This window comes from Pagrus major, chromosome 7, assembly GCF_040436345.1.
Source record: "Pagrus major chromosome 7, Pma_NU_1.0".
Classification (NCBI taxonomy): Eukaryota; Metazoa; Chordata; class Actinopteri; order Spariformes; family Sparidae; genus Pagrus; species Pagrus major.
The window spans coordinates 11738721-11810809 of NC_133221.1; the positions used below are offsets into that span (position 1 = coordinate 11738721).

The following is a 72089-nucleotide window of genomic DNA, read 5'->3' on the forward strand; positions in this document are numbered from 1 at the left end:
CAATCCAAAATCATTTAACAGAAAAGATGAGCAATTCGAGTCAGAGGAGAGAATGAAATGTAATAATAATGCCATAATAATAGAGTAACACAATTAAGCAACGACACCAATCATTTGCTCTTAATTCATTTTTCATTGAATACTCCAGTGCACATTGGCGTCGGGCACTGTCAACTGAAAGAGCAGCGGACAAAACCAATACATTATGTGGAGGCATTTAATAAAAAATGCAGAGACCATAAAATTCAGTTCAATATTGATGACTGAAAATGGAAAATATCAGTTGTGTTCATTGCTGCAGGCAATTCCCAGCCTATCACAACTATGGCAACATCCTTCCTTTGCATAGTTTGGTAATTAGTTGGATTCAGTCTTTGTATTTTCCCCGGCCACAGTAAAGAGTGTTGTAACCCTCTTTTTAGCAAACTGTCCTAATCCATTTCCTGGTGTCAAATCAGGTCGATGTCCACTGTGATCTCTCTCTAGCCCAGGTGTGACATCAGACCTATGTCAGCAGACGGATGCTTTCAAACTTCAACCAGACCCTCACCTCATCTCCCCACAGTGACACAGAACAGAGCACTTAGCCTGGGGACGTGCAGCCGGCAGCAGGCTGACCTTGCAGCAGCCTCAGCCGGCACCTCCAGGGGACAGTCCTTGGATGGCAGACAGACCTTCTCTAACATCCCTGGATGCTTTCACAGGCCTCAGACTCACAAGGCTGCTCCCCTTGCAATAACCTGTGACACTGCTAAAAGCTAGGCCCTGACTGGAGGTCGGTGTGAATGGGACTCTTAAAAGAAAAAAAATAAAAGTCTCAGTAAAGAGAAAAAAAAAGCTATGTTTCACAGCTGAGAACTAACAAAAGACTCAATAGTTAAGACATCTTTCAGTTAGTTTGGCTTATATTTGAATACTTTATTACATAAAAGGCTGCTTTATATCAACCACTTGAGGATTCTTTCACTTTCTCCACGTTGTGCCTCAGACGAGACAGCAGATTGTCCTATTCATATTTCATTATTTCTGAGCTGCGGAGGTTATGCTCTGTGAATGTGCTTTCTTTGGAATTATTAGGACTTAAGTTTTCCTCCTACGAGAGGAAAGATTTACATACAAGCATTTCAGTCTACTTAGTACAAGGACATTTTTTTCTCAAATGCTCTTAATTGAACAGAAACTGTTAGACAATCTCGTCAAATCCTCCGAAAGTTTTCATTTATTCATTTAGAAATGTTGTAGGACAGTGTAGTAAATGCTAAGTTTAAGGTTATGCGTAGATTACACTATCCTCAAGAAAAGATTAATGAAATGTATCCTTATGTTTCTGATATTTGTGACAGATGCTATATAGCAAAGGATACTTTCTGGTCTCTTCTTAAGATTGTCCTTTTCTGGCAGAATAGTATCTTGGACCCAATTATTAGACATCTTAATACTCCCGTTTCTTAGCTAGGTGGAGTCCCTGCTGTGTGACATCCAGGTGGGCTATTCTGTGCCATATGTTTTGTTTAGGCTGAAACTTTGGTGTATTTATCTCTGCCTAGTCTGGCTTTTTGGGATTTTGTCTTTTTGTTTTCTCTATGTACTGTATGTATCTATGAGTACTTATGTTTGTTGTTGGTTTGTAGTTGTCATTTTGTCCTGTCTCTATGATAAAAAACTAAATACAATTAATACGAATAAAAACATAGATAAATAAAATAAAATAGAAAAATAATGTCCACCATTTTGTCTTGGCTTCTGCCAAAGTACAAGAAAAGTACAAGCACTACACAGAGCATTACACAACGTTAAAGAGAAAATATTCTCCATACAGAAGCCCAAATAGGCAGGTAGCAGCAAATAGGTTATATAAGAGAGAGCATCCTATAAAATAACAGGTGTTCCCTGATGCAGTCATTCTGTTTTCAATGCTTGTATGGCCTATAGGGAATAACAGCCTTCTTATATGTTCTACCTGGCCCTCTGGACCCTGAATTGATGGCCAGATGGGAGCAGCTCAATCTCTGAGTGTAGTGGGTGTGAGGTATCTACAGTTATACGCTGGCCTTCCTGTGAAGAGTGCTGTCAAATATATTGCAAAGTTGTTTTTATGACTTGCCAATCACCTTCCTTGCACTCATGTTGCCCTACCAAGCTGCTACGTTAAATGATAAAAAGCTGTCAGTCGGGCTGCTGAATGCTGTAGTATGTGCTTCCTGATTAAAAACAATAACTCTGTGGCTGCGTGCTCTCTTCCTTAACAGTAAGGGTCTGATCAATGATTGTGCCCATGTTCTTAAAATGATATACTTCTTTGCTCTTTTGATTCTATGTTATGAACAAATTTTTGTTGTTAAAATTCAAGAAAAGGCTGGTAATGTTGGCATTAAGTGGGACTTAACGGAACAAATTCAGACATTAACTGAACACAGTTTATGGCATTGTAGCAAGTTTAAAGCCCCTGATCCCCCTTTTTTATGACATTAAATATTCATGAGTAATTAAGTAAAAATCAAAGTTGACATAAAAATAACATCCTTAAAATATGAACACTATGAAACACTCAGCTAATCAGCCTTAGCAGGTCAGCAACCCAACAACTGTAATTGTAATTGCAATTTTTATTCAAACGCAGTTAGACTTTGGTTGGTGCACAGATGAATGTGATATCACCTGTATCCACCTGACCCCAACCCACGGGAAGAGCTCAGAAGAACACGGTGGGGTGCAAAAGTCTGAAACTGCACTGATATATAGTCTAATATTGTCACATAAACCTGAAAATAGATAGTTTGAGGATTCAGAAAAGAAAATGAAAGTGTCAGAAGTCAAATTGTTTTTCTAAGCAAAGAGAGTCTTTCTCAGCATCAATTCATGGCTAGACTCGAGATTTTTAAGGGGGCAGTGCATCGAATTTTACAACACTTTACATAAACTGGATCAGTTGCATCCAACGCATGCTCAAGCAAACCCAAAGTGACCACACCATCAGAAGATCAACACATCAGGCTTAGTTCCTTGAGAGATAGAAAAGCAACTTCATAACAGATGAAGAATTCGGCAAATAACCAAACAAGACTCCAATCAGCAAAAGTTCTGTCAGAAGAAAGCTGGTCTCAGAGGAAGCGGTGGAAGTTGAAGAAAAGTGGTCTCAGAGGAAGTGTAGCGGTAGCGGTTTCAAACCCACTTCTCAGGATGGAAACAAGGCCAAATGCTTTTGGTGGGAGCAAACAAATACCAGAATTTCACAGTGGTGACTGGAAAAAACTCCTCTGGAGTTGGACACCTGCACAGAATTGACCTGTCGAATCATTTATTACGAACTTGTGGAGTCCATGCCGGCTCGAGCACATGATGTCATTAAAGCAAAAGGGGGAAATACCAAATACTAAGATATTCTTAAATTCATGGACACGTTGTAATGAAAAAAATAGTATACATAGTATAATATACATTCAAACAAATGCAAAATAGAAATATCTTGACAGATGGACTTATTTTGGTAACTTGAACCATGAAGGTTTATCTACTACGCTCTCTTGAAAGATCTCAAAATAAGAAAGGTTATTATAGGCTACATGTGAATGTATGGTCTCATAAAAATGACTTTGGTCGGAACAATGTAAATGCTGTAGAAAGCTGTCTCTGTCATCCTTACTGTTGTGATTCCATAATGCAGAGTGGTTAAGGTGATAACGAAAACGATGTCCGACCACTATGCATTCAAAAACTGTTGGAAAATCTGCATGACAGTCGTATGACTCTGTGGTTGCTAAGGAGGCATTTATGTATATTAACCCTGTAAAGTAGCCTCTTTAAATTCATGAGAATCAGCTAGTTTACCTTCCCTCTCTCACCCCCTCCGAATCCAAACCCTCTGCACAACAAAAATAATTTCATCTCATCCTTCACTACAGGCACCAGCACTACAGGTTCACTCTCACGTCAAATGGAAAAGTTTCTCACTTCTCTGCCAACTTTCTGTTTATGCGCCTGTATTATAGATAATGTGCCTTTGGAAATACGGGAAATATCTCCTGTTATAAGTGGACATTTCACAATCTACAAGTGCTACTAAAATCACCAAATTCTTTGCAGATATTTGCATGTAATTTATCCAGCTTTTCTACATCTGTGGCGCTCCTTCAGTGTTCTCGTCGGTGCTAACAATCCATCCTCCTGTTCTCGTTACCCGGTGGGTGTGTGAGCCGCAGTAATTCTGATGATCACAAATTGTCGTGAAGGTCATATTTGTTTGTGGACAAGAAATAATGAGATACAACAACAACAACAAGAAGGCAAAGAGACATAGCCTACTGTTCTGGCTTCCGCAGTGACTTTAACAGTGAGCAGTGCCAGAGGCTGCTCCTCTCGCTGCTAATTACACTGGTGTGACATCCGTGTGGGCAGTAGGGTTGCTAATGCTAAGAGACCTGGGGGGCTGTTTTCTTTCCCTGCAGAGCGATGTGTTAATGATACACGCAAACAAACACTCAAGCAAAGGACAACTTTTCATGAGAACTCAAGGTTGCATATATGAATAATGCATGACTGTCAGCAATCAATTGAAAATAAAACACAATAAGTGGGTACTGTGTAGGAAGGATCGAGCTCTGTGCACGTCTCTCAGAAAGAATACATATAAACAGAAACCTTGTCGGTAAAAGTTGGAGGTTTTGTGCATGTTTCTGTGTGTGTGTGTGTGTGTGTGTGTGTGTGTGTGTGTGTGTGTGTTGTGGGGGGGTGACCTTCAGGGAACAGGTGTTGGTGTCAGCGTTTACTCTGTCACGGCACATTGAGCAGCACTGTACAAACACACACAAGAGAGGGAGGGGAGATGAGAGAGATACAGAGTGTGTGTGAGCAAGGAAATGTATGATAGTGTATCAAGAGGATTTATGGAAGGAGATACACACTTGATACCAAGAGATGTAGATTACAAGACATGTGATGGAGGGACACACACGCTTAATCACACACAGTCTGAAGACCAGTGGAGAAAGTCACACACATCAGCAGTGTTGGGGAGTAAAGAAGTACGTTTAATCAAGTGCTGCACTGAAGTACGCATTTTATAAATATTTCAATTTTATGCTGCTTTATACCTCCACACCACTGCAAAAATATTTTACTTTTTACTGCACTTTATTTGACAGGTTTAGTTACTTTTCAGATTAAAATACATTATGATACGCTTATGAAATACAACATAAAAGCTGGTGCCAGATAAGATAGAGTTGTTTGCATTTCCGCCAAAGAGAGATACTCCCTTTAAACTTAAAATAAAATATTTTTATTTGAATAAATGTTTGAGGTCAAGAAAGGTAAAACATTCCAGTATTTCTCAAAGAAGCAGATTTTAGAGAAATATCTAGCAAATTTGTGAGGCAGAACATCACAGCTTTAAGACCTACTCCTTCTCTCTTGTTAAACATGCCAGAATATATGAATAATCAAATATTTCTCATTTCATAAGGTTAACTGCTGGACACAAGATGTCTACTACTTCACTGTGAAGTCCATTCTCTGTGTCTATGCCTTCAAGTTTCCACATCACACTTGTGTACACCAAATACTGGACCCGCACTGGCTTCCAAAGTATTTGATGTCACAAATCATGCTCAGAGCCCCGCCACTCAAAATCTGATTTTCAATGAGTGCAGAGAAAATGTGCACTTTCAGCAGATTAATGTGAAAACAGCCTTCTAGTGTCAAACTCTGCACATACATCATTCTACACGGTGAAGTTCAAGCATCCACGTGTAGAAACAGAAAGAAAAACGCATTTCTGTCAAAATTGGGACTTTAAGAAAAATATCTGAGTACTTCTTCCACCGCAACACATCCTAACAAATCATATTTCTGTACGAGCTCGAGCTGGTGTTTCACTCAGCAGTGCTGCTAAAGGTGATCTGAATGTAAACAGACTCATAAAACACAGAAAGTCACACAGAGTTTTGCTTCCTGAATTTATTATGTTAAAATATTGTTTTTGTGTGGAGAGTTTAAAGCCACAGGCTGTGCAGTGGCTTATTTATTGTAAACATCTCCAACCATAGAAATCTATCAAGGCTAAATGTAGATGTAAGACATATTTTTTATATAAATTAAATGCATCTATTAAAATTAACCATAATACTACATCTTCATGTACGTCTAATACACAGGTTTTCCCTAGAGGATTTTTTTTTTTTTTTTTTACATATTTTGTTGGCATTATCCAATCCGACTAAATACCACTGAAGGGTTAAGAGGTTTATACGAGAATTAACAATTACATTAGAACCAGTATAAACCAGCTGTTTTCCTTTTATGTGCTTCAGAAAAGAACAACCTCTGAGCAACAGCGTGAGCGAAGCTTAATACAGCACAGTGTACCAGAAGTCCTTGAATGTAGATTAGCAGGTAATAGAATTCCCAGTCGTGTTCTCATTATTTAGCGGGTTGGTTAGGAGGGATGTTTTACAGTCGCTGCACAGGTGGTTTATGGGTAGAAGGAACAGAGCATCTGTTTAACCTGCGACAAGAATCAGACACCATGTTGCGTCAGACTCAATTGCTTTCAATTTTCCCCTCAAACATTCATCTGGACTATTGTAACAAGCAGATCAATATGGGTAAATAAAGACAGAACACCCTGTGATATCATTCCAGTCAGGCACCGATAATCACTCACACAAGCAGAACTGGCTGTGTTTCCAGACGGCGCCAGTTCAATATGCTTCTATCCGTTCTGAACAAAGAAGAAATGATTTCGCTTTCACTTAAATGAAGCTGTGTATGTGTGTTTTCTTCATGAATGGGTATAAACATGCATCCTGCGTGGAAATACAGACAATAACCTGTACGTTTGTGTGCTTGTGCACCATTTCATTCAACACGGCAGCCTCTGCATTGGGTACGTAATGAGATTTCTGGTTCCGCTAATCGCTTCATTTTTTTCATCCCATTGTCGACAGAGGGAAACACACACTCACACAAATCTGTGTTTAAGAACAGATCAAAAGCGTCTGTAATCTCTAGCTTAGGATGCAGATCTTGGGGGAAACTGGTGCGCTTTTTCATGCGAGGTGCACTCATTTTTCCAAGTTAATTATATTGCAGCTCCTAAGACAATGGATCGCCTTCAGCAAGCTAGCAACAGCGAAAGAAGAATTAGATGCTGCAGGTCATTTAAGTTGAGCAACTTTAGGTAAAACTTAAAAAAAAAAAAATGAAAAACAATATCTACCCCAATTAACTCAGTTTGAATTTGGGGCAGCTCAATTGTCTCCACCAGTATAAAGCATCTAAATCCTGCATGGAACAGGTCTCAGTTTGTATTAGCACCATGACACATTGTCCATTGTTTTGGCTCTCTGGGAATGAAACATTCAGTATTGGTTTGAAGGTTTTCACAGTCTGACTACGACACTGGTTAGATTATGTTTAGGCACAGAAACAACTTAGTTACATTCATGGTTATGTAACCAGGTCAAAATTACCCTACATTGTAATAAAAATGATGTTGAGATAAAGGTAGGTGACTTTGTTAAAACAAAAACAAAAAACACACAGTCAAGGTTAAATGTTACATCAGGATAAAAATGTTAAAATGGTTTAAAGGTACATTATAAAAGGGTTAAAAAAAAGCTATTTCATGGATGATTAAAAGGGTACAATGTAATAACTACATTTAAAAAGATGCAGAGGCATTGTTATAAATATTGTGTTTTATTTTGAAGAGTTCATGGTTGAAAAAGGAAGTGGTATTGTGAACAAGAGTAATTCTGATCATTCATTGGTTGAGGTGGTTGATGGACGGGCGGGCAGTAACAGGAAGTGAGAGTCCGAGCTAAGTTTGTGTAGCTTGTGGAATAACAACAAATCGCGACGGAGAAAAAAGACCTTGAAGAGTTTATGCAACGAGTGTGTAGTGGGTGTCTAAGACTTTCTACTTGTGAGCCCGTGTCAAGATACTCATGCTACATGCTTCTGTGAGCAGCTAAAGATATTTCTACTCGAAATGTTTTGTACAGTTGTTCATGTGTGTGCATTAGCCTCACGTGTTTGTTAGCTCATTAGCATACTGAGTGTATGTTGTTAGCATTCATTAGCAAAGTGAACGGACTCGTAGCCACTGTTTAGCTAACCCAGCTAACGACAAAGGCTTTAGTTCATCGTTTCTGGCGTGGACACCCTGAAGATTGATCAGAGACTGCTTTGAGCTGACATTATAGTATCAACTTAAAGCTCAGTGCACCCCAGCTGGAGGAGACAACGCTGTCGCTGGACACCTGTGTGCCATCTTCTTCGTCACCGAGACCGAGAGACTGGTTAAAGCTGCAGACCCCACGGCCGCTGAGGACACCCACCTACCCCTTTGTTCACCAGAGACTGGGGGACTGGTTAAAGCTGCAGACTGGACTGGTAATACTGGAATAAGGTACCACACTTTTATTTTGCTCATTTGAGTGACCCGGCCATAAGTTTTGGTCATTAGTTACAGGGTGCAGTCACTTTTCGGCAGGGCCTGCCGAAAAGTGACTGCACCCTGTAACTCTGGATTGCAAGGAGTGATATTGACCAAATTCACTGTACATGCACCTGGTTTCCTCTACTATTAATGCTGAAAAGACAGAGAATGTAACCCCTCCCAATCCAGAGTTACAGGGTGCAGTCACTTTTCGGCAGGGCCTGCCAAAAAGTGACTGCACCCTGTAACTCTGGATTGCAAGGAGTGATATTGACCAAATTCACTGTACATGCACCTGGTTTCCTCTACTATTAATGCTGAAAAGACTGAGAATGTAACCCCTCCCAATCCAGAGTTACAGGGTGCAGTCACTTTTCGGCAGGGCCTGCCAAAAAGTGACTGCACCCTGTAAGTCCTTATTGCAAGGAGTGATATTGACCAAATTCACTGTACATGCACCTGGTTTCCTCTACTATTAATGCTGAAAAGACAGAGAATGTAACCCCTCCCAATCCAGAGTTACAGGGTGCAGTCACTTTTCGGCAGGCCCTGCCGAAAAGTGACTGCACCCTGTAACTCTGGATTGCAAGGAGCGATATTGACCAAATTCACTGTACATGCACCTGGCAAACACAGAGAATGTTATGCAGAATGTAAAGGCAATCCGTTACAGTTAGCCTACAGTTCTATATATACTGTATTATTGTATTCATAATTATGCTCTTAAAAGTAAAAGTTATCCAAAAAGTTACTTAAGTAAACGTAATGAAGTAAATGTAAATCGTTATTACCCACCTCTGATAGCACTTACTAATTTCTCAGTATGTGTTATATGATTGCTATCTAATGTGACGGGGAAACACTCCTGCATTCTTTTCTGCATTGATTTCCTAATCCTCGTTATAAAATCACTGAAACAGGGATATTGAATTATGACTTTATTTATAGATCAAAGCGGTGTAAAATCACATTGCAACAACGATAACAACAACAACAATAAAAGTGGCAAGGTAAAGCATCTACCCTCATCAATTGTTGACAACTAGCCTACTTTATGGAAACATCAGGTTACTTTTTTTATCTGCGCCGCTCTTTTTCCGTAGCCTCTTCACTTGGGCTACAGGACTGCACAGTAAAAAAAACATTTCTCTCGGTGCTGCGTCTGCCAGCTGAACCGTAGTAGACCTACGCCACTTCCTCTGAACTGATGCGCGTTCCCGTCGGGGGCAGTCGTTTTTCGGCAAGCAGTCTCTTCTCGGCACTACACCGGCTTAGGTGTTTAGTGAATGAGTGTGGGCCCACTGAGTTCAATGTGCATTTGGATTAAGTGGCTTGAATTTGGTTACATTGTGTGTTGCAATTGAAAGGAAATATTGCCATGACATCTGAAGTTGTTGAGATGTGTTAAATATTATTTCATTTTGTTATTTGAAAATTTGAAGAGTAAATAAGGAGTTCATTATTTTAAAAACAGATTTCAGTCTGGTGATTCATTATTATTTTGTTAAAAGAGACCCAAGACAATTTAAAGAGTGCATTAGCACAAGAGAAATATAAATACATTATCTTATTATTCAGTATTAGTTGATAAGTTAAGTGATTTAAAGAACTCAGGGCCCTTCGCTGAATAAATGAGGGATTTACTGGGCTACAGTTAGAATACAAAAACATGTGATCAAGGTAAGTGAATGATTGTGGCTTAAAAAAAACAATGTCTATTTGCTGGAAATGTGAAGGAACAGCAGTTTGATTTGTTAAAGTCTGATGTGCGATCCAATCATCCACCTCGACCTCATGTATAAACAAAATGACCAAAATGCATCCCCAGACGGCATCCTACCCTGACCCAAACCGATGACTGATAAATTATTAAGAATTATTACATTTTGACAGAGTGTTTGCATTTTAACAGGCCCTCACTGCACTAGCGGCCCTGTGGATTGCACATTTGTTTGTATCTCATCAACACTTTCAGGCCATTCCAGGGGTCGACAGTGGAATGCATTACTGCATTGTGGCATAATGCATAAAAAGTTTTATGAGGAAGGAAACACATTGAGTCTAATAATAAAAAGGATAAATTCCTGATCTCATAATCTGATGTGGATTCAAACACCCTCAGATTAAAGATGAGACAACATTGGAAATGAGAGGGCGCACCAGGCAAATGTTAAAGCAAATATTAGCTTCATTAATTCGTCGTAGACACTTGACACAATCTAATTCAGAAACTCTGAAGGTTGGAAAAGTAAAGTGTATATAACTAGTTCAGTTCAGGCTTTTATTGGCCCTCTCGAAGGGAAATTTGACTTACAGAAGTGGGTAAAAGCACAAACACAACATACAAGAGGACAGAAGACATCACGACAGTATAACAACCGAAAGAAAAGAAAATGTATTGTTCGTTAAAAGAATCGTTACATGAGTTGGTAACTATAATAAAGTGCTGCTGATCAGTGCATGTGAGGTTTTAGAGCAGATTTAAGCGTGTTTATTACACTTGGGACATAGGAACCTTTCTACCTATTGGTCTTTGCCCTATAGGGAGCCTGTATCTCCAACCAGATGGGAGATGAACCAATTCCTCCAAGAGTGAGAGTGGATGATCAGAGCTGGCCAAGCTCGAACTTGCCTTCCTCGTCGTTCATATCTGACAAAGAAAGCTGTTGAGTGCCAATTATTATGCTGGCATTTTTTTTACGATATTGGACAGATCATTTATGTTGTGCACAGAAAGGTTACCATACCATGAGATAAAACAAAAGGTTAAGACAATGAATATACCATAAATAAAACCATTAGTGTCTTGTCCACATTAAAAGTATTCAGTCAGCGCAGAAAGTAAAGTCTCTGCAGGCCCTTTTTTGCAGACTGCTGTTGTTATGGTCACGATTTAAACTCTTATCGATGACTGTCCCGAGGTACTTGCAACAAATAACCTTCTCAACAAGTTAACTCTCAATTGTAGTTGGGAAGATTGGGTGGGAGGTTTTCTGGAATTCAATGGCTGTCTCTTTAGTTTTGTTAACATTTAACTTTTAGAAGCGGTTGTCACACCACTCAACTAAGTCTTTCACAACTGGCCTGTGATCAACTTGTCCATCCTGGCGCAGAATTAAAACTATGTCACCCGCAAACTTACTCGTAGTTTAAATATCTCATTTGTAAGAAAAGTCGATTTTTAAGTCTCATTCCCAACTCGTCAAATGATGACACTCTGGGATGGCGGCCGACCTGACCTACAATCCCAAAGCGTCAATATATGAGACTTAAAAATCAACTCTTCTTACAAATAGGACTTTTAAATGTGAGGATGTCTCATAAGCCAATGATGGCAGTGATGTGAGGCAGGCAGGGAAGACGTTCAGCTCACATCAATGTTAAGAAGTGGTATGGTCCTGTTTAGGGGTATCTGAAATTGTATTACAAGATTTTTCTAGGCATGACTACGGGAAATATGGATTGTAATATTTAAGATTACAGGTAAAAAGGCTAAATAAATGTTTTGACATTTATTTGCAGTTGTTTTTACCTCTTTTGGGGTTGGTCCAAGTCTTAATTAGGAGGGGCAGACCTTCTCAACCCCTCCCCATAATTCAATCCCTAAATCCAGTATGAAAACTGTGCCTCACTCCTAATTGTGCTCTCTATGTGCAGAGGTTTTAGTTGAACTCCCAAACTGTCTCAGTTTGATTTCCATCTCAGGTTAAATGTTCTCAGCAGAATTACAACCTCATGAATCAACATTAGCTCAGTGAAGCGTTTAAAGCACAAGTGTTAAGAAATGAATATGGAGATCAGTTATTAGTGCTGATTGCACATATATTAACCACAGATTTGTTCAAAGGATGCAAAAAATAAATAAATAATAAACACAGAGAACTTTTTGAGATTGATTGATGATTAAATTAATGAATTTGATCACACAAGACTGCACATTGTGTCGAAGGCTGAGAGTTTATAGTCCCTTTGTGAACATGTTGGACTATTAAGCCTTTCAATCACGACAGTGTGACTAACACAATCTGAGATGCAATAGTTTCATATTGAATACATTCAATACAAAACAATCCAAAGTAAGAATAACGCTGCATTTATTCATTGTTACAATCACATTGCATTTTGCTGGTGTACACTGAATAGTAAAGGGAAGACAAAACAAGGCAGAGGAAACGAGATGAAAGCCATGTCGAGTTTCTGAAAACGCTTCAGTTTTTCCTCTTTTCTCTTTTTTTTCTCCCTGCTGTTTTTTTTCCAGCGGAACATGAGATTCAGCAAACAACTGCTGTAAGCAAACAAAGCAAACAAATTACACAGTCAGTCCTCATTGTAACACAGCGGTGATGGATGATGATGTGCCCTGAAAACACTGTAAGAAATATTTGCTGTTATTGTAAGTGCCGCTCTTGTAAATAAGAGGAATGTTTGGGAACTATTTTTAAGTTCACGATGCTCAAAACAAGCTGAAGACAATTTATCACTTTTCAGCGATAGTGCTACATTTCACATTACATGCACTTCATTATCCGGAAAGCGATGACATGTCACACAGCAGTCAGATTAATAATGCAAATCGCCTTTTCTCCTCAATCTACAGGGTGAAGAATATCTTGTGACGGATGTATTTAAAATGTGGCCAGTGTTCAGATAATTAGCTCCTTCTTCAGTCAGAAAAATCCAATTAAGTGGATCTATAGCCTCCAGTCAATGGTCAGTTTTTCAACAGCCATAGAATCAAAGAGTGTGCGATCAAAAACGTTCACCGGGGAGATCTGAAAAATGTTAACACAAAGGTCTTCTTTTAACAATTAGCTATGTGTGGATTATTTTTAGTAGGAATCCCTCAATCAATAAATGCCCTGACAGTGACCTCAGCCTCGCATGTTTTCAGATAGACACCGGTGCACCGCCTCCGTTAGCCTGTGTTTGGATTACTCTGCATTAAACATCTGTGTCTCCTAAATGTCACTGTATGTCGCCTCTGAAGTGTCTCAATTACCACTGATGCTATCGGAGTCTAAGTGGGCCCACACGGCGTAGGTTGCGGGGCATTTGTTAAGTGGGCCTTTGTCGTCGAGTTTCAGGGTTAATGTGAAGTGTGAGCTAATCCACTGGCCACTCAATAGCTTAAACAGTGCATGAAATCTCTTTTGTTAGTAAACCCTGTGCTTCGGGCCATATCTGAAATTGATCACTGTTCCCTCTCGCTTCTCCTTGTCATTGTGCTCTGGAGGAAGGAGTATCGAACAGACATCCCTCTTGAAGGGTAATAGGAGAGGGACAGATAGAACAGGGACTGGGGAGGGGCAGGATAGACTGAGAACACCACTAAGAACAGATTGTTTCTATGCTTGTATTGCCTAATCTATCAATCTAGCTAGCTATCTATCTATCTATTGAAAATCTCTGGGAAAAATGTTTGACTTTATGATTAATTGATTAAAGTTGTACAGCAATTTAATGGTTTACATCCATAAAGTTGAGATGCTCGCATGAGACTTATTAAAAATGTAAAATCGAAGCAGAAGAGGCTGAGATATCCTCACTTTTAGTCCCTGGGTTGGGTTGAGTGTCAACACCACTGGATCCTACAGTTCCTAACATGCAGCCCAAAAACATTTTTAATTGGTCCCCTTCTTGATCTGGTCAATGCCAACATCTTTGAAACTCCAATTGCCCAAATATTTGAAGGATTTATTTTAATGCCACAACTACAGAAGACATATTCGTAGTAGCACCTCTTGTTAACTGCTTTTCTTTTGTAAAATTGGTGACATGCCCAATAACATTTGCAAAACTAACACATCACAAACCTACAGACTACATTTTCACAGTGTTTGCACTGGTGCGCCTTTTAACTTAATTTGTTAACACATTATGTGAATGATTGTCAACAGGAAAAATGGCGAAAATACATTTTTCTTCTTTTAGATCACATGCACCAAGAAACTGAGATAATCTAGATAAACCTCTAAACCTCTGGCGCACTGGTGTTACCAATGAAAATGATTAGTAAACTGCTTTCCATGTGTAAAATTGGCGACATGTTCCTTTAATTGCAAAAACAACTCACATATCACAGGGCACCAGACAAATTTTTCACACTGGTTGCACAGGTGTGCCTCATATTTTCATTTAGGCGCACCAGCAAATAGGTGCACCCACTTTAATCTAATTTCTTAACACATTATGTAAATTATTGTTAACAGGAAAAAGGTGGAAATCCTTTTTCGTCATTTAAGTCACATGCAACAAGTCAAAATAGCAAATAGTTGCACCCCTCATTTAATCATTCGTGCTTTGTATGGTTCATCACAAAGAATTTAATATTAAATTTTGAATGGAAGAACATATTGGAGGCTTAGGAAGGACTGCCAAAGGCCAAAATAATATTACAAACAAAATGGACCCTGTGGTAGGAGGAAATGTTGAGACAGATGTTAGTTAGACTGTTGCCCAGATATCCATAGCTTCAGTGCTTCTGACATATGCAGGATTTGGCTTTCATTATATCCAAAATGTCCATCAGAAAACCATGAGCACTCCAACCTCCTGCTTTTACTGTAATTGCTTTATTGGACTAGTGACTTTGTATTTGGAAAAAAACGAGACATTTTTTTGCCCCTATGCGTGCAAACAGAATGCAGCAGCAGCATGCACATAGATTTTATGCTTTCCCTTCACTGTTTCCTTGAATAAAAGTCAAATGTTTTGCTCTAAAAGGAGCTACAAATGCAGGAAGACCTGCTTGTTTGTAGCACAGCAGAACAGATGCCCGAGAGAAGCAGAGTGAATTTTTTGTATTGAGTGCTCAGTCGCTCCATCATGACTTTTAGACTGTGGAAGGATGGATGGTGAGCTGGGAATGAACAAATGGAAGGAATTGAATATGCTTTACCTCCACTCAGTTAAACTCCCCAACTGGAAAATGGTGGACTAATAGTATTAAGAAGCAAAATGACAAATGGAAAGTTGTATATTCACAGTGCCCAGTGCTGCCAGGCATTAATAATGCTGTTTGGGACATTTGTTGAGCTGAAATATTGATTTTTTTTTTTCAAGGGCATAGCGCTACCATCAAGAAATAAATCACTAAAAAAGTTGCACCAAAATAGGTTTAGTTTATTGAGCATACATTAAACCAATTAAATGTTTGTTTTCACTATAAAAAGAGACATGCTTTCTTTATTCTTTGCCCCCGTAAACCAACCATTACACCCATTAGAGGGATGTCAATCCATATTTTTATTGTACCGTTTGACAAGAGACAAACCACTAAGTGCTAAATCATCCGTCCTCCATATTCAACCTGTTAGGAGCTCTATTTATGTGTCATTATGTACATCATTCTGTGCCTTTCTAAATATCTAATTTCGTTGCTAAATCACAGCTATTATTTGTTTTCCCCTCATTCTCACTCGCTTCCTTGATATGTTGCCAGTGACCAGAGAGGCAAATCCAACAGATGTTTCCAAGGCCACCGGAGTGAAACTTGCACACACTCATTTGATTGTTTTGTGATTTTTTTCTTTTTTGGCAGCAACCGGGACTTTTTTTTTTGCGCCCCTCTGTTAAAAAAGAGAGCACCATGAGAAAACTTTTCTCTCCTCAAGTCATGGGAGGAATATAAAGTTCTGGTGCTGTGGTGCGTGCTCCCAGTGTGCACCCTCTCAGGAAAAAAAAAAAAAATCAGCAATCTGCAAGCTTTGATTGACTGACAGCTGATGGCTCTTTGTCAAACTTTTAAAGATCTGTCTGTCTCCAGAGCATTTCTGTGTATATGTGTCTGTCCTCACATCTCCAATCGACCATGTTTCTGACTATGATCAATCAGCATCAGTGTCTTAAGCTCCCCCCCCCCCTCCACTCACACACACACCTACACGCACACAACAAATCTCCACACCGTTCCCCTCTACACATCTTCTTCTGATCAGCGGCAGCCTTGGAGCGAGGTGCTATACGTGGGGGGGCAGCTGCATGGCTCGGTGACACATGACAAGTGCTTCAGCTCTGATCCGCTTTTTGTAAAGAATCATTAGCTGCAGAAAACGCAGCTGTGTCGCGCAGGTTCACAGCTCAATCGCTACAATCCATCTCCCTCCCTGGATTCTTCCCCAGAGCGGGAGGAGATGGTGACGTCTCCCAGCACTCCCTCCTCTCTCACACTTTCCATTACCAGCTTATTTATTTCATTCTTTAATGAGCTGATCTTAACGAGCGCTGACAGCGTGTCTGGCGTCTGGGCCTCCTCATCACTGTCACCGGGATGACCTCCTCCCAAATGACAAACTTGTGTCTAAATGGGGATGTGAGAGGCTGCTAGGCTATGTTTAACTAGCAGGGCACCTACAGAGACAGTCTTATCTAAGAGGGTGGCTTCACATTTTCAATACAGCCTCTCATGTGTTCGCTTCTTCTTTTTTCTTTCAGTTGATTGTGGAGAGATTTGGTGTGTGAGATAAAAGCCATGTTGTCAAGCTGTCGGTTTCTCTGCTTGACACACACTTGGAAGTTGAGTAGGTGCCATACGGGGGGCTCTTGTGATGTTACAGACAATTGCACTGTTCCAGTTCCCCATGTCATCTATCCTGCTGTTTATAAAGACAGCCTGACCTGCCTCTGCTTCCACTGACAAACGTGGGACTTGATATGCATCAGCTCTGCCTCTCACACAGACGACAATAATGCAGAAACTAAAAGGAAAACTGTTTTAATATCAGAAATGAACACATTCTGCCTCTCATATTCGGACTCCTGAATCTCGCTGTGTGGTAACAAACAAGGACGGTATGGTGGAGAACCAGTGATAGACTGTATCTGTCAGAGTTACCTTACAGCAGAGGAATAATGACGCCTCCTGGTAGAATTAGACTGATGAAACCATTAATTCTGTAAACACAAATTGCACTGAACTTTTCAAATTCCCAACAAACTACGATGGCAAACACTAATGAACGATTTATCTCAATGAATTCATTTATTTCTCATTAGTCAGCACTGCAGTCAGTGTTCGGGTTTGAATGTGCATTGTGTGAGTCTCTCTCCTGAGTACTTACAGAAACTGGCCACATTTCCTCTCTCAGCTTTTATCAGCATTTCTGTTCGGTAAAATGTGAGTGCTGCTCAACTCCAGCTTTGAATGACTAACAAGGACTGTGTTTCTGTAATATGAATGCTTTGTTAGAACTTTGCCTTTGCAAACGAGGCATTTTTTATGTTTACAGCAAATATGTCATCCGAAAAGCTGTGATCTCCATCTGGAATTCATTAAAAAAGATATTAACCGAGCTATACTGCTGAAAAACAAACTATTTATGGTAAGAGCTAATAATGTGTTTTAGATTATAGTATCTGACAGCAGTGCTTAAGGAATAGTTTGACATTTTGAGAAATACAGCGCTTGCCAGGAACCAGATAAGAGGACTGACAGCGATGTGAATATGAAGCCACAGCCAGCAGCTGGTTAGCTTAGCTTAGCATACAGACTGGAAACAAGGGAGACAGATAGCCTAGCTTCATCCAAAAGTCACAAAAACTGACCTACCAACACCTCTGAAGCTCACAAACTACTTCTTAGCAGGGCACATCAGCTACCTGGAGTCTTATACCCCTTTTACACTGGATAAAAAAAACACCTACAGCTGCTGACATCTGGCTTTTGTCCTTAATGTGAATGTGTATAATTGCGTTTACTGCAGGGTTTACTTGCCTTGGGTTTTAATCGACTGTGATGAAAACACAACTACCGTGTAAACCCTCTAATAACCGCCCTGCTGCAGGCCTGATGCTATGGTGTGTGTTGAAGTAAAGGCCGTCGGCTTGTTAATTCTTTTCCATCCGTCTCTGTCAAGCAGCGCTTAAATATCGTCCAGTCGTCGCCGAGTTTGAAAGACAGACTAAAATAAAATATATTTAAAAAATAGCCGCTAACCGTTGTTAGTGGCTTCCGTGCCTGCACATGTGAGACTCTCAACGTAGATGAGAAAGAAGCAAGGTGTGACGTTTTTTATCAGCTCCAGAAAACACGATGTGTCTCGTTGAGAGTGTCATTGATTACGACTTCTGCAACACGTTTTAATGTCTTCTTGAGGTAGTCGGATGTGATATATGATCTGCTGCTCTCTACTGTTCCCTGCTTTTCCGGCACGTTACCCACGTTTAAATAGCCTCACGCTAATTTTGGTGTAGGAGTAGTATTACTGTCACTGCAAAGCTGTGAGGCAACTAGCGGAGGCACTGCTGCATTAATATAATCAGCTGTCTTCTCAGCATATATGCAAGGTCCAGAGTAAATAGTATGGTCATAAAATCATGATTCACATTTAGTTACATTTAGTTTTCTATGGACCTTTATTTTCTTTCCCAGCTGAATAAACAAAGATAATTGCTCCATCTCAAACAAGTCATTGTTTTTAACCTAACAAAGGATATTTTAAGAGGCAGCAACAGCACAGAATCTCAAAGTATTTTACTTTTGTATATTTTTTCCTCCTGTTTTCGCAGCTCCAACACCAAAGTACAGAAGGCTACAAGGTCTGAGCTGCTTCTCTTTGTCCTTTCAGACCCATCCTTTTTTATCCCTGTCATCTGGTCACACAGCAGAAGCTGGAAAATACTGGTGCTGTATTTTTCTTAATCACACCTACATAGAAATGCTCATGTGTGTGCTGGTGTCAACATACCACTGTGACTCAACAGATGCTGACTACTGAAACAAACCCTCCCACTGATTAACAATTGCATTCTGCCTCCATTTGCTATCCCTCTAGTTTCTATTGCAATTTTCATTAAGTAGCAATGACAAAGTGGTCTTTCTAGCTAATTAGCTACATGCTAATGGTGGTGCTTGAATAAGGATTTGCATTTCAAAGAACTCAATGGCAATGAAGCCAAAAAAGGTAAAGAAATATGTATGACAATGGCAACAATAAGCCAATAAAGACAATCTCACTATTCAGTTCAATTCAGTGGCTGTTGTGGCGGTTTCAATCAAAGTACATGATCTTCTGCAGCAAACTGTCAGCAGGCTGTCATGACAGTATACTGTGTTTAAGTTTTTGTGATGTGGTCGAAAAGCTCTACAACGGCTACTGTACTGAGTGGAGCGTGCGCTGAGACTGTTCTTGTCGGCCATTGTTTGGAAGGTCAATAATGTACTTTTAGTCTCAACAGGCACTGAAATTTAAGTGCGCAAACCCAAAAGACAGCATGACTGCCTCTCAGCTGAGAAGCAATGCTTTTAACGTAACAATCTCCAACATGATAAGGCCATTTCAGTAATTTGTTTCTGGCAGACTACAGGTGTGCCCAGGTGGCTCAGAGTAAACAGGGTTTTAAGTTTTTTTTCCAGACAAACAGTGGGTGGTGTGATGCGGTGACTAAGACAGGAGTGCAGCGGCACCGGTGACCTGAAAAGAAGAACCAATAGTGTTCAAAGTTTTCCAGAGATTTTAAAATATTGCTTCCTGATTCCTTGAAAATATAATGATATTGTATACATCACTACATAGCTCTAATTCTGGGTTCTTCCATATACATTAGTATGTGGTCATATTTTTAGCGCAACAACAAGTAGGTGGAGAAAAGTAGGTGGCCTGAGGTTATTAAGATGCACAGTGGCAGGGAAGGAGCGTGGTGCTTAGACATACTTACATTACGAGGGACACCTTCTGCACTCAGTGCTCCACTTGGTATCAAACCTTATGCTCTGGAACAGGATGGAGGTCTACATATCTGATTAAGCCACTTGTTAAACTCCTCTGCATCGTTTACCTCTACAGATTTTTCTTCATTTATGCCTCATTCACTTAATCTAAAACCCTGCCCCACAGTTGAACTGTAACCTGCTGTTTTAGCATTTAAAGTAATTGGAATAAACTGCTGCAGGCAAAAAGTTGATACAGTCAACTGCAGAAACTGCAATTTAAGGTCAGACCCCACAAGACTGGCTGCACAACTATAACAGTAGTGTGGTAGCGTTAATGAGGTTTGGAGAAGCAGTGTCTTTTTCAGTGTATGAACACACTGGAGCATACAGACAGAAAAAATTACACAAAATCTTGTGATCCAACCTGTATTTTTCCCAGGGAACTATCAGATTCTGGCAAGAAATCATAAGAAATACTGGGCCAACTCCCCTTGGCTTTTCAGGCAGGTCAGGTCTGCTCACACAGCAAAATGTGAAGGAAAAAACACACAATGCAGGCACAAAGCCTCCATCGTGTGAAAATAGGGCTCATAGAGGTTACTCAAACAAACAAACACACTCAAAAACCTGTATCATCGAGGATTATACTTTACATTGTGCGTCAGCTGGATTTTAATACCTGTAATTTTAAGAAAAAGATACCCATAAGCCTGAGAGAACCAGTGCTTAAGAATAGCTTAGATTTTGTGTGATGAACTACTGGTCCAAAAATTTACAGAGAAGATGAACAGGGGCAGCTTTTATGGCTGCACTTATCAGCAAAGTTCCTGTGTGGATTAGGTATAATCCCCAGCCATCATGGCCGCAGTGGTTTCATTAAACAACCCGACATATTGTAGCAAAAATATGTTGGTTATAAAGTGAAACGGCAGAGGATATGCCAGGGGGGTACAATGAAGAATGCCCAAAAATGAGACTACCATTCAGCATGGCTTAGCCTAATAACACGCTGACTAAACTCTTTATGGCGCCAGATTATTACAGGAGGAGAAAGGGGTTTATTCTGTATGGTATTATTAAAGATCAATTAAAATTCAAACAGAATGAAGAAAATACATTTAAAAAAAATCATCTAAAACTGGCTGGTATGCATTAGAGCATTAAAGCCTCGGTGTACCCAGTAATTTTCCAAAATAATGTTGTATTTGCTTAAGTCATATTCTGTGTTAGACTGTTATTCATGGGTGTCATCTGAAAACACATTAACATATTATACTCTGTCTTTTAACAGAAAATAAATTGTAAATATTATTTAATTTTGAGCAGTAATTCTTATTCAAATTCATGTAATGTTAAAAAAATGAGAAATATCTGTTATGCAAATAGAAAAGTAGACTGCGCAAAACTAATGTGGGCGGCATATCGCCAACGATAATTTGCACTTGTTTAACCTTAAAAATACACCTCACTTATTTGCCTTCTATTTTGAGTTAAGCATGTAATCAGAACAAAGTTTAGCCTAGTTTAGCATAAGCACTGGAAGCAGGGGGAAACAGTAAGCAGCTGGGCTCGGTCCAAATCTCAAAATCTCACCATTAAATCTGAACTTTTACCTTACCTTACCTTAATTCACTTGGATGGATAAAAATAAATAAATGTAAAAACATGCTAAAATGGGTCGCCAAATATACTTGGAAGGCCTTTAATATACCTGGGTAGCCCGCCCAAGTAAAGTCTATGTGTGGGAAACACTGTAAGGTTGTCGTAGCCAGTTCCATACTAAATGAACAGACATGATATTGATGGCAAACTCCTCTCACTCTTGTATGGAAACCAAATAGATGTATCTCTCAGATTGCTGAATTGTTTATTTAACAGCTATTGTAGGCTATGTAATCCTATTCAGTATTTGGAATCCAAGCTTCCACTATTGCACTTTTACACAGTAAACTTCAAAAGTTGGAGGAGCAGATGTTTCTCTTGATTAAATCAGCCTCTCGCTTACTGATCAACTCGCCTCTGCCTAAACTCTTATATTAACCGCAGACCAAAGCTGAACAGTTTGTCATTTTCATTCTCACAAATAGAACTAGATTCAAATCAGTCTGCAGCATTTAAATGTACACCTCAACATCAATAATTCATACAGAACAGAAAACAAAACAGGCTACATTATTCATGTACTAATGTGTGAATGAAACTCACATATGGCAGCACCACATCTGTCTCAAGATGTCTTTCTTTTTGGATTCTGCATATTTTGTGAGCATACAGTATGTTTTTGATGACAGAGAAATTGGTAATTAAGAACAGCGAAGACATCGCTTAACTTAAATTTTCCTTCTAGTCTCAGATTTTTGCTGCACCTGCAAAAAAGTGCTGGGCTTTTGAGTATTTACCAAGTGTGAAGAAACATACTGATAATGTCAGTTTCCTGCTGCCATGTACAGCGCTTAGTGTGACACAGGATGACACATTAAAAGTCTACCAGAAAACACAGATATTATATCCCAACAGTGCATGTAGAAGTACAAAATTAAATAATACATATGTAAAATGGTGCTGTGAGCAAGTTGAAGCATTTAAAGAATTTGTGGTCCTTTGATCATAAATGGAATAACATTCATAGCATTTCAAGAGTTGCAAATTGCAGCAGTCAGACTGGCTTATATTCAGATAATAATGTGCAGTAAAGCTAGGCCTGCAACCAGGGTTGCACCAGCTATGCTTTAGGTCAAATGTAGCCAAGTTTAAACAAGATTTTCTAACTTAGGACTGAGTTTAGGCACATACGTTACAGCTTGAATCTTACACCTAGCCCTTAGTAAATGTCAAGTCCTCCATAAATCAGAGGTTGTCATGGCGCATCGTTTTAAAAGCTGGGGTACCTGGAGGATTTGAATACAAATAAGCAAATGATTTTGTTTTCCTTGGTCTACAGTCAGACATGGCCTAATCCCTCAAATGTCAAGTTCATACTACAGGATTTTAGCCCTGATATTGCTGTTGCTGACGTTTTATGGAGATCGGCAACAAGAAGTCCCAGATAAGAGACAGATCGGCGCATGCTCTCGTAAACAACCGTTCGGATGTGTGAACCGTTCAAAGATGCGATCCAGGAGCTCGGGGACAGCTCTCCAGTGTACCCAGATGTCCACTAGATATCTAGCAGGCTAAATACCTGGTGGAGTCACAGACAGGTCTGGAAGCCAGGAATGGGTTACAGCCAATGAGAGCAGAAAGGAGAGGTCCTTTCTCCCTCTCTCCTCTGCTGTGAACCACGGTAGCTCTTTGAACCCAGTCTTATCGCACATCTCTTTGTATGGAGCGAGCATAATAATAGCTTATAGTTTCTACATACACACAAGCTGTTCAGTAACCACGTTGTCCTTGCTGAACCACAATAAGAGCAGGCAGTACTATTCAGTGCATAAATATAATTATATTTAATTCATATTTAACTTTTTTCTTTTTTCTGCATTTTCCTAATCCATTCTCTCACACACTTTCTTTTACTTCCTTTTTCTGCTGCAAATTAGCACACAAACGACTTGGACTGCTTGGACCACATCATTCCCATGTCATGCTTGCGTGTGTGATCTTGTGATGTGTGACCCCCTGCTGCTGGTCATGCAGTGTTGAAAGCTCACAACGACTGAAAGACTTGTACAGAAATTTGTGCCGAAATCTCCGGGATGCAACCAAACCAGACACGGCTTTAGTATTAAACTAACTAGTTTAAAGTGTCAACTTTGCCCCTAACTTGAGAGAGAATTTAGCTGGTGCAACATGGCCACACATGTAGTCATTGAGCCCTCAAACCAAGACAGTATAGTTTGCAGTCTGTCCACAGAGTGATGTTTACACAGAGATATATCACTATAACAAGGAAGCAAGAAGTATGAGTCAGTCTTAAGTTGGTCTCAGCTCTCCCACTCAGCTCTCAAGGTCATAATTAATTGAATGAGAGTGGGAGTCTGTGGGACTAGTTGCCTCGTCACTGAAGCTAGAGTTATGCCAGCACAGCTCTCCGTCCGTGCCTCTGAGTTGCTAACTAGTCCCCCAATTACTTGTTGAGGGGTGAGATCCAGGGAGCACAGAGAGACATGTTGCATTTGAGGACTTTTAAATGAGATATAAGGGCAAGCAGGAAACTCCTGGGTCTCAATAATTGACGGATCATTCATTATAAGCACTGAACTATGTTAAGGTATTCACTTGAACTCTGAAGAGCTCTCCGAAACGACAACGCATTTGACAGCTCGGTAGCATCGGATGCTAAAGATGTAGAGGAACAATTACAGAGACACACATATACAAACACATACTCACAGACTCCTGCAAATTTAATCGGGAGATCCATTCTTGCTTTATTACACCCGAGATTCTCAAACAGTTTAGCCTGAGGGCCGCTCTTGGAAACTGACAGAGGGCCAGAGGCCAGTTAATATAATTGTCTGTTTTTGCTGTCAACCTTTCAACATTTTACTGTAATCGCTGCTCTCAGAATGGCACGGCATGTCAGCTCTGGGTGTGATGCTGACAAAAAGCTAAGAAATCATACACATATCAGTCTTTCAGCAGTATTTGATTAACTAATTTGCATTCCATCATGTAAAAGAAAATGACATGCTTGAGAACATGATATTCATGAATTAAGGAAATGAAAGAGCACTGAATTCTGTTTCCCAGCCTACAAAATTATGGGGAGGTAGAATAGGAATAAAGACGGGCTCCAACAACACTTCAGATCACCATGGAGAAGATTGTGCAGCGGAGCAGTTCAACAACAAACTGTTTTCTCCTTCACAAGCTGTTAATATTCTGTATGAATTACAAAATATAAAGCAATCAGCAGTTTGTGCAGAGTACATTGCAAAGTAAATGCATATTGTCAGCATCATTTCAGGATGAAGACGACACCTAGGGTCAGATGCATAAAGCTGTGTAGATTTTTGTATGCACAAAGACATAAGCATACACACTCTGCTCATCAGATTTATAAAGCTCTGCGTATGCCTGATTCTGTTTTATAAATCTCAGCCATTGTGGAAACAGGCGCACATGCACAAGCTTCCTTTTCACCACTACAGTTATCTATAAATGGATGTAGAAACGCACTTAAACATCCATTTGCATGTCCATACCTTTACCATGCATTATACCTGTCATTAAGAAGAATGGCAAAGAAGAAAAAGTGACTGATTGTGTTTTATCAGCTGCCATTATGCACGGCTTTGGCTATTTAAAGTGCCCTCACACATGTACCTGTAAATCATCATCACTGTAATGTCTCAATCATCATTATAAAAGGGTTAGGAAAGGGAAGGGTTAGCAGAAGGATGCTCAGTGGTTAAGCTACACAGCTCATATTCAAAAAGACTTTACTATGTGCTTTAGATTCAGGATCAGATGAGAAGATCATTAACATGGAACAATTGCTCCAATGTAAATAAAAATAATGATAAAATTCATCATAGATAATTTGATATTAATCATTTATACATCTGGCCCTCGGTAAAGTCTCAATGTCCTTAGTAAAACTAAGAAAAAATCAGGCACAATTAGGCATGGTGAAAACAACACAAAGACTCTACACCCTGTGAGCCTGTAAATGCACAATCAAGAGTGTAGTTTCCAGTCCCCCATATATTTCAAAATGGTGTTTTTGTCCTCGTGCCTTTAAAGCTTTAAGTTTTTATTTACTCAGTAATCCCTCTTAACAGGATCTTTAGTCTGTCAAGCTGCCAAACTCCAGAGAGAAGTTGATAGAAATGTTGATATATTCATCTAGGTCACTTTCAAGTATTGCCGTGCGTTCACAGCAATTAGGCTTTACAAGGAGCAGCGAGCGACACCATGGGGGTTTTTGTTCTCGGTTTCACTTCTTAGAGACAACTGTTCTGCCTTCTTAATGGTGGAGATTGCACCTACAGGCTGAGAGGAAGACCTGTAGGTAAAGAAAAAAAACATAGTTTTACATTTTTTATTTATTTAAATATGTATTTATTTATTAGTTTGGACCAGATAATTGTACCGCGTTTTGTGACAATCCATTAAAAAAAAAAAAACAGTGGGGAATTCCATGGCAATCCATATTATATTTCTGTGGTGAAGGTTGATTGCTGTTTGCTAAAGTAGGGACCAAGAAGTACTTTCAATGTCCACCACAGCAGTATGAAAGACTGATTGAATGAATAAATGATAATCTGTCTGGTCATTTACATGACTCATCCTTCTGGGATTATTCAGACACACAATCAACAAGAAACCAAATATTCAAATATGTACTTAAAACCCACCAGCATCTAACAGCACAATATATTGACATCATACAAATATTATCACCCTGCATACTGTACAGTGTCACTCTGGACAAAAGCATCTGCCAAATGAATAAATTAATGAATGTGAGATATCAACAATGGAAATGAAATACATACAGTATATGCATTCAGCCTCACATAAATAGTAGTATAAATATAACATACAAATCCAAACAAACAAAATCTACATTTGTCAGTGAACACACTCTACGACTGAATTGTTTCATTAATTAATATAGAGTCCGTAACCCAAATAAAGTATTACAGGCCTTTCAGACACAACGCAATTGGTGCTGCACTCGCTGCTGGGTTCAGCGCAGTGGCAGTGCTGCTGCACCCAAAGTGCAACCAGGTTGAACTTTTGGGTGTCGAGCTGGGCAGCGCAGGCCACTGGAAGTAATGGGTTTCAGAGTGCAATGGTGCCATTGTCTCGTTGCCTCTGAACGGGTCTTTCAGCTTTATACAATATGATTTACCTGTTTCCATCCCAATCCATGCTCTGGAAATATTTACAGAAAACACAAAATAATGCTCAAAACTCCATCCTTTCACAATGATCTCTTGGACAAATTATTTTAAAAAAAATTTTCACATTCATAATCTCTAAAATCAATAGATTTTCTAAATGTTAGGCTTTGCCAGATCTTCACTACCATTTTTATGAATTTCTGCCTGAAATAGTATTTGAGTTCAGCTTCAACATTTGTTTTTTGAATATAATTCTCCTCAAATTCCTGAAATACATCAAATATTTCAGATGTCTACTCTCCTCTGATAGAGAAGACCCAGTAAAATATACTTGCAACCCAAATTCCAGCCTATTCCACAAAGCTCACCATGCTGGCCTTCAGTTTACTCTCACAGGAGTCACATATACTCTATTCATGCTAGTAGTGTCACTCTGTGAATTGCAATGTGGGTCTGTCGGTCTTTCAGTAGGTCCACCACTGGTCCAGACTAAAATATCTGTATATAACTTTTGGATGGACGACAGTAGAATTTTGAGCAGCCATTCAACATGCCTGGATGATGAATCCCAATAACTTCAGTTCGCCCCTGACTTTTTCTGTAGTGCCATCATGAGTTTGACTCACTGTATTTAGTGCTAGTTGTTGGGATGCTAACACGCTCAACAAAAATGCCAAACAACAGCGTTTTAGTATTGTCATTGTGAGCAAGTTGGCATGCTGGTGCAAGAATTTAGCTCAAATCACTCAAAGTTTCCACCAGAAAAGTTGTGAGGTCGGCAGCTAAGGGGCACTGGGTTATTCGTTAAAGGAGTTTGCTACTTGTATAACACATCTTAGTTTCAAAAACATATTAAAAATACATTTTTAAAAAGTTGCCCAATCTTTTGGCCAGACTTGCGATAAACTGGCAGAAACCCTGGGACATCTGTGCCTATAACACAGAGCCACATGGTCTTGTTCATTTATAACCCCATATTGCTGGCACACAATCTAAAATAGGACAGACACACGTTGTTAAACTATGGTACCTACTTTTGGTTCTTCTAGAACTAATGCACTGCAAAAAAAAAACCCACACACACATGGTCTAGTTACCTAGAAAGAAGATAAACCATGTACAGCATTTTCCTTGTTCAGATAAGATTTTGTTCAGAGACATATTTTTATGATCTTTCTTTATCTACTGTCACAGTGAAAAACATTTGTTAAAAATATGACAGTCAGACATTTTGTCAATATATGGAGCAAAGTATTCTTTCTTTCCCCGTGTTTTTCTTTCCATGTCTCCAACTCTAACTTATGTGAAAAAATAAATAAATAAGTAAAGGTAGAAAAAAGAACAACAGCAAGCCCTGTATCAGCCTCTCTCTGAAGGTGGCATGCAGCCACCAAGCTGTGTGTAAGACATGGATGGACAGGTTCATGCTGGGCGGCTCTATAGGCCTCCAGTGTGAAGCATGCTGTGAGCTTTGTCCCTGTGCGGTAAGTCATACCGATTGCCCTTGAAACAAACAGATCAGTTTGAGACTGCATGGATAATTGTTTGTTAAAGACCGGAGATATTGTAAGAAATAACTCAGACAAACTTTAGAGCCTAGACTTTGATGATATACTACTATGTTTTCATGAATGCATGGACACACACTCAAACAGAAACACAGACTTGGAAAAATACACAAAACCGCTTCCAATATGTTTATTGCTACCGAACAAATCCTAAAGTTTCAGTTCAAGTGATGAATCAGAAATCTTCACACTGTGTTTTAAAATAATTATTCAGTGACATGAAGATTTGGCAATTGAAGTGGTTGTGGAAGCTATTTGATGTCAGATTGGCGTTAATTAAAAAAACACAATTTAAATTGTTTGGCAGGATGTATGATGGCATTACCATCAACAGTTGGTTGTGTAAAATGGCCTCATAATCTTTGGCTGTTATTGGACTGGTGTAATGATCTCATCTAATGACTCCCAGGAGATTACTGCTCATATCATTACAGTTCGACCATCATTTGAAATAGCTGACAACACTGAAAGAAGGATGAAGGCTCATTTAGGAGTCCTCCAAAGGTAAATCTGTTCTCATCGAGGCGGGAGGACATAATATAACTCAAGAGAGTGCTCCAGTGGAGTAGGGTTCAGGGTTTTGTATTCCTAACACTCAGCTGCAATGTCCTCAAATTCACACAGTTTCTGAATGACAGCCCTGCACTTAAAGGTGCCCGGTGGAGATTTCGGTAAAGAAACAAAAGTTATGTTTACATTCAGTGTAACTCACCAAAAAACTGTGGTCGGCCATTTGGCTTGTAATAAAGCCACCACTATAGTCTCCACCTCCAGATGTGAAAGGTGTCTAATAAGCAACACCATGGGGGATTTGTTCTCGATTTCACTTTCACTCAGACTACTTAGAGACAACTGCTCTGCCTTCTGATTGGTGGAGATTGTACCTACAGGCTGAGAGGAAGACATGTAGGTAAAGAAAAAATATATATACATGCAAACCATTTGCATTGTTTCACGTTTTATTTATTTAATTAGTTTCGACCAGATGATTGTGCCACGCTTTGTGACAATCCATTAAAAAACAGAAACAGAAACATTAACTGCAAACATTATTTCCTGGCGACTCGGTTGATTTCCTTCCTCACATTTGCATATCCAATTTAGTTTTAAATTCTGTATTTCTGACATTCATGTTTACTACCCTGCAGTTCATATGCTGTTGGAATTATCAGAAAAACAATATCTGACTGGGAAAATTCACGTGAATGCTCTCTCAAGTCGGGAGAAAGAACTTGGAATGTCGGAGAAAAATTTTGGTAGACGAGCTGCCGAGTTGACATGATATGACGCTGAAACATGGCCAACGAAAGTAGTAAACATTGGGCTGATGGCAAGAAGCTTTTCCAAAGTCACATATTGTATAGTCATTGTTTCATTTCCTTTGCGCCTCCTTGTCACTCAAATACTGGAAAAAGCTGTTAATGTGTTGTTTAAACACTTGTTTTCCACGTCCATGTTGTTCCCACATTCCAACATCATGCACATGAACACACCGAAGTCAGAAGAACGACTTCCAATCTTGGCAAAAGGGACCATCCGAGGAGCACGTGAATGCAGCCTTTTTACTTTGCTGACTTCACTGGCATATTTGTGCATTTCTTGGTGCATTACTGCCAACAGTTGATTGGAATAATGTCAAAGCATTGGCAGAAGTGTGTACTGCGTCAGACACAGGAACAGAAACCCACTCATCGAGAAAAAGATCCAGAGAAAATCTCAATCGCACCACATGAGGTCAAAACAGCATATATTTAGACTATGTAACTTTTAATGAAGAGAAACCGCTAGTGGTGTTTCCATCAACATGTCTGTGAAGTATAGGATTAGAAAATATTGATGGAAAATGGATATTTTTCAAAATTCAGCTAAAAGGTTTTACACTTGCCTGAGGTGGACCTTCTTATTCTTCTTCTTCTTCTTCTTCTTCTTCTTTGTTTCCAGTTCACAGCTTTAACTTCTGCTACTCTGTTCAATACAACCATGTTTCTGTTGATTCAACTCCGTTAAATATATTGGTAAGTCTTCTATTTCCAGCTTCAGTCTCCTATTTCATGCCAAACATGTAGTTCTGGTTTGCTTGTTTGTTGAGTCACTTAAATCAAATAAACACGATACCTGTCCGCCTTCTACACTTATTGCTACCTGTTCCAAGCTTTCAGAGTCCCCTTTAGCTGCTTTTGTAAATGTGATTTGGTGTAAGGTACTGTCAGTGTTCTCTGCAATGCATCTACCACTCTGTATAAATACACACCCCGAAACACACACACACACACAAACACATGTACACAAGCTTGCCCTTGAGTTAGCTACCCCTCCTCCTGTCAAACTGAGAACAGAAGCACCTCCAGTGAAAACAGTAATATTGCACTGGACTCCCAGCTCAGTCTCAGGGGTGTTTCATTTTGCAAACAGGAAAGCTTTACTCCTGACTCTGCACATTTTTACCAGACTTCAGTCAACCCTAGCTCTCAGCATCTTGGAATCAATCACCGAAGCCAGGGCATCAGCCCATGCAACAGATTGTGGAGATCTTACCCTATAACTTTTTTTCCAGAAGTTGCGTGAGACGTGCTCCTCACTTGAGTTAGGGCTTTTCTTTTCACCGAGCGGCTATCCTCTCGTACCATCTGCTGCTCAGTGTCTTGCTTTTAATTCAGACTGATCCTCATTCACTGCGGCCTACAGAGGGTGCGGATGAAAATCAAACTCTTCGCTCTGCCAACTGCGCTAACATATCCACAGCCTCAAAACCTGGAACTCACTTCTTCCGAGTTCCCTAGTCTGTTAGCATGACAATGGTGCAGTCACATCTCTCAGCACAAGAAACAAGCAGCCACTAACAAAACCACGGTTTCAGGAGACCTGCAGTTCACTGACTCAGGTTTTAGAAACATCAAGCTCAGCCCTAAAGTGTCAAGATATCGACCCTAAAGCCCCAAACTCATCACATGCAGGCAATCAGGGGTTTTACTGTGCACATATTGGCCCAAAGATGTCAGCATGTCAGCCCTTGGCTCCTGGCTCTTTGAAAACCGAGACAATGATCGAGAAAATGATAGCACGCCAGTATTGACATGGATCCCTGTGCAGCTCCCTTATTAACATTCATACCCTTAATTGTCACCATATTGACTGTCACTTTTTCCCCAAATATCCTGACATGATGTGGCCTCCAGTGTAAACTAGACTCACCTTTTCAATTTCTCAAATCAGGAAACAGCAATTCTCTGCAGGTATTTCTTAGAGGGAGCGTGATAACCACTGTGTTTTTGTTTTTTTCTACCAAATGGTACAAGGATATTGGGTTGTAAGATCTGTATGCAAATGAAGTCAATATTAATTTTGGCTCATAATTTAGTTTCCACAAAACGACTCCCTTGGCATATCTAAAGTGAACATTTGTTACAGAGTATACATGCTTTGTTAGTGTAAGTTGCAGGATCCATCTGGCTGTGCTGAAAGAATTAGTCACAGACGTAAGAATTAGGGAACAGTGAGAGGATGTAGGCAACCTGAAAAGCTGAGTAAAGGAATAGTACGCCTTGCATTCATTTTTTTGTTTTTTTTTGTTTTCATTTCTTTTTGAAGTGGCACTTTCCCACTGTAATACTTTTGGGCAGATTCAGACCAGCTGTTTCCCCCTGCCTCCAGTTTTTATGCTAAGCTAAGCATCAGCTGGCTTCAGTTCCATATTTACTGTCAGGCAACAGAGTGGTATTGATCTTCTCGTAAAACTCTTGTGAAGAAAGTAAATAGCTGTATTTCCTCTCAGCTGTTCTTTTAACTGGCCTCAGGGACTTATCAAATGCAGTACTGCCTGCTGTAGCCACAAGTTTTTACATTATATAAGCAAAGCTCACACTCAACTCGACTCGACTGGCTGAAAATAAATCTAAAAACATTTGTATGCACAATTTATTTTTGCCATGGGGTATTTGTAACAGTGTTCGTATCCGTTGTTTGTTAACTTTTACTCTTGGGTGGAACTTACCTCCTGTGGAAAACGGTAAGAATTTACAAGACAATTTATGAAAGAATTGGAGAAACACTTCAGACTTGATTATCAAAATGTTGTAAATTAAATATATTAAAAAAGAAAATGTAAAGGTCTGCGGGGGCATGTGTGCTGTGCCATAATGAGAGTCATATCCTATAAACATTTTTGGCCTCAAGTGTCTCCTTATTCACAACTGCACATTTAAATCCCAACAACTCACAGCTTCTCCTCGCAGTTGGAGTTTTAAATTTAAAACTAAATGGGGGGAAAGAGCCAATGGGCAGATGAGATGACAGAAACTGGAGACACTTAACTCCTTGGCATAGACATCACTTACAATCTGCCAGATATCAGTAATTAATTACCACGAGCAAGTGGCATGATTTTATCAGCCATGGGAAAAAAAGGAATTAGGAGGGGTTTATCAGCTTCTATTAATGCATTGTCAGGGACCTCTAATGGGCTGATGAATATATTATTCATCCTCATTTGGATGAAGGGTTGTTGCGTTCACTAGCTACTGGGCAGCAGAGCTGATCACCAAAAAAAATGTGTTAAATCAGAACATTAAAGTGGGACAAATCATTCAGAGCCTGGCAAACAAAAGCAAATCTGCCGTCTTTTGCTAAAGCAAGAAATGTTGGATGGATTCTCCGAAAAAATGCAAATAAGTACTCAATTAAAAGCATGATTGTCATTGCCTTTATAATTACTGCTTACTCTTGAAACGTTAGAGATGACCTCAACACTGCTCCTTGTTTTTCATTCTGAAATCCATTAGGTAATTAACATCAATTTTGAGGCGTGGTTTGGGAAAAGGTACTAATTTATATACAAATGTCTCTCTAATGTTCCTTTTATTTCTTGTGTTTGGTGTCCAGAGAGTTTGTAAACAAATATATTCTTAGAATGGATCGCAGGGAGGGAGTAAGATAAACCATCAGGAGATTCAGGCTGAATATTTAATATTGAATAATAATTACCATTGTAGATCAAATCATAAAAATGCAAAAATTAGGCTTTTGGTTCAGCAATGTTAAAAGCTAAAATTCACTCCCCTGGACTAGATTAATGCGTGAAGGTGAACCTGTATTTCACAAAGGGCTACATGTGTTGATCATGGCTACTCTAAAATGCATCCAAATGTTATTTTCCTCTACATTGCAATAGGCGATGTGACATATTTTCATTTTATGAGCGCACAAGGACCACCTGAAAGTGCCACTCTCAGACGAAGAAAAGACATATGCAGCATGTACGAGGTGAGGGACACTGGATGTTTCCCTTTCCTGATATCAGAAATAGAAATTGCTTTACGGCTGAACTTGATTTGTTTATCGGTTATTCTTCTGAGTGCAAAAAGCTGTCAGCCTCCTATCTGTTGTCAAAGAGTGATATGTTTACAAAGCACATATTGCTCCTCTAGATGGCTTGTATCTCCAATGAGAGTGTGTGAAAACGGGAAACACAAATAGGCCTCTCAGTGTATCTTCAAAGTGAATCCTTTAGCTCAAATCAAGATGGGATGCACACGGCGTGTTTGCATAGCTACTACCTTTGAGGTTTTGCTTGATAATAGTCATCCATTTTCTTCTACAGCAGACCACTGGAGTGGAGAACCTCTCTCATACTGACACATCTGCTGCAGTTATCATTCAGGCAGATGCATGAAAAACAGAATGATTTAGAGGGAAATGGGAAATATTCTGATGGATTCATTTTATTGTGTTTGCCGTCGACGGCCAGCGGTCTGTGACAAAAGCCTGTAAATATATGAGCCATTCTGTTTTTTATGAGTTAGATTTATTTTCTGACAGAACAACTTTTATCAAAATGTCAATGTCGAGAGACCCTGACAATGCCAAGTACTCAGCAGATTTATCATTTTTAAAAGTTTTCCAGCTCTTTTTCTGGTAACCTGAGATCATTTCAACCCGAAAATGTGTCATTTCTGTTATTTCAAGACTGTGTGAGAATATAATTTCACAAATAAGTACTGCATACCAGAATAAAGTAGATTCACTATGAAGTAGTAGGGTGTCATTTTTTTCTATAGGCACATAAGTGCCTTCACAGCACTTACTGTGACTGCAGAACATGTTATCACATTCCCTATAGTGGGTATACAGTAAGTGCATGTCGTCTTGTGGTGGCATTGGGTCACCTTGCAGGTGCAGCTAAGGTATTAAGAGATTAGGAGCATCAGCTCACCCTGTGGAAGGTCCTGGTCTGCGGTGTGCAGCTGCATGCCCGGACCTTAATTGGCTCTGGTGGCAGTGAGTGCCCTGCCGCTGCTGAGCCGAGTGCCGGTCAGGGGTCAGCCCCAAACAGCTCCGTCCTGTCATCCTTCCTGTCAGCCTGAAGGTCAGTACTGTAGACCAGCATGGCAGGAAGAGCGGTTCTCAGCCACTTACCACAGCGCGTGGACAGGTGTAGCACAGCGACCTGTGGATGAGACAGAAGGTTTCGAGGTGGAGGAGGAAAGAACTAGAGAGGAAGTGGAAAAGTTTAGAGATTTTTGTGGCTTGCTGGTTCAAAACCTCCCTTCCTCAATCCGGGGTGTGTTAGACTCAAGAAAGTTTTCCGACTCACGTCACAAAGTGACCAATGTCTTTTTAGGTTAGTGTTGTTGACACTACCAGCTATATGGATCAGAGTGTTGAGAAGTAGAGCTGGCAGTGAAATGAGCTGTAGTGATGGATGTGGACAGCAATGAGTTTCAGGAGACTTAACAATTAAAACACCAACAGAAAGATGTGACTTTAAATCCATGATCGAGCTCGTGCCTGGGGCTGAGGCAGAAGAAGGAGACGAGGAAAAAAGAGGAAAACACTGGCAGATTTCAGATGATTCACAGAGTGAGAAGGAACCAGACAGAGAGGAGAGAGAGTGAGAAAGAAGCTCTCCCAAAAGGGCTACTCTTTACAAAGTGTTGCTGAATAAAATTGTGCATTTAATAAAGAAAGTAATTAAATTTTCCTCCCAGACATCCTGTGTCACACGCAGAACTTATCCGGCTGTTCTCTGCTGCAGACAAAGATAGGCAGCAAAGCTGAAGGGGTTTTGCCTGACTAAGATATAGGTTTTATACTGTTAAGACGAGGCCTTTCCAAGCTGCGTTGATTAAAATGTTGTATCAAATGCTGCGCTGGCATTTCTTGCATCTTTTACAGCGACTCTTATTTGGAAGCAAGGACAAACTTAGCTATTACAAATTAAAGGTTTTTTTCCCCATGTCATACCTTTGCTTTAAACTTTCTTGGCATCGCTGTAGTTGTTCTTTCCATTTCACCTTTGATTTGTTCCTAAGATACAAGTATAAGCGCTTTTCAAATTTACCAAGGTAAGCCCAAAGAAATAATAATGTTTCCTCTGTGCTAGACTTAATAGAAATCATGGAACATCACATTAACATTTTGATTGGATTTGTTTGCCACTAGTTATCAAGATAGTGGAGTGAGCAGTGGAGAGTATTTGAGGAGACAACTCTGAAATTGATTTGTATTTTTTTATATGAGAGTAACACAGTCGTGTGTTTTTAATCTAGATCACAATATGAATGGAGTAAACCTACTAAGTGAAATCTTTCACAGAGGTAAAGAGCACATTAGACAAACTTTTAGACGGACAGAAAAAAAAACACAGTTAAACACTGCATAAATCACGGTGAGGTACTGTATATGCTGATCGCTGACAGTATTATAGTTCAACATTCAGGGAAGTGTGCAATACTTTGTTTCAGTTAGTACGATGAGAAAATTGTTGTGATTCTAATATCTGTGCATTAAGTGCAGAGCAGAAGCCATCAGGCTATTAGCCTAGCCTAGTACAGTATAAAGACTTGCAGAAGGGGGAGACAGCTGGCCATGCTCCGTCCTACGTAAAAAAAAAAAAAATACGTCTACAGACAACATTTTATCCGTCTGGCCAGAACTTCTTTGCAGAGAGTCTTGGGCTATAACGCTGGCTGCCTGCAGCCTCAGTGTGACAACAAGAGAACAGCACATAACTCTCCATAAAACCAAAACTTTTCATCTTTACATTTCTGTGTGTATATGGACTGAATAAGATACAACATTCTAATTAGCAAGCTTTGAATGTGTCTGTATTTTTAAATGTCACAGCCAGGCTAGCTGCTAGCTTCCCTCAGGATCAATAAAGTATCTATCTATCTATCTATCTATCTATCTATCTATCTATCTAGCTATCTAGCTGTTTCTCCTGCTTCCTATTTTTATGCTAAACTAAGCTGGCAAAGAAGGCTTTATCTCTATTTCTAACAGACACACATGGAGAAGTATCAATCTTTTTATCAGCTATTAGGTGTGTTTATCTACCATAAGTTGTATCAGTCCAGTCACCAGGATAAAATGTTGGCAGTTAACGTTTCTGCAAACCAGTGATATATTCACTATGTACCATATTGACATTTCTGCAAAACATGTCATATCACATTACATTTTTATTACCTGGCTGTCAGAGGTTGAGGGGACAGACGTGGAGTTACAGTTGAGGAGGCTGCCAAGCCAGTAACCACAGTTTGAGACTGCGTTTCAACATTTGTGAGTGTGACACAACTGGATATTTTTAAGGAGATGTTGGGACAATTTCCAGCAAGAATCAGGGACATCTTCAGCTGTGTTTGCGGTGACAAAAAAAAAAAAGGATTTTTATGATGAAAAGTCGGGACATCTCTTGTCGTATTTGTGGTGACAAAAACGTGTTTTTAAAAAGACCTCAGGATATCTCCTGCCATGTTTGTGGCAACCAACACAGATATTTTCAGCCAATAACATGATCTTTTCCTCACCTTAAATAATCGTTTTTTGTGCCTATACCTTACCAGATCATAAGCACAGTGTTGTCGCAAGATAAAACAGAAAATTGCACCTAAAAGAACATAAAGTTGCAACATAACATAATAAACAACATTTATTCTGGCGATCGGGTTGCTTGCATTAGTTACCTGAACTGGTGTTGAGTGATTAAACTTCCTGTGTTTTACAACATTGTCAAAAGTTAGATGTTTTTTATGTCCAAGTCAGACAAAACAGAGAAGGTGACATTACAATGGGGATGTCCTGAGCTGATCATATCAATTTCTTCACTGGCTAGTATAAAAACTATAAATAGGGTTTGCGCTTGTTCTGTGTAAGCAAGTGTCTGTACCCTGCCAAAGATTGAATATAAAATAAAGAAAGTGTCACTCTGTAAACCATTATAAAAGTGCAAGTGTTTTTGTAGTTCTAACAACAGTTATAAGTCTTCTCTCTCGGTGATCATGTTAAGCTTTCATTTATATCATTTAATAATTTAAGTTCATCAACATTATAGCTTTGAGTTCAATAAATATACGTGTGCGAAAATGTTATATCAGATACATATTTAATCAACATTTGGGTAAATATATCTGATCAGGCTTGGTATCAGCAGATATTCAATATTAAAGGATTGAGTCAGGACCAAAAAACATCCTACATTATAAATAATCAAATTCAGAATAGACAAACACATGTAGGGTTCCAACACTTCATCTCTACATATAGCCAGCAATCATCATTCATAAGTGGCTCCTCGTATACAGGAAATGTTAATATATGCCACTCACAACAGTGATAAGTCAACTCATACACCCACACCAGGCAAAGCACTGGGTGAATTATTTTTTTCTGCCTCGCACACACAGACACAGACACACATACACTTGTAATTTATGCTGAGACCCCACATTGTTCTGTTGCTGCATCTGTCTTTCATATTGAGTGATAACGATTTAGATTCTTTGATACCTTTTTCTGTTTCTGAAGATTTAGCAGACTCGCAGAGACATAAATGCTCCCAGTTCTCAAAAGTTAGAGAATCTTTACAAAACTTCCCTTCATCCTTTTATCATGAAATCTCAGCCAACAGAGCTCCACTTCACGATCCACATCTCCTCAGCCGCTCAGCTTGTGGAAAGATTCAGTTCTCTCTCTCTCTCTCACACACACACACACACACACAGAGCTTATTAGAAGAAGACAAGTTTTTAAGTTTTGATAACGCTGTCAAGAACATACGCGTCTATCATATCACTCATCAACAGTTAGGTAATGAATTAAACATTAAGATGCTGAAACTGCGTGCTTCTCACTAACAGGAAATATATTACAATTGCAGCTGACAATCTGTATACCTTTAACCCCGGCTGCACATAAACAAGTGCACAGATATACACCTGTGTTACTTTAAGGTAGAACCGCTGTCATAAATACTTCATCTGAATATCATTTTATTTGCATTTTTATTTGCATGTGCACATCTTGTATGGACAGATAAGATGATAAAAACAATCTGTGTTTACTACTTTATCATGAATATGGAGATGTGAGACTTGAATTGAAAAGCTCGGTGCCTAATCCTAAAATATCTTCAGCTGAGCAAGTGTTACAGCTAAAAGAAAATGAAAATAAGCGAGATTTGTGCAGAATCCATATCCTGGATCAAACCTTTGACCCAAATGTATCCAAATAAAAAACAAAAATATCCAAATGTGATCGTTGCATGCTGTTTTTTTATGGTATCTTTGACAGGTAAAATACTAGACACGAAACAAACAATGCTCATCATATAACACTACAACCTGAATTATGAAGAAACCTGAAAAAAAGTCTATTGTGTTGCTTGCCAGAGTTTCCTGGCCGAAGGTCAGGCCCCAAGAAATGAAGTCTGCTCATCTCACCAGCAAGAAGCTTTCTGTTACACTTTCTCCAATCACTAATCAGTTGGGCTTCACTTTTTAAGTACCTCATTTTGCCCTTGACTAGCAGATTGTTGTGGTGTTATGCTCATTTATGCACATGAGTTGCAAAGTTTAATTAATGTTTTGAAACAAGTGAAACACTGAGAAGTGACACCGCAACCCTCTAATCCATTCGCTAAGTGGTTTCACATTTTTCAGACCCAAAATCACTTCCTGTAGGAGTTGTGATTACAACTGATCTGCACGTGCATAGTGCCCTGCAATAATTTGAAGCTAATAATCAAGTGCCTTTATATCTTCTTATTATGTCTTTGTAACAACATAACTGTTCTTTTAAAGCCTCTACACTCAAAAATATGTTTTTCATTTTTTTATCCAACAGTTGGATGTTTCAGCTTCACTGCGCAGAATGATGTGTGAAGAGTTTGACACTTGAAGGATGTTTCTGCATTCATCTGCTTAAAAGTGAGACGTTTCTCTGTGCCTATTGAAAATCTGATGTTAATAATGCCTAAAAGCACTATTTGTGGCATCCCAAAAAGTTTAGAAGTGAATCCTGTTCCATTATTCAGCGTTATGTGGAAACACGTAGCCTTCAGTGCACATGCTTCACACTGAGACTGGACTTTACAGGGAAGAAGGAGACGTCTTGGTCCCGCAGGAAAACCTTTGAAATAGCACATATTTGCATAATCATATATTCAAGATTTTTTGATGAATAGTCTTAAGAATTTTAACAAGATAATAGAATTGTTTTGGTGATCACCTTCTTTTCTTTTGGCAGTACCATCACTTTGACATTTGTGGTTAAGAGTGAAATATCTTGTATGTGTCCTGGATGGATTGCCATGAAACTGGTTTACTGATATCAAAGGATGAATTCTCATGACTCTGGTGATCCTCTGACTTTTCCTCACGCATCAGTTATTCATTGAAATATCTCAACAGATCCCTGAAGATGTATCTCACTGACTCTAACTGACCTCCTGACATGAAGATAACATTTGTGTTTTTTATGAAATATCTCAAAACGAATAAATTTAATGGCATGAAATTTGATAAAGAAATTCACGGAGGATTAATTCTAATAATTTTGATCCCTTGACCTCCGCTGGTTCCATCATCAGGTCATTTTTAAAATTCAATTTGTCCAATACTTTGGGTTATGAGGTGATACAGTAATGCTCTATAATCTGAATATCATTAATACATTGTAAATGTATAATTAATTAAACTTTAGTTAATAATTATTTCACTGTTAACAAACAATGAAAATGCCTTATCAATCATTTATAAAGCAATTGTTGATTTTAAAGTTGCAACTGTTTATAAACCTTTACAATAATAAGTAATACATGGTTTATAAAGCATTTCATTGTTTGTCAACAGTGAAATAACTATTAACAAAAGTTTGTTAATGAGACTTATTAATTATTAAACAGCATATAAAATATAAAGTGTTACCAGGAATAACTGAAAACTTCCAACATGCCTATCAGCCTCAGCTGTATTGTGTGTTTACTAATCACCAAATGTTATGTTGCTGTCGCACTATGATGGTTAACATGGTTAACATGATACCTGCTAATCATTAGCAGTGTCGTCATGAGGATGTTAGCATGACTGTAGACTCTTCGTCTTGATGTTGGATCAACACAAACACTGATGAGAAGATTTCTTAATGACTCTTATTTCCATAAACACTGCACATACATCCTCACTCAGTATAACTGACAGCCCGGCCTTTTCTCTTAGTTCACAACACCTCCTCACAGGAGGGAAGTGAGAAATGTAATTTGTAATTTTGAGTGCTTGAAAGAGACTGAGTTATCACCGGGCTCTGTACCCCCCACTGAAGTCGGATATATTAGCAAACAGATTAATTAATCACTCTACACAATGTAAAGTTTAACAGCGTGCAAATAAGAATATCTAATTATGTCTTTTTATGCTCGTTCTATCTACTTTACCAGTTGCACATGAATTACTTTAAATCACTTGTGGAATGCAAAGTGAGGGAAGGTGGGGCAACTGCAAGTCACGTTTTTGTGACCTGACTGAGTGGAACTGTCCTCCCTCTGGCAAAGATGAATAAAAACATCAAGGAAAGACCCAGTCTGGACAGGATGGATTGGTTTCACCAATCTTACAGAAAAATTACCAATGAGCTTTTATCCCAGTTTCTCTGTCTGAATCGTATAACTGAGGTGAAAATGGTTGAAGCTGAATTTTGCGCAGCTCAATTCATTTTGTTTTGCTTTCAAGGGTCCTGAGAACACATTTCCACAATCAGCTTCTTAGTGTGAGTGATGGGGCCCTAAGTGACCACACCACTTCCTGAAGAAGTGAGAAGGGTTTTGGTTATTTTACATGAAAGCTTTGTATATGTGTAGGTTTCGTCGGTGCTCTTCTAACTGGGTTTGAGGTGGGCTCAGAAGTAAAAAGGTGATGTCATGCATTTCTGTGCACCAATTAGAAGTTTGCAACATTTACTGGAAATGTGTTGACAGTTTGTTTATGTTGTCAGGCCACTGTCAGTCAAATCTGATCAAACCACACACACACACACACACACACACACACACACACACACACACACACAGTCATGTCTCCATCCCTTTTGGGAACATTACATAGACTTACATTAATTTCCTGGAGACTTTCCCTAACCTACTTGCCCAAACCTAACACAAACCCAACACTAACCGTAACCTTTACCCTAACCTTAAAGCAAGTCCCCATTTTGTCCCCACAACGTACTTACACATGGTACACACACACACACACACACACACACACACAGTCTGGATCCACATTAGTTTAATTTTAAGTTTAAACTCTTAGTAAGTTGTACAATTATTTATTTATTTATTTATTTATTTTGGAAAATGATGTTTATTTAGCCATCAATATTTAAAGGTATCAAATAATATTTGAAATCTAGTTTTCAGTGGCGTTAACGTTATGTCATGTAGGGCCGAACATTTTACATCCTTCCAGTGTCTCTCTGAAGATGACAACTTACCATGATGAGGAAAAGTCCGTTTTAAATATTACTATTCAGGGGTGTGACCTCGAGTCAGTGTTTTGATGACTTGCAACTTGACAGAAAATAAATGACTTGAGACTTGACTTGGATTAGGAAGCTAAAGACTCATGACTTGATCTGAGACATTATGACGTGAATGACTTGGAAATGTTCAAAATTGTGAATGTTGACATCAAATGTTCCCTGGTATGCAAGCACATGCTGGGATTGTCATTGTCATGATTGGATAACTAGCAAAGTTTGATGTTGTAGTCTGGCTGTAATGGGTGTGAAGCCAATCTCACAAATGTTTCTATTCAGACAGCTTCTTTTTTTTATTTCTTCAGTTTTAAAAGTATTTGATTTATTTCCATGGGTGGTTTTTCAGATAGTGGTTCTGGAACAAGAACTCTGCACACATATGTGGCTTAAGAGCCTGAATCTGTTTAGAGATATTCTTGTTGTTGTCTGGCTGTCAGTATGTCTCTGTTTAAAAGTGATGCAGACGGATAATTAAGACATAAAAAGTTTTGTTTTTTGTTTGATTACGTTTATATCACTTAATATCAATAATTATAATATCAATTTAATTAATTGTCATACTTTTTGAACAGGTTAGATATTGGCCAATGATATCATTATTAGACAGATACTAAAACTTTATCTTTTCTCTTTATACTGAACAGGTAAGACCACAGTGTCTTGGGGGGTAGAAAAGTGACTTGACTTGTGACTTGTCACAACCTGTGGCTTGAAGAATGACTTGGAACTTGCTTGAGACTTGAATCAAATGGATATTAAATGAAAGCTTGGATTCAAATCTTAAGCCTACGATGACAGAACGGCCATTTCAAGGCAGCAAAAACCAGCCGTAAACACAACACTGATGCATTATCACCATTTAAGAAGATATGACTATCTTGTTAGAAAACAGCTGCTTAATTACACATCCAGCAGATCCGGAGCAGCATTATCATTCATTCAGAGTCATGATTCTGGCCACCTGGCAAATGCAAGTCCTTTTTAGCTCTGCTTTGGGTCTCTACCAACTCTTGAGGGAAATGTCTGGCTCTTTGGCTGTTAAATTCTCCATTATCTTCAAAGTCATCATAGTCATAGTCACTATCTGCTGTTTGGTGCTGAGCAGGTGGGTTAAGCAGAGCTTTTTCACTCAGCACAGCTGCTTGCTGTGACTGGGAGAGATGCTATAAGAGCAGTGTAATTAAACGATGCTAAAAAGCTTTGTAGACCTAAAGGGAGCTGCAGCGTCGGGTGATAATCCTCTGAGAGTTTGAACGACCCTTACACATTAAACATAGACGTTCAATGATTTTGCTATAATAAAGATGTTGATTATAGTCACTTTATAGTAGTACTACCACAAAACATTAAATAATTACCATTAAAAGAGCCACAGTATTATAGTCAAAGAAGGTGTGGGTGTGGTTGGATAAGATGGGATTTACAGTAACCAAACCAACTGTCATCAGGATTCTAATTCAGATGTTCCCGGCAAACATTGGTCGGACGGTGATGTCTTGTCCCTGACAAAAATTATTCCAGTGAGATGCTAAAAGCTTCAACATCCACTCAGACGGTCCACTCAGACCCTCCCTTAAAAACCAGGACAGATGCCTGCACATATTCATGTGTCTGTTTTTTTAATACAACATTTGATTTACCATTGACTCCAGCCAGTGTTTTTTCCTGTCTAACAGTTAATGTTCTTTCTCAAATATAGAATGGGTGTGTGGTTAACAGTTGGATGTGGATCTGTTTCGCAAAAAAAAAAAAGTTATTTGTCACATTTGACATTATCAACATTTGGTGAAAATTGTGGCACATCAACATTTCCGGGAAATGAAAAATATTAAACGTAATAAAAATGCCAATATACACAGGAGCCGGGCTTTAAGTGGCAGTGGGGCCTTAACTGTGACATCCTTTCTACCTACAAAGGCTAACATTAGTCCTAGGCTACCAGATGCCAGTTTTTTAAATATAAAAACATGTCTAGCCATTTATGTATATCTACATGTAAGTATATTCCTGTCTCATCCTTTTAAGAGGTGTTTCTAAGAGGTAAGAGTCTTTATCCAAGCTTTATTGCACACGAAAGAGGTTTGCCTTCAGTGCTTTTTGCCAGAAAGTTAGGTCATGTGGTATAAAGAGTCATGTAAAGGTCATCGTGGATAAATGAGTCAAACACAGGACTTCTACCCAGCCAACTGGGGTGTGAAACCAAAAATCAATGCTTACTCATTATTTTTAGACTTAGCTGATTTATTATTCTCTGTTTGTAGGATGTGTAAAGCTGCTGAATGCACACTGTGTACATTCACTTTAGCAGAATAGCTGAATAAGCCTGTACATAGTACCAACATATTTCTACATTGGGCGTCCAGCTGATGACCAGGTAATGTCCCTGATGTCTGCAGACTTTTCAATTTGGGATCTATTTTTAAACCATTATGGAAACGTCTTGATTGGATGTGCCAACAATGGCAAATATGTTGTTTAACATCTCAATGTCTGCTGGTTTGATACATTCTGATTGATGCACAGAGGTACATGACATCACCCTTTTTTTAACCCATTTTAACCAGTGAAAAAGGCACAAATACATACACAAACACAGAAATATCTTGTTTAAAGTATCTCATTTTGAAAGTTGAAAGTTGTCCTAACTTTGATGGAAGGCAGTGTGTTCATGTAAGACTCCATTGCTCTTAGTTAAAAGCTAATTAAGAAAAAAAATGTTTGCGGGGACTTTAATTTGTTCCATCTGCTGGTAGTGTTCAAGAAATCAGGTACTTGATGTTTGGCTGTTGTGTCACGTCTGTGCTTTACACAGAGTGGATCTTATTCACTGCAGTCATTTGCAAAACTAATTAAAGTTTACTGACAGTCCAACAAAGCTTACTGCTGTGTTCCAGAGTAGGTACAATTCAAACTGTGTGAAGTTTGTTTGTTAAATGAATAGTTCTGGTTAAATCAGAGCTATTTAATGTTCAAGTTGATAAAATAAAACATGACATTCCTTCCTCACGCTGTTCTGTGAGCAGCCTAAATAATTGAGAAAAGAAGAAGAAGAAGAAGTCAAGGAGGAATAACAGCAACAAGCTTTAGTCTCTGTCCTGTTAATGCTTTCAGACCGCATCTATCATCCAAATGAATCGGCTGTTTCTGTAGATTTAACCGCAGTCGAGCTCATTCACAGGTGCCGGCTTCACTGTTCAACCTCTAATGTAATTTTCTTAATTAGCTAATTCATGGTTTATGCATAACAAGCCAATCTATTCATATATATTAATGAGAGATCCAAGTTTGATTTTGTTATCCTCCCTCATTGTGTCATAATATGATATTAATGAATAAAAACTATTAGTCCTGCATTTTAAATCGTTTCTAGACAGAGCGAAATGAATGTTTTCCTAAAGAAAATACATTTTCATAACATCATGATCTGGAATTTCACATTCAGCCTCGCAGCAGCTGCCGAGGAAGAGTAAACTCTCCCCCCCCAGCCCCCCCTCCCCACTTTTGTATTTCATTTCAAGATTATGTTTGGGGTGCATAATTATGACACTCATTAAAAGCTCCTATGCTGAAACAGCGTCAAATGGGGGGAAAATATCCTTGGCTGCAATCCAACTCATTAGAATCCCTGATGACGCTTTATGGGATCAGCTTTTTTTTATTAGCAGCCACTATTTACTATACAGCAGAATGGAAATATTACTGTAATAACTTATAATTATGTGTGAGTCCGACTGTTAATTTGAGTCAGTGACGGAGAGGCAGATTGAGAAGTATGGCTCGCCGTGCCAACAGTCACAGAGGTGAACGGGAATTGTGACAGCTCCAGCCTCGTCAACATGGTCATCTGTTATTTTGGCCCAAACATCAGAGTGCTGAATATGAATGTAACAATACACTTGGCTCAGAGTTTGGCTGAAAATGCAGTGGAGCACAGTTTTTCAACTTTGGAGTCAGGGCCCCCTCGTGGGGTTACAGATGGGGTCACAACAGATTTCTAAGAGTCACGTGTTTAGTGTATTTTTAAATGAAAGCGCTCAACACATGCTCCTGAAAATAGAATACGTGCTGTATTTAAATTGACATCACAACCTGAAAACGCTTCAACTGCTCATTAGAATTTTGGATACTGAAAATAGGGTCTTTGGCCTTAAAAGTAATCCTCATTGTAGCCCTATTCATGGTCCAAAATTGACTCATTTATCCACAGAAAGCAAATATATTCAGTAGTTTGCATGTTAAAAAGCTGTTGTCTGTCTGCTAAAATGTATTTTTCACCTAATAGGCAAAAACAAATTCATTTTGTAAGACTCATAGTACTATCCACTGACCATTTATATTTAATGTCTTTGCAAACTGTTTATTGTCAACATGTTTTATTTATTTCTCCTACAGTATCCGCTCCAGGCAACTAAAGCATGTTTAATGTTGTTGTAGCCATGTTCAGGCAATTCAAAGCACTTGTTTAAAGTAATATTTTTTTGGGGGGGAAATATTTCTATTTGCTTTATTGCTGTGAAGTTTTTAACATTGAACCCCAAAGCTTGTATGCTTGTATCAATATGAAGCTACAGCAAGCAGATGGTCATCTTAACATAGATAGCTAGCATGGCTCTGTCCAAAGGTAAATATAATCCAAATGTCAGCACCTCTAAAGCTGAGTAATTAATATTTTACAGTTAAATTCATACAAATTAATTAGTTAGTTAATTTAATTTAGAAATCTCGATATCAGAAATTCGCCTCAAGAGGTGAATCATCTATACAACACACTCCATCCTTATTCCCCTTCATTTCAGATACAGATAAGCGCCGTCAAAAACGTCTTTAAAAGTGGGGGGAAAATGGACGAAACCTCAGGAAGAGCAACAGAGTAAGGATTCCTCTACCAAAATGGACAGACATGCACTAGTTCTGTGCACAAAATATGATTGTCAGTTACAGTACACACAATCATACTGATGACAAAGCTGTCATAAATACAAACGAAAAAAAACATTTCACAACAATGTTATGTCTTGAAAACATATGTCTTGATGTAAGAATGCATGCTCAGGCATTTTTTGCAACATAGAACAGTAACACCATGCCAAGCCAACAAGCTAATGTAACCTGAAGCAGTCACAATAACACCTGTAAAAAGACTGTAAAAGTTTGTGACCGTAAAAAGCCACAAACTAAAAGAAACAAACTAAACTTCTGTTGAAAGAAGCTGATTTACCTTCTGATCAAAAAATAGTTGACAACTTTGCTAACACAGCCAAACATCAAGCAAGTGCAACACCACAAGAAACACAACTTAGCAAGCCAGTTAGTCCAACAACAACAGGTCCAGCTCTGCGTCTGTCATGCCGCCTTTATTTTGTGAAGCTGTTGCCAACGACAAAAAAAAAAGAAAAGAAAAGCCAGTCTGAGACTCTTGTCTTTGTTTCTTGCTCAGTCATTGTCTCTTTTTCTCTTCACTTCCTCCGTCAACGTCCTCCTTGGTCTCTTTACCTCTGACATGATGTCTGCAGAGGCTGCCTATTCCAGGCCCAGACCTGAAAACCTCCTCCTCCTCCCAGCGATCCAAAGCTGCTGTGATAAGGTGCAAGCATCCACACTCCCTGGCGGTCCACCAGGTTAGCAGAGCCAACTTGCAGCTATAGTACGCAGCAGTTACTTAGGTTAGGTTGCTTTCAGGAAACTCCATAAATCACAGAGCATTGAGGCAGAGCAGCCAGAAGACCTAAGAGAGAAAACCAGAACACATTCCATAAAATATGATGATAAGTTTCACCAAAATCAGTGATAGCTGGTGTTGTGTGTGATGAAAGTTTTAGACACTACGATGCTTCCCGCTGACCAAAGTTACATAGCGCAGAAACAAGCGACTCCGGGGGAAAGGAGTGGCCGTGACAGAGATACCAACTAAGCTAACTGACGTCTAAGTTGACATCTGGTTTGGAGTCCTGCCCCAAAGTGTGTCCTGTTGTGCAGTTTTTGGCATTCTCAAATTTGAAAAGCACTTAATACACATTATGATGTCTTTAATTATTTTGTCATGAATGACTTAAACAAGGACTTTCTTTGACAAATACTTTTAGAAAAATCGGGCACTTTGAATTCAAGGTCCTTGACAAACTATTAGAGCCATGTCTCCTAATGCCTCTCTTCTCCAAAGAGAAAAACAGCCTCTTCAGTCCAGAGTGACACATTACCAATTTTGATGATGTCTCTTTAAAGTAAGAGAAATTGAAGGTCGCTATCCACATAAGTACCATTTAATCTCACCAGACAAAAGGCGGCGACTGTTATGTGCAGGTGGCGGGACTGAAGTATTGTACCATCTTGATTATCCCAAGGCTTAGATGTTCTCTCCCCTTGTGCTGCCGAATTAAATCCACAGCAGGTGAACTCTATCTCACTCCTAATTAAGAGTGTGTGTCCATGTGTGATATTGTTTCTCTTTTCATTACCCCAATCCGCTCAGCAAAATACAGCAAGAAGACGAGGATTGAGGGCGGAAACGTTGCTTAGCTTGTGTGTGTACTGCTTCACTTAATCTTAGCTGTTAGCAGATACATGTGAGTTTAGATGTATTTGCTTGTGCTGGCATATATACACTCAAACTGTCCAACTGGCAATGCAGGTAGACGGCATTGCGCCTACATTTTATTGCTCTTCCCAAACTAACACCTTTAATTGTCTGTTCTCTTTCACCGTGTCCGCCGTGATTTCTGCATTGCTTTTTTTACTCACAGAACTGCTTAGAGGTCAAACACCTGTTCCTGCAGGGGCCAAATGACAGCAAAAGCAAAATGAATTCATATTCTGCATAGATTAATTCAGCAGGGGTGAGATTCAGGCTGTGCTAGTTAAGATTATCTTAGTTTACATGTTTAAATTACTTTAATATTACTGAATATACTTTAAAAAACAGAGAACGGAGACTCAAAACCATTTGCTGTCTTCAATCTGCGTGTTTATCTGTGATTAACAATAACACATGTAATGTAAGGTAATGGCTAAGTGATGCCAACCTGATTTCAGCCATGGCTGCAGATGAGAATTTGCTTCACCGTCAATTGTTTCTGGAACATGCACACAGAATTTATATCAGTGCACGCAGACAAATGCACAAACGAAATCTATTGTCTCCCTGGTGATGTGATTTTGAGCGTTGGGTGATAGACTGTGCTGGGATGGGGATTGGCAGCATCTCAAGATGGCTCTGAGGCTTCTCTCACTGCCATGCTTTATGGTTAAGAAGCCAGCAAATTGGGAAAGTGGCTTTATCTAATTAGAAAATACATTCCTTTAGCAAGCAGTCCCCCAGGCGGAATCATCATTATTTAAGCTGGCTGGCCTTGAGAGAAGCAGCAAGCGGCATTCAGATACATATCTAATGCTCACGAAATGAAATGATGATGTGCAGCGGATATGCTCATCATACAATTATTGGATTTTTTATTCTTCTTTTGCCTTCTTTCCTTCTAAATATAATGCTCTCTTTCTCTATCAGTCTCCTTAGTCGCCCAAATCTCTATTGTATATTAAAAGGCTAAGTAATAATTATCTTAGTCCCTTTTCATTAGACAATCTTCACGCTGTGGTGAAAATGGTCTTGCAGATTGTCTCAGTGTGTTGCTGCTCCATATTAATGTGTTAGGATGGGTGCAGTGGTTGCAGCAATCACCAGAGGAAATTGGTCTAAACCCCTTAAGGCTGTGCCACTCTACATATACCAGCATAATGGACATGATATCTTGAACTGTAATTATGTGATATTTTCCACAATATAATAGTATCACACTGTGATTCTCAGCAACACAATTGAAGAGAATTCTAATGCAGCCCATGCCAAAGGCTCAGAAGGGATTAAAAGAAACCAAATGGACACATGCTGACTCAGACCGACGACTACGCAGCATTGTCCTAACTAAACAACATGATACACACCAAGCCCGTCCTCATCAGAAAAACAACCATGACCATATAAGTCACTTATAAAAGCAGCTTATTATGACCAATAGTTACGTGTCTTCTTTAAAGACTGTTCATGAAACCATAACATGGTCATTTTAAGCCAAACCACGAAACCTAACAAACTGCACCCGTTCGATGAAGGCCTGCTACGCCTGTCATGTTGTTTTGGGAACGGTGATATATATTTGATTTTGGGACTTGCTGCCAATCGACCCATTCAATCATTTTGGTATGTGATTGTTTTATACACACCACAATGAGCTTGAAAGATCAGAGCTATACGCAATGCAAAACACATGGCTGTATTGGTCTGTAAGTGTATGTGTGTGTCTGACATAGACTACTTTTGTGGACAAATTCAATTTCAAGATCAATTTAGTTAAAAGAGGACAGCTTGTCCAATCAGGAAAAAACGCTTGTTTCTGGGTCAATATTTAAGGTTAAGATTAGGGTTAGGCAAGCAGCCGTTAGGGTTACGGTAAGTTTCTGGGAAATGAATATCTATGTAATGTCCCCAAAAGTGACATGAGTCAACGTCTGTGTGTGTTTGTCTTTCTGTGTGTGTATTCCTGTGTGTGCAGTCTGTGTGCATGTGTGTCTTTGTAATGCCCACTTTGAATTTTTTTTGTTTGTACAGTGAACAGTCTTTCAGTATCTTAGCCTACTGTGAGCCCTCCTATCGCCTAGCACTGTTAATGAGGCCTCTGGGAATGGACACACGGAGGTGTGTGTCAACACATAAATCCTTTAAAGTTTCACAAGTCTGTGTGTGTGTGTGTGTGTGTGTGTGTGTGTGTGTGTGTGTGTGTGTGTGTGTGTGTGTGTGTGTGTGTGTGTGTGTGTGTGTGTGAAAGAGAGGGGGGGCAATCATGGGCTTATTTTAAATAGTTTTGGATTAGTGTCCCTCCAAAACCAGAAAAATTACCATCTTCCACATCTGCAGTGTTGGATTCCCTCAAGTTGTTATATGTGCCGGCATGTGTTCTCTCTTCTCTTAACCATAGTCCTTCTACTCTATATCTGTTTTTTTTTCCAAGACCAGAAGCCTGTAGCCATGCCAGCAGCCCAGTAGCAGTATAGTCCTCTGCTAGCATGGGGTAGAAAGCATAGTAGCTATCAGGTTACTTTCAACATAGAGCACATTGATTAATCTAATCATTATCTTCTTTGTTCTTTTTTTATATTGTTGATTTTGTAGTCAGCTTAATAGATCACATTAAATCTAATTCTTTCAGTAATTGGGTTGGTTGACTATGAGGAAATTGTATTCATTGCAATTGTTGTCAGATACCCTCAGGCCAAGATAGGGATGTTGTTTCCTCTGTGTGTGTGTGTGTGTGTGTGTGTGTGTGTGTGTGTGTGTGTGTGCGTGTGCGTGTGCGTGTGCGTGCGTGCGTGCGTGCGTGCGTGTGAATCTCAAGAGAGCAACTTCAAACAGAGCCCATGAGAGAAAAACCAAGTCAAAAGATCAACATGCTCTAGATCAGTAAATGTCTCTTGTGTATCAACTTGTCCTTACATTCCTTTATCGATCCGTTTATCACCTTCCACTCTACTGTAAAGTTGGATGTCATTACTGAGTGGAAATCCCTCCAGGCGGCATTTCACAGCAGCAGTCCCTTTAGACTTAACCAGTGTCTTTCTTTAACCCAAACACAGTAGGTCACTGATGTGAGGCACTGATGAGAAGGAGAGAGGTGGACGGTGCCTGCGTATCTTGTGTATCTATATGCAGTGAAGTGAAAAAATATTCTCATGAATATAAGAAAAAAAAATGCAAGACATAAGTATGCAGCAGAAGAACTGATGGCCTTTAACAGGGAACTAATACATCTTCAACTTTTCAACATGGTATGAGTGCACTTCATCTGAGATTCTTTCATCATGAAAAAACAAAGGTCATGAACAACTTATTCTTCTAAATGTCACAGATGTGAATGTTGTTGCATACCAGAGGTATGCAAACTGAAAAGCTGACAAGAGGGGCGAAGAGGGAAGCATGATCTGACATGGCTGTGTTGGTGTTGTTCCTGGAACATCCTAATTAATATAGCTCCAGGACCAACATTGCAACGTACAGATCATGTTTTTGTAATGTCATAGCTTAGCGACTCAGGGAAAAATACAGACATTGGAAACGTTATCCTTTCAAACACGTGTTCAACGTTGTGAAAGGGTATATTTAAATCCAAAGCATGTTTTCCTAAACCAAACCAGGTATTTTTTGTTGGCTACCCCTAACCAAATATTCTTGTCGGCTACACCTAACCACGTATTTTCATTGGCTAAACCTAACCAATAATTTTGTAAACCTAACCAAACCGTGACAGAAAACTGAAACAAAACCGAAAATAATAAGTACAATACCAGCACAATGTTCCTAATGGGACTCAAGTCCCATCTCCTGAGGGGGAAAGCTTTATTCAATGCTTTCCACCATTGGAAGCTTGCTCCAGATGTGGACTTTGTCACTCTTCCTGAGTTGAAATTATGGTCCTGGAGCAACATTAACTAAGATGTTCCAGGAAAAATACCAACACAGGTCATAAAGATATGATTTCTTAACAACGTGATTGACAAAACATTGGGGTAAACAATTGCATTAATTTAGTTTCCTTTAGTGATTGCTCATCTTTTGGATGTAATGAAAATGGCTCATAGCCAAATTGCTCGTAGTGTTTTTGTAAATATTCAGCTGAATTTTACAATAAAACTTTGACATATAGACCCATAGAAGATATGGAAATGTTGGATGTAAATAAAAAGGTATTTAGCTAAATACAGCTTCAAGAAATGTTACTTGTTAACCTTTACATGCAGTGGTTGACGATGTGAAAGTAGCTCTCAGCCAGAATTTCCATGACGACAGACATTACCTAGACTCAGATAGCTAAAATAAACTGTTTGAGAGTCTGCAGCCTGAGGTGGTCCTGAGTCACTCGTCTTAGATCCAGATTTTCTGAAAAGAATTGATTAAAATCATTCTTGTCTGTCTATAATAGAATTAACATGCAAGGAAAATTAATTATGCATTGCCGTGATTGAGTTTTTGCTTTTAATCACGACAATTTCAGGCTTGACGAAGCTTAGATTGGCCAATTTAAGAGGAGGTTAATAGGTTCTTATTATAGTTAGATTTCTCATTCCACAGTGAGTGTGCCTGAACAACAAAGACAGCCAGAGTGACCATCTATCTGATAGAAAGGCTACTGTAAGTCTAATTTTCATTTTTAAGAACACTTCACAATCTTCCTCTAAATATAGAAATAGGAAATGATTTGGGACTGTTTAAAGATCATGTTTAAAGAAAAAAGTGACGCTTATCTCAGGATTTCCTATGGTATGTTGCAGATTGTTGCTATTACTTTCAGAAACAATTTGTGTTAATTTTATTAAAATGCATGTCGGAGCTGTATGTAAACAAAACTCTCATCAACAATACATTTTCTTAATGAACATTCATTCCTAAAAACATGCACAGTTTAAGATTCAAGCTTCAACTTTTTTGATGAGTATGTTTTATCAATTATTGCAAGTCTGTCGTCATTGGAAAAATGACCATGTAGGTCGAAAATGCAAGCAGTTTATTGTGACCCATATTTCTGTTTGTTGTTAGGCGGCGACCTCTCGCAGCTGTAGACATTATTACCACTGCAAAGCAGGAAGTGCGGAGAAGTATAAAAATAAAAAGTTCTTATAGGAAGGAGGTTGAGGATGGATGGTCGGGTTAAAGAAGAACAGGACTTTCCGCTGTCCGTGTCCATTGTGAAACCATAAGTCAACATTGAGTTCTTTTAACTTACTAACGTAATGAAGTTAAGTCATGTACATAACGTAATGTTATTTAGCTAACGTGGGTACATTTATAACAGAAGTTACAAAAGTAACACAATGATTTTAACTAAAACAGCAATGTTTTCCTAAACCTAACCAAGTAATTTTAGTACCTTAACCTAACCAAACTGTGACCATACAGTCTGGTACGTGTGTTGCTGTTACACTGCAACGGTCATGTCGTCAGTCTATGCAGTTGTTTAGGTATGAGGATGTGTCGATAAATGCACACATGAATATGAACATGCACATATTTCTACACAACTATTGCACAGTAATAACTTTGCTCATTAATTATGTTCTAGAGAAAGGAGATTTTTAAACATATCTGTCCTTTAATGTGTTTTGAAAACCTGTCCTAATAATGTTTATTATTCTATGTTAAGGAAAGATTGTGGTCTTGCATGCTTTAAAGGTGAAAAAGTCCACAGTGAGCTGAAGCAGTTGAACTTTATTGCCATTTAACTGAAACAACCAGCTTCTCTCAACCACAAACTGCTTTTTTGTTGTAAAAGCCTGACCACTGATAGGCTTCTGGATTCCAACCCTGGTCTGTGGTGTCAAAGTCTTGCTTGTTGCACGCCCACCATTCAACCTCAACCACCTCCTTACAACTTGTGTGTGGTACAGAACAGTTGCATCTGTGCAGAAATTACAGCTCGGTCTTTCTATGAAACAGGTTGTTGTAAGATATAGATAGTCTTACAAGATGTACTGTACCGTCTGTCTCACAAATGCAGCTGTAACTTGCATTTGCAATTAATATTTGGCCTGCTGTTATATAAGTGTTTATTTCCAGTTATGAAAATAAGCTTCAGTAACAGGAGATTCTGCAATGATGAAAAGGAAAAAACACCAGTCAATGAGGATAATGAGCAAAGATGCTCAAGATGTTTACAGTGCATTCTGGGTGCCGAATACCACTACTACACTCCAACAGCTTTGGCATCTGGACACACTAAAATATTTTTCACTCCCCAAGCACTTGACTTCCTACCGATTGGGGGACCTGTGTGAGGCAACCTAAAGCTGCTAATGGCTGCTAGCAGCAGTGTTGCTTCCATCATCCCAACAGACCAAAGTGGTTTAAAAGACAAACATCCAAAACTTGGAACTCTGTGCTCTTGGGGCTAATTACTCAGTATGATTTATTGCTTTGGGGAATGGTAAGATATGTACATTCCCCATGTTAACACCATAGGTGGCTGCAGTTTAAAGTTGTTGAAAGTTGCATTTCTTTGTCAGCTAATTCAACATCCCTTAATAGCACAGGATCAAACAGTGCATTTAACGATCCACAATTTTGTTCAACAAACTTTTTTTATTAAAGTTTATTTTACTTGTGATGTTGCTTATTTCTGCTGGCTGTTGTTTGAGGTTGTGCCGATGTCTCTCTTCACCACCCTGTTCTCTTTCTGTTTTGTCTTTTTACTGTACTTTCAATGGCACCTTTTGTCTTTTTTCAGTAATATGGCTCTGTTCTGTAATCTTCATATGCATTATGCTCCCTTCTTACAGTCACATATCTATTTGTCCCAATAAACTGTGTTTCTGTCTAAACTGTGTACTTGTAAATCAAAAATGCACTTAAGTCATTGTGTTCATTAACACACATACAAACAAAGAGACACTTGTTTTGTTTATTTAATTATCACCATTATGAAGGTCGAATAATAGCCTTTCAGAACTTTTTACTGCATACTCACACAGCCCACACAACAAAGCATCCACCAACGTGGGGTGATATGGTCAGCTGTAATAAGTGGAGATTTCACCAGTCGAGTGTATCAAAATAGTTTATTAATCCCTCACCCACAACCAGCAAAATATCCAAAGGGCTTGAATTAATGAAAAATTGTTTTGATGAGACATTTAAGTTAAAATGCCGAGTGGACCTGGACAACACATCTGAAAATTGGTCCCATGGAAACCATAATTGCATCATTTCGAGTGGCAAAAACCACAATGCAAGTCATTATCTGTCACTCAAATCTGGAAACATATCTGTGGCGATCACCACTACCTGTCACTTAAGACGACAAAATGTCTGCAGCTTGTGGATTCTGTAATAATGGGGTAAACAATGTAATCGGTGGCTTAACTTCCAATATACTGCAGACATTTACCTTTCAAACGTCTTAACTTTGTTGAAACCCTGGCAGTCAGACCATCTCTAGCTTTCCTTATGTTACGTATATTCAATACTTGGGCCTTAAGCTCTGTAAGAGCTGTAGTGATACGCAAAGCTGTAGAGGATGATTGACCTCCACCCACAACTCCCTCACCTGTGTCGTTAGATCAGGAGGAGGAATGAATAAATTAGAGCACAAACAAAGATTTTGCCGACTGAGATGCAAACACAAATCTCTGACCCATAATATGTTCTTCTAGCTACAACCCTCTAACTAATGGTCAATATTATTTAAAATACTGCAGTGTTCTATAGGAGAGGGAAAGAGGGGGATTTTGATATAAAGATTCAGAAAACTTAAAACTTAATTGAGATAAACAAATGTGGCTATGAAAAATGAATAACTATAACATTACAATGTTTTAGTGCTGTACCGTACCACCAGACTGCAGGGCAGCCTCTTTTCCTGCGATTCTCTTTAATTCATCCTCACAGCCATTAAAACAGTTTTAATTTTATGATTTATCCAAGCCCAATAGGCTCGAATCCGACCTGGGGACCGGCATTTAGAATAACTTTATTTGTCATGATTTGGACTTTGTGTGTGGATTTTCCTGTGCTTCGTAACTTGTTTTGTTTTCTGTGTTCTCAGAGGTGCTCTGCAGAGGCTGGGCATCGCTGCCCTGGATGACTGGAGCTACTGCTGCTCACACAGCTGCAGCTCATCTAATCATCGGCGGCAGCTCAAATACTCTGGTCTTCTCTCCACTCGCTGCCAGATTGTTTCCGCTCATTTATGTGGTTTAAGGCTACACTGCTACTGCTACACTTTGTGACTTTTTGCTCTTGTGTAATTTTTGTGCTCCCACGTGAGCTTATGCAAACTCCGAGCTCCAGCTCCACAGCCACCCTGCCGCCCAGCCTCTTGCACCTCTGCCTCCAGCCTAACATCTGCTGTGGATTCTTCGTGTCGCACTCAACTGTGCCTCCACCTTAGCCTCAGCCTTACCATTGTGAGCCTCAGCTACTCACCTGCTGAGCCGCCAGCCTGAGCCTACTTACACTGCCCACTACCAGAGCAACCTTAGTAAATTAATTTTTAACCCTATCCCTGTCTTGCTGTCCGCTTTTGGGTCCAATGCTGATGGTTTTGTTTGCCCGTGGGATGTCACATGGGATGTGTAGTGCACTGAGACTGTTCCTTAACCAATTAAAAGATCTTTGTAGTATGATTTATATTTGTTTTTATTTCTTTTCCCATCAAAACATAATTTTGTGTTCTATATTCTTCCCGCTGCAGGAGGACACTGCATTTTACAAAGAGGATCCTCTAGATACAAGGACAGGTAAAAAGAGCTGAAGAGGAAAATGAAATGTTCTGTAGTGTTTTCTACACATAACAGCCGAAGGAAGAAAAGGAAAATTTGGGCGGCAATTACAAAGGCTGTCGTGCTGAATACAGAGAACTCCATAGAAACTCCATATAGGTACTTGAAAAGAAGAGGTAGGATAGCGGCTGTCAGCTTCATTTCAAGGTTCATTATTGTTGTTGTTCAGACATGAACACAGCAGCACTTTAAAACTTGTAAGGTACACTCACGGTCTAATTGGCAGTAAAGTATTTCGTTTTTATTTATTTATCTGTTTATTTGCTGGCTTAGATTTTTGAGGTCAGTGGAGCACAAAATTGCTGTGCAAATATATATTATTCACTACATGGCAGATTTATCGTCTCCATAGAAACTGGTCTCCATTTTCTGTCCTTAAAGCAATTGCCAGGCAATAAGGTCGAGAGTAAACGTAGGGTAAATGTGTAAAAGAATCATGTTTAGATAAGTGAAAATGTGGATGCAAGACAACGACACAGAAAATGAATTTTTACAAACAGAGAGCACAGGTTGTTTGTGTCAACACATCGAACCTGCAGCCAACATGCATGAAGAAATACACATTTTTAAAAATACAGGAACAGACTATACTCACAAATACGGTACAGAGGCAAAGTCGATGCTGGAAGCTTTCGACAGAATCATCACCTAAGCAACAGATTAAAAGGCAATCTGTGTAACTTCAGCTCAGGTGACATTTCAGCTCCAGCTGTTTTTCTAGTAGCATCATCCAGTGTGGGATAGGTGTACTCATTTCATTTCACGATTGAGCTTGTAAACAAACTGCCCTGAAATGTACAAATGTTTCCATGAATGCAGGGCTGCAATACTAGTGATGAATTTTGCATTTTACTCTTTACCTGTGAGCATATTCTGTCTCGAAAAAGGCACTACTGCTGTATTATCTTTCTATTTTCATTGCATTCAATTTCAAGATGTGCCAGCTGCGTGGCTGTAGCAAAAATGTCAGACTGTCAGTTGAACATCTTGGTCCTGACTGAAATATCTCAACAACTATTGGATTTATTGTCAGGAAATTTTGTACAGACATCTATGTCCCACTGAGGATAAATCCTAGTTATTTCTGATAATCCCCTGACCTTTCTTTTAAGGCCACCATGAGGTTCATATTTGTGGTTTTGTATCAAATATCTTGACAACATTTAATGGATTGCCTTGAAATTCATGCAAACATTCAAACACCCCTCCTCTAGCACCATCACCTTATCAAAATCCATATTTGTTGAATATTGTTTTATGGTAATTTTTTAGGGTTTATGGCCAATAGCCTCGGCTGTACTTTGAATAATCAACACAATATACAACATAATAATCTGTAAATAATGTGCATAATATTAATCTCTTAAGGAATAGGAGCATAGGCTATAGCTTGTAAATGAATCGACTTACATTTATTTACAAGTCACTTACATTAAATAGAATATGTTTTGTTTTTCATTTCAGTAGTGTTAAAGCCCTGGATAAGTGTAATTTATGAACATGAACACGGCTCCTCCTCAGTTTGCACAGCTCTGGGTCAATTTGCATCTACTAGCACTCACCCGTGTCTTTCCATTGACTTTGTGTGCAATTGTGCCATCTCTTGAACCTGCCTCACATTCTGTGTGAACACATTTTTTTTGTTGTTATTTCAGATTTACAAGGATGGCATTTAATGGAGATTTTGAAGGTGACACTGACATTGACATCATGTATTTTTGTTTATTTTTGTCGCATTTTCAGTGTATTTCACAGTGGCAGAAGAGAGATTTTAAATGAAGGGTTTTGGGGTACAAGAATGTATAACATAGAATTTAAAGGTGCAATACGCTAGAATTTTAGCTATAAACATTCAAAAATGAAGTAAAATCATCAAGAGAATGTGAAGAAATAACAGTTTTGTCAAAAATATATATGTATTGTGTTGCAGAGATGTCTACTGAAGTTATTATGCTAACCTGATAGCCCTGGGCCTGAAAACCTCTTTTCTTTCAGCGGTCCGAAGCTCCTGTGCTAGCCGTCTAAACACCACAACTCCCCTGCTAGCCTGGTTAGCTGAACAGCTAACTCAGCTAACAGGCTAACACTTGCTACAGTCATGGATGTATAAACAAAATACAGTTAGCAGCAGTTAGCAGTTACTCTGGTGATATGCTGCAGCTTTAACGAGGGACGATGCAATAACATGGTTTTCACCTTAGACCCACTAATCTGAATATTTGGTGAATATTTTGAATTGGTAAATCATCCAGTATTATTATTCCAGGAGAACTGTTTTGGTTTGTGTCACAGAAATATTTCCTGTCAAAATTGTGTTAAAAAAAATGTTGTATATTTCATGTTTGAAAAGAAAAATGAACTAGAATTGTGAAACTATGTCAGTGAATCATGTTTATATATTTTAAGTTGATGCTGGGTGTGTGAAAATATTTAACATGTACTGTATTTTAAGGAAAAATAATGACAAAAGCTATCAAATCATCCCCTTGATCTCTCAGAAGAAGCTTGCAAGTAGATGGTAAAAAAAAATGTTAATCCTATGACTTCTAGAAATCTAGAAGCAAAAACTCCACATACAATTTCAAAATACACATACAAAATAGAAAAAATTGCCTTTCAAGTGTGAAGTGTGTGGAGAAGTGCACTCTCGTGTGTTTTCAGTTCTGTTTTCGAGGCTGTTATGAATTAGTTTGTGAATCATTATTCAATATTTATTGAAGCCTCATTAAAAGAATTGCATGAAATAGTGGAGTTCAGCACTCTGCAGTGGTCTAACTGGAATGCTCCTGTATCTGTATAAACTGCCGACAGCACTGTGCAGCATGCATGGTCAGAATTACAGGCCAAGAAAAACCGAAGGTACATTTTCTCCATGCAGGGATTTTGCTGCTTCTCAGAACTGGAATGCTGCACCTAGAAAATGTACCTGGTAAAACTAACGAGATGAAATCATGTTAGTGGAGTTGATGCCTGTTTCCTCATTTAGACACACACAAATACGTGTTACTTGGAAACCTACTATTGAGGACAAATGGACAAGTGAAGTTGGACTGAATCATACTCCCCTTGAATTATGTAGAGGCCTGACTCATTTACTGACTAAGGTAGTAAACACTTACTGAACTGAAAAACCTCAGCACGGTGAAACAAACTGGTTGCTTCCAGTTATTTTGGGGTAAATATATTGTTGAGATCTACACAGTTTGTTTGACAGATATTTGTTCCAAGTTAGACTTCAGCTAATATGATAAAACAAATCTGTATTAGTATGAAGATAACATAGCTGTCTGAAATTAAAAACGGTGTATCTGAATGTGTGTACTATAGTTTTGATACATTATGAATATTCAATATCTGGTTGGTTCTCATCAGAACAGTTAAGTCCCAGGAGGTTGTAGGTCCCTGTAGATCTGTTAATATTTTGACTGAGAGCTTAACCACCCTATGCGAATTAAAATAAGGACTCACATTTACAGTATATTAGATCCTATGTTTAGTATGGCCTGAGGATGTACCTGAATACCAAGATTATGAATTCATTATGTTTGTAAATCCCAAGACGAGTGTTGCATATTTCTTATTTGGTGCTAATATGGAAGATTCTAATGTACATTTCCACAACTGCGCAATAATGTATTAGATTAGATTAGATTAGATATAACAACGGGTTTATATTGCCAGGCATAACACGTGTCTACACTGTTTAAAAAAATGAAATGTTACTGATTTTCCCTGTATTTTCTTTGGAATGCACAAAAAACAATAACATTACAATAATAGACTGTTAATTTACAGGTCCAATGTAAAATAACATGATAAATCTCTAACTGTGAATAACAATAACATTTCCATTTTTTTATTATTTTTTTTTACAGTCAATTGATTTTGTTTATTCGTATAGGGAAATGATGTATGTACATGTATATGTATGTAATGAGGACTGATGATGAAGGCCGGTCAAGGAAATGTATCTTACAAAGCTTACAAGCTTTTCATTTTCCCAATCCCCAAACCTTCCCATCTGCTCAATCTTCCTCCATTACAGAACCAGATTTAACCCCAGCTGTGTGCAGCTCTGGTGTCATTTCCAGCCGACACTTTGCACTTACCTCTGGTGTCACTGGAAAATGACAAAACTGGAACTACTGCAGAACTTTCTGTTCCACACACCACAAGCAGAAAATTACCCTCTTTTCACTCTCTGGCTCTATTTCATCTAGCCATAACAAGGCTGTAGTATATCCGTGTTCATTCGCTGACATCCATGCCAGACCTTGTTTCTGCGGCGTATATCCATTTGAGCAATTTATTCAGAATGTATAAGAGACAAGGGAATAACGAGGTCTAGTAGTCTGCTTAAAAAATGTACATGAATCAACCTGTCCTTGTCTGAATGACATCTAACGTGAGTTGTGTTTTTTCATTGAATCAAAGTGATCTGTGGCAGAGAGGGATTAAAAATCATTCCCTGACTTTCCTTAAAATGTTACTAATCCCACTTAATTCTGTATACTGGCTCCTGCGCTGAGGCTGCTATCCCTGTGTGTTTACTCAGAGGTCTAGTTTATTTAGATACAGCAGCTACCCTCCCATCATTCCCACACAAATAAACCCAGAAACCACCGTCAGACATACTTTCTCCTGTTATCTCTTTCATGCAAGAGCTACTATTTATGGGCTTTGTCTTTCTGGCTGGATGTGTGTGTGTACTTATGTGTGTACTTGTGTGTGTGTGCACATCACTTTATGCCGTGTGTGTGTAGTGTGTCTATATATAAGCTATCATGTGAGAACGCAAATTAGTGAGTATTATTACTTGAGATGTTACCTTACTTGGAAATTTTAAATATATTGATAACTTGAAAATTTACTGTTGTAACGATTCACTCATATCCTTGGTAAAACTTTACAATAAGGGTAAAAATCATATACTTAAAGGGATAGTTCAGGTTATTTGATGTGTGGTGGTATGTGGGGCTTATCCCTAGTCAGCGTATTACCTGCTGTAGATGACCGTCAGCTCGCCCCCTGTGTGGAAAAGCAGTGCATAGTACCAGCAGGAAGCTGAGCATTATATTGCTGTAAATGGTGCCGGCAGCAAGAGGTATATTAGCCGCCTAAAATGTATATATCGGTTTAAGGGCACGGCAGGCACAGCTGCACTCGTGCATAGGAATACGGACGTTGTACAGTTGAGGGGAAATATATCTTGCTGTTGGTACCATTTACAGCATTACAATGCTCTGCTTCCTGCCACTGCTTCTCCACACGGGGAGAGCTGACGGTCATCTACTGCAGGTAATACACTGATAAGTACCTCATACAACCCCACATCAAAAGACCCCAACTATCCCTTGAAGTAATGTTTTGCTAATGCATGACTCATGATAATTGAATGCGTGTGTTAATGCAGGATGTATCAAGGATTCCTGGTGCTCACCGAGTGATCATGTCACTTTGACTTCATGTAGTGAAAATCTGATATTGTGACGGCCCTAAAATGGATTATCAACTAAGGTATGAGTTACATCATACACTGATTGTTATGCAACCAAGTTAGCTGTTTATTTCAGGACTATGCATTTGCTCAGCCTCTCTGATAAAATATTTACATGTTGTTGCATGACTATTTTGTGACACATTTACAACCTCGTCCATGGGACAGGATCAAAATCATAATCTGTCAACCAGTAAGTGCTGGATAATTTTGGTTTGAGTGCATCTCTCTCTACTCTGCTACACGCCTCTTCTTTCAATAACAACACAAATATCATTTTAAGAAAGCACAACTCGCGTTCCAGCCCCTAGGTTTTAAATGTCGCAAAAATTACATTGGCTCATGCAACAACAAGTAAATGTTTGTATCACTGCCAAGTTAGAAAGCGGAGCATTAACTATTCTCATAGAAATATGAAGCTACTGTTTTACTTTATCAGAGAGGCAAGTAAGAAAAACCCAGCTAAGTGTGTTCCCTTTAAATTAATGAATGATGTAACCATAAATTAAAATGAATCTTTAAAGTAGAAAGTAATCACATAAAGTAAGAGTGACTTGAACATTTGTTAATGGGGAGCAACAGAATTCATGATACATCCAGCAATAAAGCATGCATTCAAATCCTTGAGTCATGCATTAGTTGTAACCTTATTATAAAGTTTTACCTATTCCGGTAATCAGCGGGAATTGTTTATGAATGACGAACTTTTCCAGCACATTGAAGGTATTAAACACATTTGTACTGTATAACTCAGTTATAGCCAGATCCAATATATTGAGACATTGAGAAAGAAAATGAGTACCTGGTATGATTTTTTTTTTGGTGATGTCTGCTGTATACTGTGTGCAAGCAACCCTGTCTCCTAGAAAGTCTGTTTGTATATATTTATATATACTCATGTGCAACATTTTTATACAGTAGTCTATCTGCACCTCCTCCTCCACATCCTGCACCTGCAAAACATTCAACATATTTTCCTACAATATCTGCTGTATGTATGTGAACTGAACCAACAAGTCCTCCAAATCATACAGTGAATACGTTGTTCGTCCATCTGTGCACTTTCACAGCAGGAGACTTAAAACACCATGATCATCCAATCAAACAAACTATCAAACGACTTAAATGTCAGATCCTGGTTTGACTTAACCAAACGATTCTGTTTCCTTCACTCTGGCTTCAAATTGCACATCTCAGCCTCCAGTTTATCACATCTGCAGTTCTTTCATGTTGCTCTTTTTCGCCGATCAAAAACTAAAATATGTAACATGGTTCAAATAACTTGTGGGGTGTTAAGAAACATTTCCTTCATGTTTCCAAGTTAAGAAATTGTTTGGATCGATATGTTTCATGTTCTTATTTAATACATTTGATGAAAAAAATACCAGATACCAGATTTTATTACTTATGACAAAATTTCAATACTTTTGTCAGATATTATTATTTCCTAACATCACTTTCTGGCTTGTGTTGTACAGACTTCAGGTATGTGAAGGTTATGAAGATACTCCAACTAACAATCCAACAGGAATCAGTAAGATTCCTCCATCTCTGTAAAAAAAGACATTTAAAATCTCTCTATAGCCCTCATTTTTTAAGACACTAACCCTTGCCCTTGAAGTTTTGCCCAACGTGATGGAAAATAGTTTCTACCAAGCTATAAAATGCTTGAAACCTTTTTGAGAGGTTCCAGCTGACATATCCACTAGAAAATCTTTAGGCTGTGTCACGAGTGACCTCGTAATGGAACATGATGGAACCATTACATTGTTTTCTTTGTTGTCACCTGACTTTTGTCAGGTTGTTTAGTGCAACTCTGTAAAGCCTCTTTCTCCCATCTCAAGAGTATTTCAGAGCCACGTCCCACTCTGACAGAGTCGGAGGAGCAGGCCAGGCTTTTTTATCCCCTTCAGGCGTAAAAGTTGTTATGTCTGGCAGAAGTCTCCAGAAGCTCCAGTACATACAGATCAGTGTTGACGAGGACATGTAAACAACACATTGTTTAGAGTCCAGCATCCCTGCACTGGCTATGTGTGTCCTCCAGGACAGAATTCAGACGTGATGTCGAGAGTTTCCAGTGTATACACAGAAAAACAGACCTTCCCTCAAGACACCTCTAACCCTACAAACTCCCCATGCAAACAACCCTCAGGTCAAACAGCGTCCTGCTGCTGTGAGACCCCAGAACTATTGATCCACATCACTGGGGATGCTACCTCCTGCGTAGCAGCACTCCAACCGTGGCACAAACTACTTGACCACCTGAGGGTACCACAAACAGTGAGCTCTATTAATCCTAAAAATCTATGTTTGAATGCCATTTGCTGTGAAAAGGTACATTGTCTGGGAACTTATTATTCTGTTCGTTTTGTTTTTTGTCTGGATTTAATTGAATTTTTCCTGCAGCTTAAAATTAAGTTTTAAAAGTTATTGTTTTTAGTATTAGTAGTTCTAGCATCTTTTTGAGGCTTACAGAGGTGCCCTGGTTGCTCACTTGTGCGGCTTTTCCGCCAGCAGTCTTGGCCGCGCTGAGTTGAGCCAAGCCGAGCGAAGCCACGACTGAGATTGACCTTCTCAGGGTGAGGCCAATGAAGCCTCACCTCTCCTCGCCTTGCCTCCAAGTGGGTTGCTGTGACGTCTTGCACCCAGAGCCAGCTCATGACGACCCCCTTCAAAGAAGCATTTGGAGCATTTGCTGCGCTTATCCCCCGAAATTAACGCTACGATGCAAGATTCAATACACGCATAAACAGGAGGGGCAGTTTCATGCCCGTATGAGGATGTGACAGGGTGGAGAGTCAATGACAGCAAGGGCAACAGTAGCTGAAAGTGTCGAGGTAAAACTAAGGTGTGCCATCTAGCTGTATTCCCCAGTAACACACGTAGTGTATAGGGAAGTAAGTAGTATTAAAAACCTGCATATAAACGCTAATTTGGTTGTAAAATATTATTAGTCATGTTTATGGATTTGTTGAGGCACCTTAAGGCACTTGGTTAAGGCTGTGTAAAGCGATCTGAATTGAAAAAGTCAAAAGTGAATTGAAGCACAAGACAGGATGTGTTTACTTCATCCACATTTGACTGAATCAACTTTAACCAAACTACCACCCAACGGACTGGTTGTAAACCCTGGTCTTCAGTGTTCGTATGCTCATTAACCCAAACCTCATCCCTAAAACTAGTGTGCTGTAAGAAAATGCACCTCCTGCACTGGAAAAGATGTTGACAGTGAACATAATCCAAGCAGCAATTATGTTTCCCCTCGGAACATAAATGGCAAAGCAAATAAGTGGCATACAAATGTAATTTCAAGGAGACAGAGTCGTGCAAAGAAATCATAAACTCGATCTGGAGCTATGTAAGTATAAAGTATGTCACATGTTTATGCAATACACTTCTGCACAGCTATTTTTAACTGAAGTATTTCCACCCTCTGATGATGCAGATCTTGCTGGTGGTGAGCTCACCTGGAGCTACGGGGTCTTATCTGCCTCTGCTCCGATTTAAAACCACAAAAGTGAGAGTGCTGCTCAGAAGTGCCTCAGCAAAGCATGCAGTTTTGAGTTACGGCTAGGTTGGTAATGGAAACTCAGCCTTCGGGTTATACTCGACGCATGAGTTTTCTCATCAAACCGGAGAGCATGGTAATGTAGTTGGTACAGGCAAACCTGGAAGGGCTGTGGTGATTGTTGTGAATCATCACGGGGATGGTCGCTGAGGTCAGTTAAGGTTTTGGATGATGATGTAAGAAGCAGGAAAAAAAAAAAAAAGATCATGTTGCAGGATGAAAGCTGGTATTGTTAAGTCTTGGTGCAAAGAGTAAACGTAGAGAGGCAGGAGGGTTTCTCACAGTACTGCGTTGAATGTTGTGTTTTTGTGTGAATTAGATATTGTTCTGACTTATGAGGGTTTTCAAATTTCCTGTCGAAAGACTGATGCTGTCATGTTGAAATGTTCATCCTGACACATTCTGTAAATGCGTGACATTCTTGCAAAATTAAATTCCTCCCAAGAAAAGACACGTCAAACGATGGCTGAGCATAGTTCCCATCAAAGCAAGTATAATGCTGGTGCAGATAAGCTGAATTACATACACCGTGACAGAAATGTGCTAATACTCACCTTGGTATTTGTCACAAAAGCGTGACCAAAGTTTCACTTAATGTAAAAAATTAATATTACTTTAAAAGTCTATATCATCGCAGGCTTTTCTCTTCTTTAAACAACAACATTCAGCCTAATGTGGCAAGAAGACAGTCTGAGTGATCTGAAAAAAGGATTTCAGAGGAAAACGACTGCAGCCTCACCAAGTGTATCAGCCAGCCAAGCGTTGATAGCCTTATCAGAACACTCCACAGAGAGCTTAGAGCCAAACTTTTCACATCAGTGTGCAGCCTCTGTTGTTTTTGTGTTCAGTGGGAAGACAGAAAGTGTGTGTGTGTCTGAGAAAGAGAGAGGGACAGACAGACAGACTGACTGACAGACAGGCAGAGATAGATACTCTATAATGAGTTTCCATAAAGCACTCTCAGTGTGCTATCATTGTCGTGATTTTATGAATTCATCATAAAAGAGTGAGTAAATGTCACAGCCAAAGGTAATAGAACGGGATGCTGCGTTCAAAATGAAGCCAGAAAAGTAAGAGAATGAAGAGGGGGGAAAAAAGGAAATTGTAGGGGCTCCTGTGATGATTCGGCTGATAACAAAAGCCATGGGCTGGTGTTGTTCATGTGTGCTGTCTTCACCCGGGGACTCGAAGAGATAGAGGGGGTTCAGTGGGAGAGAGCTGGCCATGTCTCTAAATAAAACACGACATTGATTTATGAGTGTGAGCCCGCTACGAGTGCAGCAGGTCTCTCCACACACACACACATACACACAATCACAGTGCAGTTAAACCACTGAGTACACTCTTGCGCTGTACATCAGCAATTCCACTTTACTTCTACAGACAGAGCACAGCTTTGGGCACTGCTGTCTTTCTCTTTTTTTTTTTTTTTACTTTTTTTTATTATTCATTCCACAGTTACCGTCCTCTTAAATTCCAGATTGCTCTTCAGCCTCCAATCCGCACAATGAAAGTGACTTCAAAGCGGCAAAATTATTTAATTAATGAAAACCAATCACTCTGTATTTCAGTTTGAACATGAAAGTGACTGGTCTGTTTGTGTGAAATGATTGATACTGCGGAGTTTCTGTCCCACCACAGCGAGGTTTAAACACAGAAGCAATGAGTAACGTCTGTGCCAGGCCAGCAGCAAATAAACAGTGAGGAAGTAATAAATTCTCCCTGGAAGTGCCTGTTTACAAAGTCACAGTTATGAGTTGTTGATGCTGTATTAATAACACTACTGTTATCTTGCTGTGCGCCTGGGTGTTGTGTCTTTCCCTCATTTATGTACTGTTTTAATGAAAACCAAGGATGACAAGTTTTACTAGTTTTTTATGTTAATTTTATGTCTGAGACAAATAAGCAAACTATCGTCTAGAGTCACAGCAATAAAGCACTAATGTACTTAACTTTTTTAATTAAATTGATGGGTTTTTTTTTAGGAGACTGTTGCTTGCTGCTGCAAATAGGATCAACACTGAGAGGTCAAAAGCGTAAGCAGCATACCGGCAGGAATTGTCCTCTTATAGTTCACAGTTTTTTCAGGAATAGACCACGATACAGAGACAAGACAGGAAGTGCTCTGTAAGGTAGCTTTAATGTTATTCATCTAAAGGGGCTGAGAAATTGTACATCAACAGAGTCAGAGGAAGAGGGAGGGAAAAGTTGGACACGCAGGTAGAAGTGTATCTGTGTTCCCAGGTCCCTTAGTTCCCAAAGTCTATCTCTCCAGGCTCCTTATGTTCCCTAATAACATAAGATACTAGAAACAGCTTCAGCTGTAGCGTAGAAACAAGTGGAAGGACTGTGATGACTCAATAACAGAATTCTCTAGAAGATGAGCAGTTAAGTTACGTAAACCAAAGGATAGTTGTAATTACAGTGATTGTATGTTATGTACTGTATGTTTAATTAAAAAAAAATAGTTTTTTCATACAACTTACAACTCCAGAACTTTTTATGTGAACTAATGACTTTGAGTAAACCCTACTTGTTATTTGTTATGCCTGCTACATCCAATTACGGTTCTAAGTTAATACAACTAAACAGGTTTAGTTTCAGCTTCCGTAAAAACAGTTCAAGGCAACGGGTTTCCACGCAATTTTCTAGTAAACTCAACTATTTGGAGTTACTCACATAATCATCCAGATTTTAAAACCTAAGGGCGCACTCACACTTGGCCCGATTGCTCCATACCGTGCCGAAGCACGATTGTCTCTCCTTCCCAATCCCCCGCTGGCCTGCACTGTCATTGCTCCGGCCGCAACCGGGCCTGAACACAGTTACCTGTTGTACATACTTCATCAGGTCAGTGCAGTCGCAGCACAATGGAGAACAGCACAGAGAACATGACTTTACTGACTTTTTTGTGGCCTATTTTGTGTCGTTTTGGTCATAGACTGCCCTCTCACATTCCTGGATCTCTTGATTATGCAAGGTGGCGTACTACGCATGATTATACTTCATGTCTACGTTGTGCACCTTTGCGTGTGCTCGTGCATGAGCAACCGTACCATGCCGAAGCACACCTCTTCCAACCGTGCCAGGGCAAAGAAAGTGTACCGTGCTTGAGCACGCTCACACCTGTCAAACAGAATGGACTTTGGGGGTCAAACGTGCTTGGGCGCGGTACAGATTGACTAGTGTGAGTGCGCCCTAAATATCACACTTGTCTGATATTTATCAGGGAGGCCCCGATGAGTCTATGAGCAGGTCGGGAGTTTCAAGTTTAAGACTTTAAGACTACAATCATCGGTACAGACCAAGCTCCAAGACCAGATTTATACTCCGATTGTTGGAAATCAGTCTTAAATCAGCCTGAAAATCCTGTAGTGTGATCCCAGCCTAATGGACATAGAACACTGAGCACATGACTCCATGCTGGTTAGCTGCAGACGACAGGAAACAGAATTACACTGGAAATACACTCAAAGACCTGATACAGTGGGTGACTAAAATGTTCCTAAATACCAGCAGAGTGTGAAAAAACTTTCAGGTCAGAAATTCCTTACATCTGCGATATTTGTTTAACAGAGCTACAGAAGTGTGAACAAACCAGTTACAGAGCCTCTTTCATGAGCAGTAATATTTAAATATATTTAACTCTTAGCAGAGTAGTTCAACTCTTTCTAAATATGCTTATTTGCTGAGAGTTTTTTTGCTTGGTGAGAAGATTGGTGCTGCTCTCATGTTCCGTAAATGCGACGCGCTACCACCAGCAGCCTGTTGGCTTAGCAGTACGTTCCAGGAAGTAACTGGACCTGGCCAAGAAATCATCCAGGCACATTACTGCCATGAAACCACAAGCTGTCATTTTTATGCTTCAGTATGTGTACGGGTTAAACAAACGAGACATAATGTGTTAATTAGTGAGCTTTAGAGCTGCTGGTAGGTCCATTTGGTTACGTAGGGAGAGAGTCAGGCAAGCTGTTTTCCCTGTTTCTAACTGGTGCCACAGTATTGCCAGACACTAAAACTTGCAAATGATTTTTCTTTTACAAATTACATTTTTGAATGCTAAACAGCACAGGTGATTTATGGCTGTCATTGCGGTTTGTATTATTTTTTTGTATGTTATTCATTTCCATTTTCAAAAGTCTTCACTTGACTGAACCTCACAGGTTAAAGTGCCTGAATCTGACAGTACACAAACACATATTTCATGGAAAATGATGCTACTTTGCATGACAGAGCAACATATCTGGGAACAGTGCTCAACCACTCAAGTTGGAATAACAGGAGATCTTCCCATTCTGCCGACCTTGTGTGAACGCAGCGTTACGGCAAAATAATAGGAGCAATTGGGAGCAGCTGAGGAGTAATCAGGACAATGAGAGGCAGCTGGGCAAAGTCACTCCAGGAGGATTTAAGACCTGTGATGTGATGCAGAGGATTCAGCCATGACCGGGATGACACATTTTTTACTGTTTGACCTTCAGCCTGCTTGTGTGCATCAGTCACCCTGGAGCAGCACCAACTTAAAGAGAAGCAATCCATGTTAAGAAGTATTTTTAGATTAATGATGGTTGATTACCATCTGCAATTTTTTTTGTACCCAGCAGGACTTTGAAAAGCTCACTCCGCGATCCATTAAATTAACCAAAGACCTTTTAAATGAGGCAAATCAAAGAGCGAGCTAACAATTAATACAGCTCTGAGAATAGCATCAGCTGAGTTGACACTAAATCCCAGTAAGGGGAAGTGCACAGTCCACTTCGACAAGAAAACTTTGTGGGAGCAAAAAGAACAGCATGGAAACTTGAGCATACTGGAAATCGTAACAACTGCTAATTAATGCAGTGTTAGATAATGTCCTGCCGTAGCCGTCCAGTCAGTCTATGTAGATACAATACGGTGTGTGTATTTCAGGAAGCTGTTTTTATCCTTTTAAAATAACAACATGCTGTTTTAATTATTGTTGAATGTTTTGATGATTTCAGCATGGGTTTTGTTGATGATTGCTAAGGAACACACACACACACACACACACACACACACACACACACACACACACACCAGAAAACAACAGCTTGTTTCACTGTTATTGCTTGTGCTGGCTGTGTTTTTCTTCTTGTTTCAGCCTTTTGATCAGGTACAAATGGTGGAGGTGTTTCTGCTTCATGTTTAACGAAACTACTACAACAGGGAAATCAAGGTATTTTAGATGGATGGACAGTAGAAAAACAAAGCAGCCTGAGTTGTCAGCAATTCCACAATCAATGCAGACATTATGTAAAATTATCCGGAGCACTAAGAAGGGACAAAGCAGAGCAGATCTATTCTTTGACTGTTCTGAGGGCTGAAACAATAATTGTGCTTTCAGTTTTTTTGATTTTCAGCACCCTGATTTTTTTTTTTTTTTTTTTTTTTTATCTTTGCAATTTTCTTTTTCTTTCGGCAGAA

The 72089-nt window shown here is 39.2% G+C and overlaps 1 long non-coding RNA gene across 1 annotated transcript; it reads left to right on the forward strand.

The window, feature by feature from the left end:
- The first annotated feature begins 7907 nt into the window (after positions 1-7907).
- LOC141000129 (uncharacterized) lies at positions 7908-57427 on the forward strand. Its single transcript, XR_012179516.1, has 2 exons — positions 7908-8410; positions 56844-57427. It is a non-coding gene; the product is annotated as an uncharacterized lncRNA (long non-coding RNA).
- The last annotated feature ends 14662 nt before the right edge of the window (positions 57428-72089 follow it).